The sequence below is a fragment of the Benincasa hispida genome, chromosome 10 (assembly GCF_027475165.1).
Source record: "Benincasa hispida cultivar pf3 chromosome 10, pf3_genome.v1.1, whole genome shotgun sequence".
Lineage (NCBI taxonomy): Eukaryota > Viridiplantae > Streptophyta > Magnoliopsida > Cucurbitales > Cucurbitaceae > Benincasa > Benincasa hispida.
Window position 1 is genome coordinate 3,166,073 of NC_143487.1, and position 72,089 is coordinate 3,238,161.

General features: G+C 32.1%; 3 protein-coding genes, 1 long non-coding RNA gene and 1 other non-coding gene across 7 annotated transcripts; 4 read left to right on the top strand and 1 right to left on the bottom strand.

Moving 5' to 3' along the window:
• Positions 1-6,015: 6,015 nt before the first annotated feature.
• TRNAQ-CUG (transfer RNA glutamine (anticodon CUG)) lies at positions 6,016-6,087 on the bottom strand. Its single transcript has one exon. It is a non-coding gene; the product is annotated as a tRNA-Gln (tRNA).
• A 5,556-nt stretch (positions 6,088-11,643) lies between these two features.
• LOC120087562 (trichohyalin-like protein) lies at positions 11,644-16,817 on the top strand. 3 transcript variants are annotated; one of them, XM_039044366.2, is made up of 4 exons: positions 11,644-11,919; positions 12,040-12,425; positions 12,535-12,648; positions 15,275-16,817. In XM_039044366.2, exons 2-4 carry the CDS (start codon positions 12,153-12,155, stop codon positions 16,574-16,576), a joined length of 1,689 nt encoding a protein of 562 aa, XP_038900294.1. In that variant the 5' UTR covers positions 11,644-11,919; positions 12,040-12,152; the 3' UTR covers positions 16,577-16,817. The 3 variants fall into 3 exon arrangements, with proteins under 3 accessions (XP_038900294.1, XP_038900293.1, XP_038900292.1); XM_039044365.2 differs by having other exon boundaries at positions 11,650-11,919; positions 12,045-12,425; XM_039044364.2 differs by having other exon boundaries at positions 11,887-12,425.
• A 2,174-nt stretch (positions 16,818-18,991) lies between these two features.
• Positions 18,992-20,806, top strand: LOC120088551 (NAC domain-containing protein 40-like). Its single transcript, XM_039045940.2, has 4 exons — positions 18,992-19,520; positions 19,613-19,866; positions 19,946-20,218; positions 20,360-20,806. The coding sequence occupies exons 1-4, from the start codon at positions 19,331-19,333 to the stop codon at positions 20,669-20,671; spliced, it is 1,029 nt and encodes a 342-aa protein (XP_038901868.1). The 5' UTR covers positions 18,992-19,330; the 3' UTR covers positions 20,672-20,806.
• A 1,771-nt stretch (positions 20,807-22,577) lies between these two features.
• Positions 22,578-31,321, top strand: LOC120089290 (peptidyl-prolyl cis-trans isomerase G). The gene is made up of 3 exons (XM_039046714.2): positions 22,578-22,878; positions 23,110-23,289; positions 30,909-31,321. Exons 2-3 carry the CDS (start codon positions 23,131-23,133, stop codon positions 31,074-31,076), a joined length of 327 nt encoding a protein of 108 aa, XP_038902642.1. The 5' UTR covers positions 22,578-22,878; positions 23,110-23,130; the 3' UTR covers positions 31,077-31,321.
• A 40,129-nt stretch (positions 31,322-71,450) lies between these two features.
• LOC150033045 (uncharacterized) lies at positions 71,451-72,028 on the top strand. The gene is made up of 2 exons (XR_016524030.1): positions 71,451-71,590; positions 71,670-72,028. It is a non-coding gene; the product is annotated as an uncharacterized LOC150033045 (long non-coding RNA).
• The last annotated feature ends 61 nt before the right edge of the window (positions 72,029-72,089 follow it).

Below are 72,089 nucleotides of genomic sequence, written 5' to 3' on the forward strand. Positions count from 1 at the left end.
TTATCTTTTAGTTCTAGGTTCGAATTTTTGGAATTTGAGAGTTTTTAGTTGAGAGGCTATATTTAAATTATTCGAAGTACATGGATATGGTCAGAGTATTCTTAATAAAGATATATTTTCTTTATGAAAGAAAAAAAAAGAGAAGTTTTTAGGATGCAACAAGTATTGGTATTTTGGAAATACTTATAAAATACTTATTTATTATTGTTATTTTTTTTTTATGAGGTTCAAGATTCAATAGTTTTGAAACCTTTTACTATAAAGGTGTAAATATTTCTATATATAAAAATTTTCGTGCTTTTTTCTCTACTTAAAAATTCACCTAATTTATTATATTTGGCATGTAATATTCAAACTCCATTACAATAACATAAATCATAATATATTCGAGCAATTTGACATTCATATATATATATATATATAGCTTGCGTTGAACCACAACTCCTCACTCTGTCACTTCCAAATAAAGCAAAGCAAATTGACAACATTTAATAATGACAGTGATATTATTAAAATATCATACAAAACTATAATAATTTAGAAATTAGAGAAAGAAAAAAAAATTGGAATCAGTTTTAAATTATGGGAATTACAAAATGCATGATTAGTTAACCCTTTTTAAAGTACTTATTTATTTCACCTGTGAATTTTTAAAAGTATCTAATATATCAAATTTTCAAAGTAAAAAGTATCTAATAAATATTTAAAAAATTCAAAAACCAATTGCTCCATGGTCCTGGTTGGTATCCATTTCATTTTTTGTTTTTGATTTCGAAAATTAAAAAGCTATTTTTTAAATTTTCAAAAGTTTGGCTTGATATTTTAAATCATTGGTAAAAAGTAGATAACAAATGAATAAATTTAGAGATATAAGTAGTGTTTATAAGCTTAAATTTCAAAAACAAAAAACTTAAAATCAAATGATTATCAAACAGAGTCTAAACTTTTAAAATCTTTGAATTGTTTAAAATTTAATAGTTCAATTGAAAATTTAAGTATTTGAATATAAAATCACTATAAATCTTTCAAGACTCAAATTTGTAATTTAAGATGTTTTTATTTTCCTTGTATATACAGAGGATGCGTTTTTTCAAAAAGATTTAATCAGAAGCTAGAAAAAGAAATAATAAAAAATATAAATGTATGTACTTTGTTATGAATGAAGCCATAGAAATTTGAATCTAAAATAAATAATTTCAAATGAGATTATATAATGCAATACATCCAATGACTATGGAATAGGAACCATTCAAATATGTATACGATAAGGATGAGGAAAGAGGCGTCCATTTTCCTCTTCCCCTATTTTCATTCATTGGACTTAGAAGAATTTTATTGAATTTTCTGTTTTTCTGTGTTCATATTAATAATTTTGTTTATAAATTGTGTCATTAAATATGAATATTGGAAGTCGGTGCCTATTAACATCAATACTTACAAGTGGGCTTCGGCCCACGTACCTTTATTAATCAGCGTTCTATAGTAAACCATAGGCCGTAATTTAATTAGAATCACTAATATTTTATTCCAAACAAATATCATTATCAGTCAAAAATTTATAGGATTAAAAATCTAGAGTTTCAATATTGAATTAGGTGGTAAAGCGATTTTATAAAAGATATCTCAAAAAATCATTTTACATTTTGGCCATTCACTATTTTGGCACATTGTTTATCGATATTTTACTCTACTTTCATCTTGTTCGACTCATGTTAGATGTAATTTCATCTTTAAAATGTTAATATAATCTTAACAGTATGGATTAAAATAAATATTTTTAAAAATCAAGAACTAAAACAAATATTTTTTAAAATTTAAGGACTAAAGCATGATAGGATTTAAATTAAATTTGTATTTATGAAGTACGAGTGTCTTTCTCCGTGGGACCGTCACAAATTGAAGGAATAGTCATTGTTTTTCAATGTTTGTTCATAGTATGTGACTATGTGATAAGATTGGAATCATTATTTGATTTTAACTCCGAAAAATATTATGATATTATTGAATAATGGATATGGCTAAACAACGTGGCTAAGTCTAATCAAAGATTTTTAAAAAAAAAATATCAAACATGCATCCAAGTAATCATTTTTTTATAGTACACAATGGGCAAGAATGAAGAATCGAATTGTCGATATTAGATAAAATATCAATTTTATCAATTGAGATATGTCTAAATTGGTATATCAAAGTAATCAATAGACAAACATCGTTACATTTTCTATTTTATTTTAATGGAACAAATTTTTAAGTCAAAAGGTAAAATTGAAATTTTCAAAATTAAGTACAACATAATTGAAACTTGTCCGAAAGATTAAAAAGCTTTTAATCCTCAAACTTTCATATAGTAATGATCTAATATTTGAACTTTAGATGGTAATGATTTAATTCTTATACTCTCAATTTAATTTTAGTATTTAGTAATGTAGTTCGTACATTTTCAAATTTGTAATAATTTAATCCTCGTTGTAAGAAAAAAACAATTTAACCTCGTAAGAAAAAGCTTATTGATCTTGCTATGCAAGAAAACTCATTGAATCTTAACACAAATTTTCACGATAAGAATTAAAGTCTTGTTTGAAAATAAAAAATTACTTCTAAAATATTATTCTTGTTTTGTTATCTATTTTTTAGGTGTCTTCAAAACCAACGCCAAAATTTGGAAATAACTTATTTTTATATATATAATTTGATTAATAATTTAAATGGTCGGTTAAGAAAAATAAAAACCATGATAAAAAAAGTGGTAAGAAAAAAAAAATCAAATGATTACCAAATGAAAAAAAAAATTATTAAAAATTTTAAAGTATAAAAACTACATTCTTCTTAGGGCTAACAAGAGAAATAGAAAATTCTAAGGTTTCATTTGGAAAATTGACAAAAAGGTTTCAAAATTATAAAAGTAACAAAACGAATTTATATAGTAGAAAATACTAATTAGTAAATGACAAAACCACCATAAAACAACAAAATTAAGTATAAACGATAATGTAAAGATATAGTTCTTAAAAAAAAACTCAAATATCACAGATACACTCTACCTAAACATTCTAGAACCACAAATACACAATATCTAAACATTTCAGAAGCAAGCAAAAATTAAAAATCATTAAATATGGTCCTTAACGCTTCCAGGTGCCTATAGAATGTGTGTATGCGAGGGAAGATCACAACTAGGTGGTGGGGGTTATTAGAAACTTATGGATGTCTACAACGACGAACTTCCTCCGAGATGAAAAAGAGCAAAGTTGATTGTACCAGTAAAGTTGTTATTGGCAAGTGAGTATTTGAAAGAATTGCAACTTCAGGATGATGTGACTATTAGAAATATGATTGCGTTTGACATCAAACCAGTTGTAGGGAGTTTCATCGTCTTCATTCCATGTGACCACTTTGATTATAAGATCTTACAAGTCAACTTTAAACACTATCAATCTCAGAACGTCATTGTTGAAAACGATGTTCAAAGTAGAAACAAAAGCATGAAACATGTGTGCGAGCAAAAAAAGTTAGCGACCTGGCGAGGGTGGTTGTCAAAAGCTAGCCAAGACGATGGAATTCAAGGAAGGGTTGCTGAACCAACAATTGTATTGAGAAAGAGAAAAGGAGATTTTTGGGGCCGCTAAGTGAAGAAGATGAAGAAAATGAGATTTAGAGTTTCTTTTCGTTATCTACTACTGCTACTATTAATAATAATAAACTGAACGAAAAAAATATATTTATATATACATGCACATGTTTCAAACATTTAAAGTATAATCCCCACATATATATATTTATTTTTAAGCACAACAAATCATTTTACATGTTTTTACATGAAAATTTGAAAACATTGAAAATATGGGGAAAAAAATATCAAATTAATTTGATAACAATATGTATAAAATAATGAAAAGAATATTTAGATATAATTGAATTTGAAACAAACATCTAAACAAATCGAAAACTAGTTAGATAAAATCAAATTCGATAATAAAAGATAAATTTAAATATAAATTAGAGAGAAAAATCAAGAAGTTTTTGTTTATTGTGATGGATTCGATAAGTAAATAGATACAATCTAATTTGATAATAAATTATAAATTCGAATATAATTCAATGAAGAAAAATCAAGAAGATAACTTGCTTATTTACAATTACACTGTATTCAAAATTTCATTTTCATTTTAACTTCAATATTTACACTGTATTTATAACTTCATCAACCATAAAACATAGGAAGAAGTCAAACTCGTTGTAAAGACATAACAAAATGGGCAAGATTACAAAAGTGAATACTTATTTGTTTATCAAAAAGACAAATTAATTGTATAATAACATAATAAGATGATTACGAATAAAAGATGATTAAAAAATGCAAAAATGATAACATTTAAATGAAATATACAGTTTGTTATATGATAATATGTATAAAATATTGAGTAAAATCTTAATTAGGATAAAAAAATTTAATATGAATTTAAAATAATAAAACAATATAAAATCTATAGATATATTATAAATTAAAATCAAAATTGTGATAAACAAATTAAAGATTTGACTAATTCTGAATATTTTTCGAGAAGTGGTTAAATCAAATCAAAACATAGATGAAACCGCTAATTCAAATTTTAAAATGGGAAAAGAATTCGGTACCTTTATCTCTGGAATCCATTAGGTTGAAGTCTGATAACCAACGATTCCATTTACATTGTATTTATTAAAAATTGATACACAATCTCGTAATAGACGATTCCATTTATACTGTATTTCTATTGAGAATTTACACAGTACTCGAAAAAACTGTTAGTCGTCCATACCAGGAATTAGAAAAATATACATCATGTGCACGGCACGTTTTTGTCAAAAATCTTATTATTTTTATTTTTTTTTAAATAAAAATAAGAAGACACTCCTGATTTTTCTATGTCCTCCAATTTCCTTCTTATTACCAAAAAAGAGAGTCTAATAATCACAAATCGTAGTTTAGCGAATTGTTATCCGAAGACGATCGCCCTGGCTTTTGCTTCTGTAGCCCGTTGCTCTATTGGGCTAGCCCAAATCAAATGTTTGGGCCTGGACAGAGGTAGCCCATATGAAAGATTTGAGCAGATCCCCCTATGCTAACTCTCTTTACCGATGTTCTTCAGAAAAATAAAACAAAAATAAACAAAAATCTCTTTAGCAATTTCATTAAAATTTAACTGCAAAGGAAAACATATGAACATACTTCATCCTTAATCACAATTAACGAAAATCAAATCAACCATATTCTTTTTCTTTCTGTGCAAAACATGAGTGAGTATGAATGAATTCCAGGAACAACGTGATCAAATATATATTTAAATTGCAATCCGAAACATTTCACAATGTGTCACGTGTTATTTTTGTTTGATGAAAAAATAAGAAAAACAAACCAACTACAAATTTGTACCACATGACACAATTATATGAAACTACTCAAAATAGGAGTAGAAAATAGAGAAGACCACTACTCCTTCCAAGCCTGAGTTTCAAATGATTGCGCTAACACATTACTATTCTAAACCTGACCTCGATGAATAAATAAGTCTGAGAAATATCCAGACTAATATTATTCAGTTAGTTGACCACTTTCAAGTAGTCAGATTTGTTGAGAATTCCACATTGAAAAAACGAAGGGGACTCACACTCTTTATAAGATAGATGAGTTACTACTCTCATTGTCAATTGGTTTTGAGATGGAATCCCATACTCTCTAACATGGTATCATAGACCATAAAGCTCAAACGAGTAATGTCGGTCCAATAAAAAGAAATGGTAAGAATTGTGAAAATTGTGTCCATCCAATACAATAATTTTGATGTTTTATCATGTAATTTGCTATATGGTATGGTTATTTGAGAAAGAAAAATGACGTGTCTTTCTTCTTTTTCCTTTTTAATGGATGAAAAATGGCATCTTATCATTAAGGAAAAAATAACATGTCACATTTCCCATTCAGATACGTCTCTTCGTTTCCTTTTGATAATTTTTTGGAAAAAGAGAGGGAAAAAAAGGTCCCACCGAGATTTGAACTCGGGTTACTGGATTCAGAGTCCAATGTCCTAACCACTAGACCATGGGACCATTTGTGAACATCTTTATCCACCATACAAAATTATTATATATGACATTTTTTTTGATACTTTTAGAGATTTGTTTTTTTTTTAAATAGAAAAATATATGGGGTAAACAAGTGCCACTAACCTAATATTTATTGCTAAAAGATAGTTTTCTTTTAATAATAGTTGAACTGGGTTATGTATTTGAAGGGATAAATTTAATATTAGTAAATCTAACGTCATCTTAACCTCTTAAACTTATGCTGTATTCATTATCCAATCAATTGAGAAAAAAGTTGGATGTGTGCAGGGTTATCTCTTATGTAAGATTGAAAATTAAATAATATAACACATGATAATAGAAATGACAAGAAAGATGTCTGATTCTGCAAAATTTTGATTTTTGAAAGGTCATTTTCAAAATGACAACATTAAATTTGAATTAAAGATAAACAATAATTATTAAAGGGGAAAGAAAGAAAGAAAGAAATGCAATCTTTTAGAACTTAAAAACAGTGGCTTGGATGTTTGTTTGGTGAGGTAGGATTATGTGGCACATGGGTTGTTCAATAGCCTAACTTTTTGGGTAAATAGGGTCAAAGGGAGGAGGAAGAGATAGCTTTAAAAAGTGTATGGTACCTATACTAATATTATTGAGTCTAACATGGTAAAATTTAAAAGGAAAAAAAAAAAAGAAAAAAAAAAAACATAAAATTTTTATTGTATCTAAAAGTCACCAACAAGTTCCTTTTGTACCTTTTTACCCCTTATTTTGTCTTTGCTTACTACCTTCCTTAGAATATCTGTCTATCAAATTTTCTTTCATTGTTATGTACTTTGTAACTCAAAATCTTGGGGCCATAACTTTAGTATGGAACAAAAGATAAAGAAAAATCTTAACTCAAAAGATGAAAAATGCATTATAGGGAATCTCTTTCTTCTGGAAAATCTTTTCTTATCATATCCCATGCTTTCTTTTGTTATTCAAGCTTTTTTTTTTTTTGCTTTTTGGATTCAGAATGAGTCTTAAGGAATAACTTTTTGTTTTTCAAAATGAAAAAGTTTTTTTAAAAAAGATATTTCTAATTTTTTTTTATCCCATTTTCATTTGTGAATTTCAATATTTTTTAATTTTATTTTAAGCTTCACATACAACCTTTTTTTTTTTCTTCAGTAAATTAAATACATTTTTGGTCCCAACTCTATTCTCACCAATCATAATCTTTGAGGACCCAATTCCTCAAAAGAGGAAACAAACCTCTCTAATTTCTCAATTTTTTATAAAAAAAATGATGATTAAAAATATTATTAGGATCCAATATTCCAATTCTGCCCCTACTTAGTATATTCAATACAAGTCATTTTGAAGTGAATATCCACAATAATCCATTTACATTTAAAGGACCAAAAGCTGTTTCTTGTCCATCTCCATTAAGTCTTGACTCTTGACTGTGGAATTGTTGTCCAAGTAACTATGAATAAAGATACTATTTTAAATAAAAATTTAAAAACTACTTTTTTTTTATTTTTTTATTTATTTAATTTATGGAATTTAATTGCATATGTCATATATATGGATGAGTTGTTCTTAGTTAATAGAAGGGAGACTGAATTAACCCACAATGGATTAGAAGCAATGCATCTTTAGCTAAATGATGTGCTGATCAAGTGAAATGGCCTTTCTAACTTTGATTCATTACACTCAAAGGTATCATTTGACTAAGTAATTTACGTTGGCCCATTCATTTGATTAATCAACAAGTAAACTTTTGGAGGCATTTGGTTGGATAAATTGAAAAGTCCGAATTGTAGTTTTGTTTATAGAATTAATTATAAGCTTAGATTAGTATTGCCACATTAATCACTCAATAGTTGAGTTGGATTTAGATTGACATTCTCTCTACCATGTATATACTATAATTATACGTCTTGTTTGTTTCCTCTGACTTAATATGATATCAAAATTATGTTTTTGACTCAACTGTATTGATACAATATAAACTTTTAGTGCAGAGTAAAGAAGCTGTCTTTGGAAATATTGAAGATTTATGATTGAGTTGTACCGAATTATTTTGTATTAGATATGTGTTTCCTGGTCATATATACATGAGTATAAACAATTCTAACTAATTAACACATGCACTCTAATAGATTGGGAATGCGAACAAGGACTCATATGATAGCTGGATTAGAGAGAATATCTGTATTAAATATGAGATCTTTTTGGCTAAACGACCAAGAAGAAGAAGCACAAGACTTAGCTCAAAATGGACAATACGATATGGTGCAAAAATTATTTATAAAGTATGTGACTTCAACATTAATCATAACCCGTAATTGAATAACACTTAATTGTTGTACCGAACATATAGGTGGAAGTCGTGGTTGGAAAGGAAAAGATATATTTGTCTTTTTGTTGTGAACATTTTACACAGACACAATAATGGCGGGCGTGTATGAAAACTAATGAAAATGAAGAAATGATTTGACATTAGGAAAGATTATCGAAGGAAGAAGAAGATCAGGTTTAGGGGGAAAGAAAAAAGATGTTGGAAGTTTCAGATCCATCCATGGAAGTTGTGACAGAATCTCAGTGGAAGCTCTCAACTTCATCAGGTTTCTATGTGTTTGTAGTGTAGTGATTTATGTTTTTGATTAATAATTATGTGAATCATATTGGAAACAGCAAACACATGTGAACATGAATATCCTTTGTGAATATGGGGTAAAATTATGAAGACAAATTAATAATAACAAGGGGGGGTTGAGAATAAAAAAGGGTTTCTGTAGGGACGATGAGGAAAAACAGTGTGTGGGAATTAACATGATGTGCTGTGAGGAAAGGAACAAAAGAGAGAAAGTGGGGAATATAGAGGGGGCCTATAAGTCTCTACTAAGTGTCCAATTGTCCAAGCAAGATTTGGGTGTTTTCTTATGGGGTTTTCTGTCTCAATCTTCCATCATATAACACCCATCATATTACCAACTATTTTTTGCCTGCTTCTCCCTATTTGGGTCCTACCCACTTACCTCTTCAACTCTACCACACATTCACTCATTTCATTCTCAATTGCTTATGAGAAAAGTCTCTGTGTTATCTAATATGGTACCAAAGTTTATCCACCTCAAAAGAATACCATCTTGAAGATCCCACGTTCAAAAATATTAAAGGAAGAGACCTTGTATTCTTAATAAGAATTGCTTTTGAGAAGGAATACCCCGTATCATCTATTATTCATATTACACCAATTTAACTTAAACATTACGACATTCATGGACTTAAAACTAAGAAAGTTTTATATACTAAAACATACATTTATATCTTACACTACGAAAATTACGAAAAGGCTATTTGGTAAAACATTGATTTTTTAGTTATACATTCTTTTACCACTATTGATGGTGAAATTATGCATGCAAGCAATCTTTTCTAAATTGTCGATTTATTTTGTAATTAATCTAATCGGCTACCACATCACATCATCTCATCTCATCCAAATTCTAAAAGATTGAAAAATGTCACACCTACTATAATAAATTGGACCCATGAAATTAAGGACTTAAAATAAAATTATTCAAAATTACCGACCTTATTAGAAAATTTTAGATGGATATATCAAGATACAAAATCAGTGAATAATTTTAATTTATTTGATATCAACCCAATAAACAACTTTCTACTCTTGATAATGGAAGGTATGTTATGAATAATGATGACTATTCTTTGAAATTAATTTTTTTTTCATAGAAATAGTATGTTAATGCTTTTTTCTCCCATAATAATATGATAATAATCTTAATCCTGTGTGTTTAGATCTTGGATTATCTGGTAAAATAATGCATATTAGAAACAACATATAAAAAAATGAAATAAATTAATCACCACGAGTTTGTCTCATGGGCTGGATGATATCAATGATTGATGCAAATGCAACAGTATTATTATCTCATCATTCATTACCAACAGTGATATAGAATTGAGTTATTTAATAGTGATAGGGTTGTGGGACTGTTAATAAATAATTATTTCTTCATCTTTAAAAATTAGAGATATGAACCAATACATTTATAACCCACATGCAATGCAATTTTCTTTTCTTCTTATTTATATATCATATTTTGCACATCATAAACAAACTAACTGTGAGTCAGGCTGTATTTTGGATTGATTTGGAGAGAAATACAAATGATTATAAAAGAATTTTAACTTTTTTTTAGTAAAACATATTAGAATTAAATCCACTAAAATAAGTCACACTCTTCTTTTAAGGATCTTTTTATATATAAAAAATATTTAAAAATATTTACATTTTATAGTAAAAACATTCTAAAAGTACAAAACACTTTAAATTTTTTTGCTATAAAATGTAAATATTTTTAAAATTTTTCTATGTATAAGAATTTCCCCTTCTTTTTTCTTTCTTTTCTTTCCTTTTTATATCCTTTTTAAAATTTGTTATTTACTAACTTTTGGATTATCTTAAAAGCAAATGTAATTTTAATAATTTAATTTTTAATTTTTATCATTTAAAACTAAATTTTAGTTTATATATATATATAGATATATATAATCTTATCTAAATAATTATTTAATAATTATAATAATATTATGTCAATTTTAGTTAATATATCTAGATAATTTTGTATTTATTTATTAAATATTTGTAACCAACTTGTTCGAATATAAAATTGAAATTTTCGAAACACTAATATGCTTCATATTATAACTAATTTTACAAAAAACATAAATACTTGCAATTACTTTAAAAGCCACAGAAATCCCCGACGATGCCTTCTAGTTGACAATTTGGTGAATGTGTATGGATAGTTGGAAGTGTTCAAATGACTTAACAATTTAAACAACCGTACTATCCCAACCCAAAATATAAGGGTTGAGGGTCGTGGATTGGCTAAAACAAATTTGGGTTGATAAAAACCAACCCAACTCAACCCAAATTACATAAACATATATACATTTCTTTTATTTAAAATTTGATTGATATGATGTTTGTCATTGTTTAAAGTTGGTAATAGATATTATATAGAAAATTGGTATTTAACATCTAAAGTTTATGAGGTTTTAGTTATTAGTTGTGTGTTGTACATAAATTTACATATTTTCAATTAAGAAGAAAAAAAAATAGTTATAACCCGACAACTCAATCCGACTTTTAAGAGTTGGGTTGGATTGAGTTAGAGCCATTATTCATGTCTTTTGGATTGCCAACCCAATAGAGTTAAATTTTCAAATATTTTGAGTTGGTTAAAAAAATACTTTAAGCTAACTCATGTACACCCTATCAGTAGTTGAGGAAGGATATTTGTGCAAATATATGAAATTACAAGGGTTGTTTATGGGCAAAAAAAAGGATTTTTTTTTTAGTATATATTAAAAAGAGAACATTCCAGCCGAGCTCAACGAGGAGCAAGGAGACAATAATGTAAATACACAGAACCCAGTCAAGATTCTAAAATCGCTCCATTTACACATGCACGTCGCTGATTGATTGTTGGATGCTCACGTGTCTGCCACGTCATCTTTCATTTCCTCTTTCCCTCTTAAGATTTCCGAAACAAAGGTAGTGTTATTCCCATTCCCATTCAAACAAACAAACACAATTCTTTCTTTCTTTCTTTCTTTCTTTCTCTTTCTCACTTTCTTACTGGGTTTTGAGATCTCTTTGAGTCAAGTCGCAAGACTGACCCGCCCGACCCAAAAGTAGAATCTTCAAATAATTTCTATATTTTTTCTTCGCTGAATTCAAGGCTTACTGTTCGAGATTTGCCTTCTATAAAGCCAAAATTTATCTCACTCTCACATGAACTTCACCACAATTTCTACAATACCCACCACCGAGTAAGTAAACTCTTCACAAATTTCTTCAATCTCCCGGATTTTTTCCTTTTTCATTTTGTATTTTGAATGCCATTTTTGGAAGTTGGGTTTTTGAAGCATAAATAATGTCGTCGTGGGCAGAGCAGAAAACAGAGAAGAAGAGATGTAAGATTAGAAAACGAGTGTGTTTATCCTCGCCTTCTTCTTCCACTTTGGTTCGTAAGTACAGATTTAAGAAACCCCCCACGTGGAAAATGAGCACAAAATCTCACTCTTCCAAGTTATCCACTGGCGACCTCCCTAACCGGTCGCCGTCGTGCTCACTCGACGGCGGAGGAAAAGGGAAAGAAGGCTCTGTTTCAGTGTCAGCACGGAAATCGGCGGGGAATAATTCTCAGAAGTTGAAGAACAATTCAGATGTTGTTGAAGAGAAGAAAGAGTTAATGAAAACACGGGAAATGGTTTCGCAGATCTCGCATTCGTGTTTATCAGATCCGGATCGGAGTATGAAGAACACAAAAACAGAGGTGAGTTTAGTCAAAATGGGAATTGGGAATTGTGTTAAATTTTTGGGTTATTGAAATCTGAGAAAGTGGGATTTGAAATTTGATTGAATAATGGATAAATTATTTGTAGAAAGATGAGGTTGGGAGAGTACACAGAAGAAGAGGGTCGGCATCTTCTTTGAGGATTGGAATAGGAGAAATGGTGGGTGGTTCGAATTTTCATGGCAATGACTGTTTAATGGAGGTACGATTCATCTATTATTATTGCTTCCTTTCCACGAAATCATAATTCTTCGTTTCTTCCTCTTCTTCTTTTGATTTTAATTTTAATTTTAGCTCCACTGTTTTCAATCCCATCAACCCATCCCTTGCTTTCGTTGCTGTCATTTTCCACCTGTACTTCTGCGGCAACCTTTTTTCTCCTTTCCTTTTCATGATTCCCTTCTCTTTCTTCTTTGTTTTTTTTTTTTTTTTTTTTTTAAAATTTAATTTGAATCTTTTAAATTTTTAGTTTAAGAAAGAATCCAAATTATTAATGGTTTATTTCGTTATTCTCATTGGTAAAATAAGAATTTCTTTTCGGTGTAATTATTTGCTTGTTGTTTAGCACATAGCTAAGCAATAAAGAGAGTCTATCAACAACTGACTTCGACAGATAGTCTATTGATGACGGATCATGATAGATATATATAATTGACACTTATAAATGTTTATCACCGTATCGATAGATAATAACATTTTTATTATAAATTTATAAGTAAGTTAGCTCATTTTGTTTAACTCAGATTTTAATAGAAAAACAAACTCATAATTATCAAGGTAATCGATGTGATTTGATTAAAGACGACTTAAGAAAAAAATATTTTTATTTAAACATTTTTTATGAAATTTGACTAAAATACATTTGAAAAAATTATTTTAAATGGTTATTAAACGCTCCAACTCTTCCAAAATAACTTATTTTTTAAATTAAATATTAAAAAAATTATTTCAAATACACCCTAACTCATAAACTAATTTATTTATTTCAAATTAAAAAAAAAACCAATTCACATTATATATATAGGGACCACTTTGAAAGTTCAAAGCTAAAATCTCAGTGTAATAAATACTGTGACTCGTAGGGGTCCACTAACCCGACAACCCAAACAAATCGGCTAAAAAAAATTTAGTTATTAGTCATGTATTGTATATAAATTTACATATTTTTAATTAAAAAGAAAATTAAGGATTGGGTTGGATTGGAGACTTCATTTGGATTGTAACCCAACCAACCCAAATTTTTGAGTGGTTCCTAAAAATACTCTCAACCTAATTCAATCCAACACATGTACAGTCCTAGTGACTAGAGGAGCCACCGATATGATGACCATAAAAGCGGTCGCAGACTCGCTGTATTCAAACTCTATTATTTGTATATGAAAATATATAGTGGTCCATCTATTCATAGTCTTGTTTCTTAGGTTTCGTTTGACAATCATTTTGTTGTTGATTTTTGTTTTTGAAAATTAAATCTATGGACACTACTTCCACCTTTAAATTTCTTTATTTGTTATTTACTTTTCACCAATAGTTTGAAAAACCAAGCCAAATTTTGAGAACTAAAAAAAAACTAGTTTTCAAAAAGTTGTTTTTATTTTTGAAATTTAACTAAGAATTTAACCATTGTACCTAAAAAGATACGAATCATTGCAATAAATATGGACGAAATAGGCTTGATTTTAAAAAACAAAAATAAAAAAAATAAAATAGTTACCAAACGGGACATTAATTAATTGATTTTTTGTTTTTATTTTTTTAAAATTAAGTCTATAAATACTTATTTCATCTTTAAAAAATTTACATTATTATCTACTTTCTATTAATATTCTCGAAAACTAAGATTTTTTTTTAAAAAAAAAAATTAAAAAGTAGTTTGTAAAAACTCATTTGTTGTTTTTAGATTATGGTTAAAAGTTAAGTCTTTTACTTAACAAATATGAAAATCGTTATAAAAAATTGAAGGAAAATGGACTTCATTTTAAAAAATCAAATAGTTGCTAAAGGGGCTTAAACTTCTCAAAATTTTGTTTTTTTCTTTGTTTTTTCTTTGTTTTTTTTTTTATGGATGGCCTATATGGATCCAATTTTTTTAATTATTTTTTTGGATCTTTTGCTTATGATCATATGAGGATAAAATTATCAAAATAATCGTTCATTTCAAGGATGTGTTTGGTCTAAATAGTTGAGAAGTAGGAATTGTAAATTCTAATCCTTGTTTGACTTAAAAAATTTATAGGTCCTACTACTAAAACACATCAATTTTATATCTTACCAAAACAATTTACAACTTCCTATACTTTATAATTTTTTGGAGCTTACTATCCATTTCTTGTCCCAAATATTCATACAGTTTAGGTTTTCTCACTCCTTGCTCTCTCTATCTTTGTTTAGGGTTTAGATTCTCTTACTCCCCACTCTCATTTTTCTCGCTCCTTAAGGTTTTCTCATTCCTCACTTCCTATTTTTTCTCGTTACGCATTTTTCATTTTTTGCACTATTAAGTCCAAAGATAGGATTGAAAGCAAGGATGTACAATAGTGAGAACAAGGAAAGAGAGTCAATAGTGAATACTGAAAGTTAGGATATCTAGTAATGCGAGCAAGAGTTAAGAGTCGAGAGCCTTATACACATGCCGTTTGTATAATTTCCCCTCATGATAACACAATCAAAAGGTAAAAGAAAAAAAAGAAAAACTTTATGCGGAACAAAATCTATTTTGAGTTTAAATTTTGGGTCAGTGCAATTATCTCAATTTTTAAGATTTTTATTTTTTGTAAACAGGAATTGAATCAATGAATATCCTAAAATTTATTATGAATGAAATGCAGATAGAAAATGGTAATGTGGGAAAGACGACACGTCGTAAGACAAAATCGACGATAAAAACACGTTTGAAGGAAGTAAGCAATTGCCTAACGACATCAAAGGAGCTTCTAAGAGTTCTACACCATGTTTTAGGTCACGAAGAACATCCCCCATCCTCAACTTCATCTCTAATTACAGCTCTGAAATCAGAGCTGGATCGAGCCAAGACCCGAGTCGACCATTTAATCAAGGACCAAACCTTTCATGGCGATGAAATTGAAGTCCTAAGAAAGCGATTTGCAGAAGAAAAAGCGGCATGGAAATACAGAGAGAGAGCTAGATTTGGTAGCGCCATTAGTTCAATGGCAGAGGAAGTGGAGGTTGAGAAGAAACTTAGAAGACAAGCAGAGAGACTAAACAAAACCATTGCAAAAGAACTTGCCGAAGCTAAAGTTTCAGTTTCAAAAGCAATGAAAGAAGTTGAAAGGGAAAAGAGAGCGAAGGAGATTTTGGAGCAGATTTGTGAGGAATTAGCGAAAGGGATTGGAGAAGACAGAGCAGAATTCGAGGAACTGAAGAAGGAATCAGCGAAAGTTAGAGAAGAAGTGGAGAAAGAGAGGGAAATGCTTCATTTAGCGGATGTTTTAAGAGAGGAAAGAGTTCAGATGAAGCTATCGGAGGCGAAATATCAGTTTGAGGAGAAAAACGCCGCCGTGGAACGGCTGAAACACCAACTACAAGCCTATTTGGTAACCCAATTTGGAAATGAAGAGCAAAACGGCGGCGAGAATCAAGAGTATTCTTGCAATGAATTTGAGAAAATCAAGGAGTTGGAGGCTTATTTGAAGAAAATAAATTTTGGGTCATGTCAAGATTCTGAAAAATTGGTAAGGAAAGAAGAAGAAAATGAAGATTGTTCAGATGAGGAGGAGGAAAGTGATTTGCATTCAATTGAGCTCAATATGGATAACAACAACAAGAGTTACAGATGGAGTTTCGTTCATGGCGAAAAAGCGGATAATAATCAAATTCAAAGCAACAATGGAAGAAAATCGATTTCGGAGAAAATCCAATGGGGAAGCATTTGTTTGAATACGACCAACAATACCCACCAAGGAAATTCAAACACATTTGATTGGGATACATTTTCAGAGCTTTTTACACAGAAACAATTGGAGGATCTTCAGGAACTGGAGGCCGATGATGATCATCAAATCAAATCCGTCAAGTGCCTTAGAGATATTCTGTTTCCAGAATTAGATCAAAATCATAATGGGATTGCCAAAATGGATGATGAAGCTTCTTCAATGGTGAGGAAAGGATGATGACGATGAATATGCAAAAATAGATATAAAAACTATTCTCTTTATTTGTTTTTCCATTGGGGACTACTTTGCTTAAGAATATTTTCTTCTTTTTATATATTATTCAATGCTTCCAAGGGGCTAATTTTATTGGCTTAAAAGGAAGAAAGATAGGGAAATGTAAATAGAGTTGTATACAGCCACATCAGACGTCCATCATGTCCTTATATATTCTATATTATATACCCTTTTACATCTTTCATTGCTCGTTTCCTTTTATTACTTTTCTCTTATTTTCATGGGAGAGTTATAAATATAGACAATTAGATTCAAAATATTAGTAGATAATATAAAAAAAAATATAAATATAACTAAATTTAAATAGTCTATCAACGATACATATCTATCGCGGATAGATTTATCTATATTTACAATTTTTTTAAAATGATGTTATACATTTCACTTTTTTTTTCTTTTACTTTTAAGAATTCTAGAGATTGATTTGTTTGTTTTTTTTTTTACTCTTTTTGAAAGAAGTGATTGATTTGTTTGTTTTTTTTTACTCTTTTTGAAAGAAGTGATTGATTTGTTGATTTCTTTTCAATTGAGTACTTCTCATTTTCATATATTCTTATTTCTTATGCTACTATTTCCTTTCATTGCATACTACTGGTTACCATACATTTTCACCCTCTCATTTACCAAAATTTCAATTTAAAGTATAGCCATTTGATTTTGGATGACCAAGTTCTCGTATTACACGTCTAAAAAAATAATTATAGCCATTTGATTTTTTGTTAGGTAGGTTCGAAATTTAGGTGAAAAAATAATAAAGAAATTGAGAGGGAACAAGTAATGATGTTCAAAAAAATTGATGACTCGAAAAATCGATTAATCCAATCCAACTCGCACGATTTTGGGTTGGGTTTGGTTCAAATACATAAAAACTTTATGGGTTGAGTTGGTTTATGGGTTCACAAAAAATAACCCGAGCCAACCCGAACTAATCCAAACTTATTATTAATATTAAAAAGTATGTTTTTTCTTGTTACTTATAATACAATTATATATACATATATTTATTTTAATTTTACTTAATTTTATGATTTTTTAAATTATTTATTATCCACCAATTAGATTAATTTCATAGTATAATTAAAATTGATTTACAAATCTTACTTCAAAATGTGAAATTAATTAAAAAAAATATTTTACATTACCTTCTTTTTTTAAAAAAAAAGTTAAATAATGACTCCCGAATCAACCTAATCCAAATATTTCATGATTTGGTTGGATTAAATTCATTATTTAATAAGAGTTTTTTGGATTGAAGAAATTTATAACTCTAAAAATTGAATTGAGTCTAAATGTTTCAACATAATCCAATAATCCAATCAACCATGAGCATCCATAGGAGCAAACATAAATTTTTCAAAGATAAAAAACTAAAACACTAATATATATAATAAAATATTGGCTTAAATAAATTGAAATATTGCTAAGACTTTTTCAAAAGGTGGAGCCTACACTAAACAAATCATCCACCATATAATTCATAATAATTAAACTAAGTACTTCATAATTGTATGTAACTCTAGTTCAAAAGAACCCTTACCATTAGAAAACAATAGTGTTTCTAAATAAAACCATGAGTTTGATTTAATATCTTGTTGGTTTCTTGGCATTCGAATGTGGTAAGAGTTAGACACATTATCGTAAAGTTATGTAAAAAATACTGTTATATAAAATATACCATTTTCTAGTGTTTTTTAGTATAACAAGTGGCGATAGGGAGATTTAAGGGTTTGCTTAGAAGAGAATTTATATATAATATACTATTATATTTAAGGGTTTGCTTGGAAGAGAATTTATATTATGTTTTATGTTTTTAGACTCACTAGCTTCAGCAAATATGTGTTTGGCAAATAACTCGAATTCTGTCTTTGAAAACTGTTTTCGAACTCTGAAATCTAAACAATGCAAATTTTGAAACCAATATTTGTATGTTTTCATCGTATCCAAATTTTAAAATGTAGAATTATATTAAATAAAGATAAAAACATTTCGATCTTTCGTTATAAACTCAATTCAATTTTTAGAAATATAATATATATTATATAATATCAAAAAATAATAATTATATCATTTTTTAACATAAATCATATTATAAACAAACTAATAATAATATATTATCAACTAAATATCAATGAATTGATATTCAAAAACATTTTAACCAAGGTTGAATATGCTATTAAGTGTATATTTAAAAATATGAAATACGACCTAGTTTGTGCTTACATTGAATTCCTTATTTTCAAAACTTTCAATTTTTTTCAATTTAAAGAAAAAATATTGACTAGATTCTCAAATATATATTTTTTTAATGAGTCTCAACCGAAAGTGTATAACTTTGATTAAGATTTTGTAAAGAGAAGCAGATCGTCACTTTTTGAACTTACAAGTTTCCCATGGCTCGTTGGCTCCAGCGGGCAGAGAAGCTGTGGGCACGTGATAGTCGAAGGAGCATGCGCAGGGGAAAGTGTAGAACGTGAAGCTTAGGCTCACTCGAATCCGAATACTGAACCAACCCTTCAGCAGAAATGAAGAAAAGCATAACACCAAACACAAGACGGCTTAGCCAAGGTCGACGGCGGAGTCGAGAAGTTTTCTTTTACTCATTCCAAATCCTTAAAGAAACGAATTCCAATTACATTTTTCTCACTCTTCTCTTCCCATTTTAACCAACGCCAACAAACAAACGAGAAACCCCAAAAAATGGGAGGAGTTTCAAGAGAAGCAGAGATGTCAATGGCAGCTCTGTCTATGTTCCCCGGCTTCAGGTTTTCCCCCAAAGACGAAGAACTGATTCTGTTTTACCTCAAGAAGAAGCTCGAAGGCTCCGACGATAGCGTCGATGTCATTTCCGAGATCGAGATTTGTAAATTCGAGCCATGGGACTTGCCTGGTTAACTCCTTTTTCTCCTTCCTTCATTCCCATTTAAAATAATAATTGATTTTTCATCTGGTAATTTGTAGAAATTGGGTTTTGAAAAACAGGGAAGTCGAGAATTCCTTCAGAGAATGAGTGGTTTTTCTTCTCACCCAGAGGGAGAAAATACCCAAACGGAACACAGAACAAGAGAGCGACGGAATTGGGGTACTGGAAGGCCACCGGAAAAGAGCGGAATGTGAAATCAGGGTCTGAGATTATTGGTACAAAGAGGACTCTGGTTTTCCATTTAGGACGTGCTCCAACAGGGGAGAGAACAGAGTGGATTATGCACGAATATTGCTTGAATGATAAATCCCAGGTCAAATTCAACATTTCCGCTTCTGGGTTTTCTATATTATTGTAAATAATTGCAATGGAATTGTTCTATATCACTGCAGGATTCTAATTCCATGGTGGTTTGCCGTCTCCGGAAGAACAATGATTTTCGCCGGAACAATACCGACAAGGCGGCTTCTAGTAAAGTACAGGGATCCGGCGAGGAAGGAGACGGCGGAGTTGGAGAGAAGGTTGGGGGTGAAAGCGACAGATTTTCGAAGAACTGCAGTAGTAGTTTCGATTCTCATTCGCTGGAGCAAATTGATTCTGCCATTGAATCCAATCACAAACAACCGTCCGATCCGACGCTTCATGAACCTCTCAGTCGGGAAAAGGTCAGCTTCGTCATTTTCAAGTCTCTCAATTTCAGATTCACATCACATACATCACAAGTTGTTGAAATTTACCAGCGTCTAATCCATTTGACACTTTTATTTCCTAATATAACTAATGGTAATGGACCTAAATATGTGAAGGGTAATGGTGGAGACGAAGAGTTGTATGCGGATCTATTGAAAGACGACATAGTTACACTGGATGATAGCTTGGTATGTACAACACATAATCCAACCTCTCTAATCATGAACTTCTCAGAATCAGAGAAATATGACCACTTGCCTGCACAAACTGCCTTACCAGAGGTGAAGGCGTTGCCGTGTCAGGGCAGTGCCACTAGGAGAATCAAATTAAAGAAGCAGGAGCCTAACGACAAACAAATGAACGTCACAATTCTAACCTTTCTATTTCTCATCATATTTGTGGCTTGTTTTCGTGTAGTTTGGTGGTAGAGTAGCATGTTTGTGCCATTCATTGTCACGAATAATTATCATTACATATACATATACATTTATTCCCTCTTCTTTGTATAATTGAATTGTTACCACTTCCTAATTATGTGAAATTATATGTTTTGGCCTTGCTCATCTTTTCGGTTTTCAACAAATCAAATGTGGAGTCCAGAATTTAACTTCCAACTACAACATCCTGAAGTAGATGTTACAATAATCATTTTATGTTTTGCATATTATGTATTTTTTCAACGACTTACGTTGAGATTTTGGTTATGATTATTGACTTACCTGTTAGGGTTAGTCTTCGATGATATAATGAGGTTCCAAAATATAGATTTGTCTTTTAAATTTTCTTTCTTAAAAAAAAAAAAAAAATTCATGTCTCAGATATTTTATATGGCTATTTAGTCTCTAAACATATTTAAAATGATCACTATACTAATCTTGATTATTGTATTATTTGACTATTCAATATTTTTCTTAACTAACTTATGTAACTCTAGTTTTGCTACATCAACTTGTCAAATACATACCCTTGTGAATGTCATAATATTTATAGAGTGAAAAACAATATTGTTATAAGTAATTATGGACCAAGAAAAATATCGAGATAGGATGAGTTCAAATTTAAATGAGACAATGGTTAGGCCCAATTTCCCACCTCGAACTCTAACTCAATGGTCTATGCTATCATATGCTTACTTGTAGTGGCGGATCCAAATTTTTTGTTAAATGTGATTAGTGGGGTTTGAACCTAGGTCTCAAGGGAGGTAGAACGCAGATTTATCATTGGACTATCTAATAATTTTGATATATATATACATGTAAAGAGCATAAAGTCGAAGGGGTCTCGAGATCCCTAAATCCATACTAATTCCGTCGCTACTTATTTGGAGTTGCTCTTACATTATGATTAAATCGATTGTGTCTTCTTGATCCAATTCAAAAAAGGATTGAAAACGCTTATAAATGCATCATTACGGAAGTTCATTTTCTTTCTAAAAGTTTGCTACCTTGTGCTCCCTTGACTGACTTAAGTCATCACACATTAGCAAATTCTCTCTTCTACAAGTTACCTCTTGAACTACAAATTTATTTGTTTGATGGAAAGTAACATGAGCAATTTTAAAATATTTAATTATGAGTGTTCAAAAAATCTGATGACCCGAAAAAATTGATCACCCCAACCTAACCCGTGTGGTTTGGGTTGAGTTATCAACTCATTTGGGTTGAATTGAGTTCAAATAAATGAAAATTTGATGGGTTGGATTGATTCATGGGTTCACCTAATATAATCCAAACCGATCCAAACCAACTCGAATTTATTATTAACTTTAAAATATATTTTTTTATTACATATAACACAATTATTTATAAATATATTGATTTTAATTTTATTTAATTCTAATATTTCTTTAATAATTTATTATTCAACAACTCTTAAAAATAGTGCTTTGCACTTTAGAAAGAAAATTTTCACTATATAAATTGAAATTGAGCTGTTAATCTTAATTCAATATATGAAAATAATATAACAAAATTTTAAACAAATGACCTGATTAACCCGAACCAACTCAACCCAAATATTTCATGACTAGGTTGAGTTCATTTTTTAATAAGAATTATTTGAGTGTAAGAAATTTACAACTGAACAAGGTTGGATCTAAAAAGTCTTTCAATCCAATCCAACCAAAGTCATGAACACCTCTATATTTAATAACTTTCGCAAATATTGCTAAGTTTGAACTAAAATGTTGGACATTACTATTGTGAAAGTTATTGTAAATTGTAATTCTCAAAAATACAAATAATAATAATAAAAAAATTGTAATTAGTTGCTGCCTTGTGGAAGGCAGTCGTGGCGCGCGTGTTAAAACGTGCAGCTGAAGCGCGTCTGAATTTCAAAGCAGTATCTTGTAGTTTGTCGGCGACCTTCTTCCCAATGTGCAAGTTCTGAAATCGCAAAATAAGCCGTTTACCATATTCCAAAGCTCTGCCTCAGCCGATTTAGAGTTGAATTGAAACTGCTCGTAACTATCTTCCGCTTCCTTGATTATCAAGCAATCCACACTGTTCACTACAGGTGCTGAAGCGCTTTCTGATTCACTATCTTACGCCAAGTTTAGTTTCAAGAAGCTACCACGAATTCTCCCTCAATTTTGATCATGAACTTAGGGTTTTCTCAATTCTCATAGCTGTCCATAGTAAGTTCTTCTTTTCTTCATTTTCGATCCTCCTTCTGATTTCTTGACTTCGATTTATGCCAATTCGATCGATCATTTTTTGAACCTGACTCGAGGTCAAATCGTTACGGTCGGAGTTTCTCTGTGGTTTCTGATTTTCCAACTTGTTTCATGTATATACAAGGTCTTTTATGCCTTTGTTGAACTCAATGCGGCTGTGATATTTATTTATTTTATCTTAATCATGTACAGGTATAGTGACAGTCTCTTGGAATGATGTCCAGATCCATGTTACTTGTCTTTTTGTTTGTTATTCTCATTATCACTTCGCAGTTCGAGTGGAGGCAACAACTAGTACCTGAGGTTGACAACACGCTAAACTCCCAGAAGCAGCAGCAGATATCAACGAGGGAAGAAGCAGTTAAGGAGAAGGTAATAAGTCTTCTACAATTACACTATCAGCCGTATCCTTTTCTTTTAAATGGATTTGTACTTGTGCTTGTAATTTATAAGGGTCTGTCTAAATTGAAATAGTGTCGAATATCCGTATGTCATTTGTGAAATCTGAATGACTAGTTCACAGGCGCATAGGGATGTGGAGTGTGGATTAGTAGCTGTGCCTGTATCATGCTACATTCAGGGTGTAGGATACATACTAATTATGTAATCAAGTGATTTCTTTTCCCTATGTATAGTTACAGATGGCATGTAAAACCGTGTGTCTGGTCCATAGAGGTGCTAGGTAGAGCTGTAGAAGAGGAATGAATTATCAATAAATTTAACTCAACAATTTGAGGAGTTCTAGGAGAGGATAGCGAGCCAACAATGCATGATTCTGATAGGCCCCTAGTAACAAAAGTGTATGAAAGAAGAAAGAAAACCATAGAAAAGTTAGAGAATGAGATAGGAAAATGAGATAGGTGAATGAGGCAGAGAAGTGGGCCCTAGGAATATTGTTAGTTATGTGAGGAAAGGAAGAAAAATAGGGGGGGGGGGTCCACAACTGAGGGTATTTGTAAGGCCATTGAGGCCATGAGAAGGTAGCGAAGATTTTGGTGTAACAATCTCATTATGGGATTTAGAGGAGGGAAGGGGAGCTCTCGAATTCTCCCCCTTTGTTAATAAAATAAGGAAAAAGCTTCCAAGCTTATCAATTGGTATCAGAGCAGTTACCTGGATATGGTGGGAAAAATGGAAGCTCGAATGGTAGCTATGGAGGAAAAACAGATGGAGATCGAGGAAAAGATAAACCTACAATTGAAGGAGGTGAAGGAATGGATGGGGAGTATGTCCGCTTAGATGGCCCTGGTCCTATCAAGGTTGGACGTGATGAATAGTTCAGAGAAGCAACCTCCATCGTCCGAGAGGACCACATTGGAGAAAGGGAAGCAGACAACAGAAGGATCATCATCTCGAGCAGGGAATTAAGAAGGGATCCACGCACCTGGAAACAAGGAGATACCATTGTTTGATATGCGGTTGAGGAAGTTAGAAGTGTTGATTTTCAAGGGAGAGGATGATGAGAACCCCGACGGTTGGTTGCACAGAGAGGAGCGGTATTTTGTGGTGAATTGACTATCGGAGAAGGACAAATTGGATACTGTTGTACTGTGCTTGGAGGGGGAGGCGTTGGACTGGTATCAATGGGAGGATGACTGGTTGCCGGTAGGAAGTTGATCGCAGTTTAGAGAGTTGTTCTTGACAAGGTTTCGACCGGCATGTGAAGCAGATCGGTATGCAAGGGTGATGCGGCTGCAGCAGGAGACGACCGTGAGAGAGTATCGGTGGAAGTTTGAACGGTATTCCGCTGGGTTGAACGAGTTGGGTGACAAGGCCTTGGAGAGTAAGTTTGTATGTGGGCTTAAGGAAGAAATCCAAAGTGAGATGAGGAAATTAAAGCCCGAAGGCCTGAAGGCCAAGATGCAGATGGCCCAACTAATCGAAGAGGACCAATTACTCCAACGACGATTGGGCAAGTGAGTCGGGTCGGATAGTAACAATAACCCGAATACGAAAGCCGGGTCAAGTGCAAGCGGGGCGAGCAATCCGAGTAGTCGAATGATCACGATCAACCCGAACTGAGGAAGCTCAACGGGTTCGTTGACGACGATCATTTCCCAGGGGGGAAACGGGAGCAAAAGGAAACGCCTGCGCACGTTTCGGAGGCTGTCGGACGTAGAAAGGAAGGAGAAGAGAGACAAGGGGCTATGTTTTAGATGTGATGAGAAATTCAGCTTCGGCCATCGCTGCAAGAAAAGAGAGCTGCAATTTATGTTTGTACAAGAAGGGGAAGATCTAGCCGAGGAAGGAGAAGAACCCGACATAGTAGAATACAAACCGGAAGAGACATTGCGGGACGACATGAAGGAGATTGCGAACTTGTCGTTGAACTCGTTGGCAGGATTAAGTTCACTTAAAACAATTAAAGTGCGGGGAGTTATCGGAGACCGAGAGGTAGTTGTACATATCGATGGGGGGCGACTCTCAACTTTATTACTTCCGAGTTGGTCACTGAGTTACAGCTGCCGATAGCACCTTTGGAAGAGTACGATGTAGTACTGGGCTTGGGAGGTTCGGTCCAAGCTGCTGGAGTGTGTAAAGGTGTGTTCATAACTATCTCTGATTTATCTATAATACAAGATATTCTTCCCTTACCGTTGGGCAGCACGAATGTCATTTTGGGGGTGGTGTGGCTGGAAACGTTGGGGGCAGATCACATTTGGTTATAGATTATCAACAATGGAGTTCATGATTGGGGAGTGGACAGCTCAGCTACAAGGAGACCGGGGGTTGGTTAAATCGTAGATATCTCTGAAATCCATGGCAAAGGCAGTGAAAGGAGGGGGCCAAGGCGTTTTGATCGAATTGAATGCATTAGACTTGAATCGGGACAACACCATAGAAGAAGAAGACAAGACTGTTGGAGAACAATCTGATATACCTCATGAGATTCAGCAGTTGCTTCGAAAGTTTGAGGAGGTATTTCAAATACCGACAGAGCTGCCCCCAACTCGAAGCCATGACCATACCATTGAATTACTACCCGGAGCTGGGCTGATCAATGTGAGGCCATACGGTTACCCGCAATTCCAAAAAGATGAGATCGAAAAGATGGTCAAGGAAATGCTGATGGCAGGGATAATCCAGCCTAGTCAAAGTGCATTCTCCAGCCCGGTTTTGTTAGTCAAGAAGAAGGATGGAAGTTGGCGCTTCTGTGTAGATTACCGAGCCTTGAACAATGCCACGATTCCAGATAAGTACCTTATCCCTATAGTTGATGAATTGTTAGATGAATTGTATGGTGCTACAATTTTTTCAAAAATTGAGTTGAAATCAGGATACCATCAGATTCGGGTACACCCAAGCGATGTCCATAAAACAACATTTAGAATGCACGAAGGTCATTACGAGTTTCTAGTGATGCCCTTTGGTTTGAGGAATGCTCCATCCACTTTCCAGGCAATCATGAATGATATCCTCAAGCCATATCTTCGTCACTTTGCGTTGGTATTCTTTGACGACATCTTGGTGTATAGCAAGACATTAGAAGAAGATATAGGCCACTTATCGACTATCCTGGAGGAGGTGATCGAAAATCAGTTGGTAGCAAACTTGAAGAAGTGCCAATTCGGAGCCATGAGCATCGAGTATTTGGGACACATCATCTCGGCACAAGGAGTCTCAGCCGATCCAACCAAATTAGAGGCAATGAATACTTGGCCTACCCCACGGAATGTGAAGGAATTACGAGGCTTTCTTGGTCTCACGGGCTATTACCGGAAGTTCGTGGCTAACTACGGTGCTATTGCCTTGCCACTAACTCAGTTGCTAAAGAAGGGGAACTATAGTTGGAATGAGGAGGCATAAGAGGCTTTTCAACATCTCAAGTCAGCTATGATGTCTGTGCCGGTGTTGGGACTACCTAACTTCAATGAACCTTTCGTTGTGGAGACGGATGCTTCAGGAGTGGGAGTGGGGGCTGTCCTGATGCAAAACAAACGACCATTGGCGTATTTAAGCCAAGCACTACCTCCTACCCATCGCTTCAAGGCAGTGTATGAACGAGAGTTGATGGCCATGGTATTTGCAATACAGAATTGGAGGCCCTATCTATTAGGAAGACACTTTATAGTTTGCACGGATCAAAAGAGTCTCAAGTTTTTATTAGAGCAAAGAGTGATAGCAGGAGAATACCAACGATGGATCGCCAAACTCATAGGATACGATTTTAACCTAATACAAGCGTGGAACAGAGAATTCAGCTCCCCCGATTGCCTGCCTCATGTGAACTTGGTTTGCTCAGTGTAGTAAAGGGACTAAATACTGCTGTCTTTATTGAACAAGTATGCAATGATGAGGAATTGAATGGAATCCGGCAGGCTTTGTTGAATGACCAACCGGCACCAGTAGGGTATAGTCTATGAGGGGAGCTTTTATACTACAAAGGACGGATTGTATTGCCAGCTACTTCACCTACCATCCCCCTTTTACTACAAGAGTTCCATAGTAGCCCTATAGGTGGTCATCAAGGGAGTTTGAAAACATATCAAAGGCTGTCCAAAGAAGTATATTGGAAGGGTATGAAGTAGAAGTACAAAAATTCGTGGCCGAGTGTGGAGTATGTCAACAGGCCAAGTACTTAACATTATCTCCCGCTGGCCTCTTACAAGCTTTATCGATCCCGGATCGAGTATGGGTGGATATCTCTATGGATTTCATTGAAGGACTCCTTAAATTCGAAGGGTTTGACACTATCATGGTAGTTGTAGATCGTTTATCCAAGTATGCTTATTTCATCACCCTTAAACACCTATGTTAGGAATGCAGTTATGTCGAAGTACAGCTTACCATCCACAGACGGATGGACAAACAGAGGTAGTAAATAGAGGAATTGAGACCTACTTGAGGTGCTTCACCATGAGCAACCCCAAACAGTGGGCTAAATGGGTACCTTGGGCTGAATTTTGCTACAATACATCCTTCCACACAGCCACCCAAGTTACCCCCTTTGAGGTACTATATGGTTGCTCTCCCCCATCGGCGCTTGGATGCACCCACAGCACTAGTCTAGTCAATGAGGTAGACATTCAGTTGCGAGACAGAGATATCATGTTGGCAAAACTCAAGGAGTCATTGAACAAGGCCCAACAACGAATGATAAAATCAGCTAATACTAAGAGACGAGATGTGGAGTTTAGTATTGATGGTTGGGTATATCTTAAACTTAAGCCTTATAGACAGCCTCCTTGTCCAATCACAAGCATCCTAAGCTGGCACCAAGGTTCGTATGACCATTCCAGGTGACTGACTACATAGGAAAGGCGGCATATCGCATCGCCTTGCCACCCGAGACAGGTATCCACCCTGTCTTCCATGTATCGGTTCTGTGCAAGGCCACTGGTTGTAACCTACCGAGGGTACCGATCCCTCCTACAATGGCTGATGACTTGTCCTTCACAACGCAACCAGCTGAGCTGCTCGGTATACGCACATCACCTACCGAGGACCAGCAGTTAGAGGTATTCATCCGTTGGGGGAATGGGGACATGGCCGATGCAACATGGGAGCTTCCAAGCATCATCAAGGAACAATTCCTTGATTTTTACCTTGAGGACAAGGTGGCTCTTTTGGGGTGGGTAATGATAGGCCCCTAGTAACAAAAGTGTATGAAAGAAGAAAGAAAACCATAAAAAAGGTAGAGAATGAGGTAGAGAAGTGGGCCCTAGGAATATTGTTAGTTATGTGAGGAAAGGAAGAAAAATTGGGGGGGGGGGGGGGGGGGGGGGGTCCACAAGTGAGGGTAATTTGTAAGGCCATTGAGCCTTGAGAAGATAGAGAAGATTTTGGTGTAACAATCTCATTATGGGATTTAGAGGAGGGAAGGGGAGCTCTCGAATTCTCCCCCTTTGTTAATAAAATAAGGAAAAAGCTTCCAAGCTTATCAGATTCATGCTCGCATTAAGAGTTTCATTTTACTCCCTACTTGTAACGAAATGTTTTTTTTTTCCTGGTTTAAATGTAAAAAGAAAAAAACTATCCAAGTGCAGCGATATTTACTTTTCAGGATGTGACAATAAGTAAAATGCATCTGTTTCCTTTATGTGTGATGTACTAGAAATAAAATAGTAATCTAGCCGATACTCTTGGTAAGGTTTGATCAATAAACATTTTAGTTAGTTTACACATTGGCAATAAGTAATAATCAACCCTATACTCTTGGTAAGGTTTGATCAATAAACATTTTATTTTGTCTACACATTGGCAATAAGTAATAATCAACCCCTTGCTGTGGAGATAACATTGGTTTGAAGCAGCAATTGTAACCATTTCCAAATAAGCGCCTGATTTTTCTGTGGAAGTGTCTAAAAGATATGGAGAATTCACTACCTATTAGAATATTATCAACCTTTGTTTTTAATTGTCATATTTTGAATATTGGCAAGCCACTCTTTGAGCTCATGTTTGAAGACAATGTTTTTCTTACTATTGGTAATATCTCATGTCATTCATTCAACTACTTTTTGTTTCAGATGTTACCTTAATTTTATAACATTGAAAGCTTGCTTAGTCGTAGGTTAGATTGCAGTTCCTGGTTACGAAAGGATTTTTCCGCACAGTTGCTTGAAAAGTATCCAAATTCTATCAGATTGACCTGAATTAAGACAATTTAAGCTTTCCTAGGTTAGGATTATATTATGTTTTCTGCCTAAGGTTAGACTTGAAGTAAACATATTATGTTATTTTCTACCTGAGGTTAGACTTGAGGTAAAAATATTTATGAGCATATTGTCAAATGAAAGCTTAAATGATATCTACCCCTGAAAAACGAGTTAAAATTGCACTGAATTCTGAAGCCAGTTAAATCATAGAGGCATTAATTTTTAACCAGGTAGAGAATCATTATCATCTTCTTTACTCCGAGGGGTGCTGTTTGTGAGCCAATTTTTTTCTCTCTGCCTTCCAATTAGTGACAAGTTTCTTTTCGGGTCTCTTGTGTGATCCAAAAAGTGTGTTTATCTGAATCCATAGTCGTGGCCCTTAAAATTGTATGAATGTTAAAATTCCCTGTTTTTGAATGTTTAAGTTTAAGACTTCCCCTTTGACAATGCCTTTAAAGAAATTGACGGAACCATGAAATGTGTGTATTATACAATTTTATTTTCAACCTATATATCAGGTAGTAGTTTTTTCCATGAAGTATTTTTTCAGCTTTGCTTTAAATTATACATTTCTGTTTCATGGAGTTATTAAAGGGGTGATTTTGATATTATCGAAAGGTTGGAAGGAATATTTGAAACTTCAAAAGCTTGGGAGCAGCATTTGAAACTAGTTATAGTTTAGAGAGTGACAAAGTAATCTGGCCTTGAGTAAATGATAAGCATCTTTTCAGCCGGCAGGCGTTTGGATAATTAAACCCTTTCTGTTTAAGGTTGGACTTAAGTAAGTACACCATAGAAGTTAGGTTCAGCTCGATGACTTCTCCATGCAATGTTAGATAGAACAACGAGGTGCCTTTTTGGGTAAGAAACAGAACAATATAACTATAGAAAGAATAAGGACGAGCTGCATTGGTATCTGCCCCTGGAAAGACCGGTTAAAAGGCACAAAATTTAAAAACCAGTTAAATCTAAACTTGAGAGGCACAAAATTTTTCAACCAGATAAAAGAGAATCATAAATGACTACTTTTATCTGCTTCTGGATTGCACCTGGCTTTGATTTCGGATTCTGGATAAGTGATTTTGGTTACTGACAGAATGATTAGTTACAGGAACTCGAAAGCCTGTCAGTTGATATGACAAAACTTACGAAGTAATAAAATTTTGAAATATCGTACCAATCCCAAATTGTATTGCTTGAGAATTACCTACGCGCCTCCATTTTAGATGGAGGGTACAACATGACATCTTGAAGGATCATGGGGGGTGCTTGAAAATCCTGCCCTTTAGTTCTCTTTTTTGTTTGAGCTGTATTTTATACATTGTGGTATTCTACTATGTTTTCTTTTCTAGTAGAGTCATTTTACACGTATTACATTGAACTGGTGTGTAGATATTGTTGTCACAAGAAAGGAATATTCAGAGGCTCAATGAAGTTGTGCGAAGCCTCCGAGAACAGTTGCAGCAGTGCAGAGGCAGGAACATTACAAATGGGACAGCCCTGCTGAGTGGACAAGGACATATTCTCGAGCTCGAACGACTTCATGTATTAGAGGACTGATGGAAGGACGCCATGGCTAACAACCAATAGCTAGCTCGTCTGTCACACTGGTTTTGGTATGTCCTTTTCATGTGTAGATATATCATTTATGTTCATAATTGTTTGGAATGTTATTATTGGCCGTGGATAAGAATTATTCCACCAAGCATGAAATTTAATTATCCTACTAAGGTAGGTTTTCCTGTTCCTGGAAGATGAGAGGTATTTACTAATCAAATTCAATCTCAATCATGATTTATCATTAATTTCTCCAAATAATTATCGGCACTAAGTCTTGTTAAAAAACCAATCTTGTTTCTTAAAGCTTCAATTTTGTCCTTATATATCAGGTTTTCTAATCTAGTTTTTATTGTCATTAAATGTTAAAAACTAAGCGACAAAATAAATGATGTAATGTTAGAATATTAAAATTAGTGTTAATAGACTTACGTAATATCTTGTTAATTAGTGAATTAGTGGAATTTTGATGAAGGAAAAAGTCATCTAAGAGTTTCTAATCCCTCCAAATTTCTATAAATTGGTTGAATATGAATTTTATATTCGAGGACACCTTTTTTCCCTTCTAAATTTCTGTCCATTCACTGAGAATTATACATTTTAAGGAAATTGATATTTTTAGCGAGAGTAGCATATGCAAAATATGCATTATTTTGAATTTATCATGCATCTTCCCAGATTCCTGTGCTAATGGGACACAGGTGGATTACCATGTTTCTTCCTCAAATTTTTTTTTTTTTTTTTTTTTTTTTTTTTGAAAAGTATTGTAATTAAAGTATGAAGTGGGAGATCAAATCTCATATCAGAGGTTAATAGAATGAACATTATGCCATTTGAACTATACTCTTGTTGGCACCTCAAATTTATTTATGGTGTCCTTTAAAAGTGGTACTTTAATAGTAATTTATTATGAAATTTTAGTCTAATCCCCAACCAATATTTCATTAATGTCTTAAGATTTATAAAATTTTCATATATAGATTTCGGTTACATTTTTGGATGTTTATAATCTTTTGATCCATCAATCAATTTAGTGCGTGTATATATATATATATATATATTACATAATAGATTTTCATTTTCTTTGATCTCCTCTCTTATCAATCATTAATTTTCCTAAAATAATTTAGGTTCCGTTTGGTAACTATTTTGTTTTTTTATTTTTATTTTAGAAAATTAAGCTTATGAACATTATATTCACATCCAAATTTCTTTATTTGTTATTTACTTTTCATCAATAATTTAAAAAACCAAGTCAAATTTTAAGAATTAAAAAAAGTAGCTTTCAAGATGTTTTTATTTTTGGAATTTGATTGAGAATTCAACAATTGTACTTTAGAAAGATGCACATCATTGTAAGAAATGTGAATGAAATAGGTTTAATTTTAAAAAACGAAAACAAAAAATCAAATGGTTATCAAACGAGACCTTAATGTTTATTTTGTTTTCCATTTCTTTTGGTATACTTACTAAAATTAAGGAATAAGATTATCTTTATTTTATGTTTGTCGTATCTCCTCTTTTCCAACCTTATATATATAGTTCCTCAAGTTTGTGATTTCTTCATCTTCTTCATTTCGATTTCTTCATTCCAATGTCTTCATTATTGTTGAATATGTTGGTGATATATTTAAAAATGTCGAATATACCGACAATATATTAAAAAAATGTAAATATACATCACATACATTGTTTGATATATATATAAAACAACATATTCGATATATATTTCAATTTTCTAGAAATAGACTAACGTATACTTGATAAGTAGATGAGCAAGATAATTTATTTAATATATCATTTCATATACCAAACAATTCATGCAATGCATTCCTATATTTTTCAACATATATGTAAACACAAAAAATAAATCATATGTACAATTTTATATTTGCATTCTCTAATTACCTGTATATTTGACATATATTTTTTGGTGCATTCAATGTATATACCTTGTTTTCTCCTTTAAAATTTCTTATTGATTCTTGCTTTCATTACGAGGAATCGATTTTTGAATGTTTGGAAAAACTTTTCTTGTGTATGTTTGGAAAAGAAACTCGTTTTGGAAAGTTCATAACCAAGCGTGATATGAGAAAATTTCCCTTATACGTGTCTTTTGGTATTATTATTATATATATATTTTTGAAAAACATTGAACAATAAGAGGCCTAAACGAGTAAATTGGACAAGACTTTAGAATTTAGGGTAAAATAATAACCCATTAGGCTATTTTTGTTATATATATATAAAAAAAACATTCCTATTTCTTTTTCTTTTTCTTTTTTCTTTTATTTTTTATTTTTAAAAAAGAAATAGGAATGTTGAATAATTATATAATTTGCTTATTTATTTAGACTATTTTGGAAGAAAATGATTATTTTTAAATTTAGAAAAAATGAACTAACTTATTTTTAAATATAGTAAAATGTTACTATATATCATTATTCACATCTATAGATTACCTTTTTATATATTATTTATTATTATTTTTTTAAAAAAATTCATATCGATGAAACAATATCAATATTTTAAATGTATTGATTAATCATAAATAAAATGAAGAAAATTAACAAAAGTAAATATATTGATAATAAGACAATAGTTTCATTTTTGTAAAATATAGCAGAATAAGGAAACTATATAAAAAAAAATTTAAAAATTACCTAACAAATTCATAGTATCCTGATCCTGGTGACAATTTTGTTCCCTCTCAATGCTCCCAAGGGTTAGGAAAAATTGACTCTAAAGATAGATTAAATCAATAATCCGTGAATGCTTTAATCACAAAACTCAATAAACACTTCAATGTGCGAATAATTGTAATTGTATATAAAAAAAGATTGAGATTTGAGAGAATAATTCTCTTTATTTTTATAGTCTATTTGTGGTAACTTAAATAGTTATATTTATTTTAGTAGTATGAAGTTGTGTATTTTGAGAAAAGACGTATCCTTCTATTAAAGTTGTGTCACACATAAATAATCCACCATCTTATATAGATTCGTGCTATTCTAATATTTTAAAATTAATTTTATGAATATTTGTTATAATTTAAACTTTTAATTTTGATTTAGAATTGATGCGTAAAAAATTATTTTCAAAATTATTTCATATTTACCCTTAGATTCCATTAAAAAATAGAAAATATTATTATGTACTGGAAAAAAAAATAAAACTAAACTATATTGTTGGAATTGGGGCCGAACCGATGGACCAGAGCCATTTTGTTAACTTTTATCATATCGATTTTGTTACTAAAAGCGCGCACATTCTTGAAAAACAAAAACTGATTTTTAAAAACGATTTTTTTCGTTTTCAGTATTCCTTAAAATTTTAAAAACGTTTTTAAAATAATAATAATAATAAAAAAAACTGAATTGTGAATCATACTCATTTTTAAAAATTAAAAACTAAAAACCAAAAATAAAAAAATAATTGAATATCAAACGATTTCTAAAACTTGTTTGATAATCATTTGGTTTTAAAAATTATGCTTATAAACATTATTTCAACTATAAGAAGTTTATTTGTTTTGTTATTCACTTTCTACCCTAGGAAAAATTTTGAAAATTATCAAAAAAAAAATGAAAAAAGAAAATTTTAAAAAAATAAAGATTCGAATTCATATTAAGAAGTGAAAACCATGGTAAGGAAAATAGGGAGGGAAACAAGCAAAAATAAAAAATAAAAGTAAAAAAAAAAAGGTAGAAAACAAAAATAAAAACGAAAAACAGAAAAACAAAATCGTTTTCGGACAAGATCTTAAGTAGTTTTTATCTTTTATTTTTCCATTGATTATTCTCTACTTTTAAATAAAGATCAGAAAAACGAGCATGAAATCAACCAATTAGGAAATAACACCATTATTGGAAATTTGATTTTCGTCTTCCAATTTTAGGGTCTAAATTAAAAGGCATACCCATATGTTGGTTCGTACTTCGGAGACTTATAAATTAAATCCCTTCAACTATGTTTCCGTTAAAATGCTGCAATTTCTTGTTGAGACATTCATTTCAATATGCAATTTTGTCAACGTAAAATTATGGTACCCTTCTATTTTTACTGGTCTTGTGTTTTTTCCTTCTAGTTCTAGGGTATATTCATGGCTTTTTTCTATTATTATATTTGATCTTTTAACTGTTTAAATTTGTTAGTTTTATCTTTTTATGTCTTATTATTCTTTATAACAAATAATGTATACTTTCACTAAATGTTACGAGAAAACTAATATGTGAATGGAAGTGGGTATTTTTTTTGGGTGCCAATTGTTTAATTAGTAGAACATTTTTCTTAATGGGTCCAAAAGTCATTTGTATTGAGTGGAAAAGAGTGAATCACAAGACTACCACAAGCTAGTATAGATATTAGTGACAAGAGTTAAAGCAAAAGGGACATAAGTAAATAGTAAGAGAGATGCACACATAGAGTTGTTAACCTAGTTCGGTGAAATCACACTTACGTTTGGGAGGCTTTCCGCTTGAGTGAAAAGAGATCCACGAGGTTTTTCAATATACCCTTCAACTAAGATTATATAGAGTCAGTTTACTCATTTTTGAATACTAGTGAGCAAGTTGAGCTCCCCCCTAACACCGATATTACTACGATGATTCTACAGATTTAGGCTCCTTCTAAATCTAATGCCACATCAATGATTTCACCCCCTTTTCATCTACTGGTTGAAGAAATGCTCAATCGGCACTCTCTCACAGAACTATATCGAGCCTACTTGGACAACCCAAGCTTCAAAGAATAGGTATGTTTTTTTTCTTTTTCTTTTTTTAAAGAACAACAACAACCCAAATGCAAGAACCTTATGCTGGATTAGTGTCAATTAGTGCACCTCTTATAAGAAAAATGAATTATTGTCAATTAGTGCACCTCTTATAAAAAAAAAATGACTTACCCTAAAAATCACGCAGAAGGTACAAATAAAAGCAAAAGGCAAGAGAACCATTAATGACAACAACACAAATAAGGAAAAGATCACCCCAACAAACTTGCCACCAATAAGGAAAGAATCTTCACAACAAGTAAGCAACATAATATCCAACATAAGAAAAGAAAATATTATTCGCCAACCAATAATGTAATAAGCTCCTTCTTTGGCATAAAATTTTCTTTTATTGGCAAACCAACCAGACAAACTAGGAGAAAGAAACAAAACACACCATTTCATATTAATCAAATTAAATTTCGAGATATAACCAAAGCAACAACCAAACTGAAAAAGATCAATAATAAGAACAACCCAAAACAAAAAAGAAGACCACCATAACAAAAAAAAAAAAAAAAAAAAAACCAAAACGAAAGCAACCTCACATTTTCCTTTTTGCTAAGAAGAAAATCAACCAGACGGCGGGGGCTGACAAGATGAGGTATCATCAAACCATGGAAACACCACACTTAGGAGATGGACTAACACATCAATTTAAGCATAATGGCCAGTCAGATCACGAATAACAACACTCAAGGTATGACACTCAGAGACCAAAATGTGAAAGATGCGAATCCTAAGCTTAGAAGGAATCAATAAACCACCTTCTGGAACCTGAAAAATCCTCAAGGAGAGGAATGTTAGAACTTTTGAGAGGATGGATGTTATGCACAATGTCAAGGACGTGAGAACCCCAAAAAATCTTGTAACTGAGAACTTAGGAGTAGGGCTAGAAACATCATTCAGACCAAGGATGGTAGGGCATTGAGATAGCAAAATATCAAAAATTAAGTGCAGGAAATAGATAGGTAGCTTGATCACAAAAGAGTTAATATGTCGAAGAAGTTGATTAAACACAAACACCCCAAATCAAACGTAGACAACTTTCCAATCTGATACAAATGACTGGCCAGAGAAGGAGAAAGACTGGATCCATGAGTCGAAGGACACTAGTTAGCAATCCCAATTCGAAACAAAATAGCATACTTCACATTGAGGGTGGAGGCAAACAATTGACCAGAAGAAGGCCACTCAGATCGACTACCACCTGTAAGCTTAACAACAAGATTCTCAATGGAGGGATGAGGCTTAACAAGAGAAGGGGGAGCAACACGCCCTAAATAAGCATTAATGACAGTAGGAGAAATGGTGAAACAAGTGCCTCTGATATTGACCTTCTGATAATAAAGAGAGTTGGGATCATTGAACTTGGAAGGGAGATTGACGATGAACTCCCTCAACAACTGAGGATAAAAGGGACCGAGGTCTACAATAGTTTTGAGAAGCTCAGCACATTGAAGGAGGTCCATAATTTCCAAACAGGACTTAGTCTGGTCAGACAAGACCTTCTCATTAGCAATATACCTCTACACCACATACTTCCATCTCAGAACATTTTCTTCGCTATGAAAGGATATTCGACCAGATTCTGGACACAGTCTTCTTAGAAATGGAGAGCTCCTTGCCTTGGATCCTTTCTTTTTCTAGAATATGACATAAAAAAGTGGTGTCGTATCAATAGGTACAAAAGGGACATTAGGTGGAATTTTACGATGACCAAATCTTGTGCGAGGCTTGTCTCTGACAACAACAATATCATCTTCACTGCTAGAAATAGAAATTTGCAAGAAGGATCAGAATCAAAGTTTGGGTGTTTCTCCTTAGAGGTAGTTCTTTTTGAGTGGGTATGGGTAGTAGGGCCACAATTAACAAGGACATCCATAGAGGCCATCTTCTTCAGCTTGCCCAACTGGGCAAGAGGAACATTATTACCAGTGGAAACTGACTTAGAGGAACTCGAGCCAGAGACAGATTGCTTGCCATTAGTATCAGTTAAAGGGATTAAAATTCCCTGCAGCAGAAGAGATTGTGTCCCAATTTTAATTTTACAGAACAATAATTAAAGGATGGAAACATAGGATAAACAAAACTAATTAAATATACTTTCTACTGTACAAGAAGAAGAAGAAGGGTTAGGATATCACATGCCTGTTGAAGATCTATTCTTCATGTTCCTCTCCATAATGCACTGTATTCTCCCGATCTCATGAACTCGGTGTCCACAAACACAGGAATGGACACTACCAATGGATCTTCCTCGTTATTCTCAAGGACGAGAATCGTGCAGAGTTATGGGCTTGCACTCAACTTTGGTAAGGGAGGAGAAGAGAGCTTGAGAGATCTTTCTGAGAAAACCATTTTCTGCAGAGTCCTATTTTTCACATAGAGAACGAGAAGAAAAGAGGAGATCAATAGAGTACATTTTACATCCCCCCTCTCTGTTTTTTTTTTCTTTTAGTTTATTGGGAGTTTGAGAAAATCATGGGTGAGGGAGTTACAACTCCCTCCTCTTTAATTTCATTAAATTCAAATTAAAAAAATTTGAATTTTAATAATAAGATATATATATATTAACTTACTTAATATATACAGATATTAAACTATATGTTATATCACATATAATATAACCTATGGTTTTTATATAAATTACATTCATATAATTTAATATTTGAATCACATTCAGATAACAACCCCTCTTATCAAACTATATAAATTTAGTATGAATCATATTCATATTAAGTTTAATATATAGTTTCTATATGAATCATATTCACATAATTAATATTTGAATCATGTTCAAATATTTATTTATCTCATAAATTTAATATGAATCATATTCACATTAAATTTTAACATATAGTTTTTGTATGAATCATATTCATATAATTAATATTTGAATCATATTCAAACATGTTCTCTCATAAAACTATATAAATTTTATATGAATCATTCACACTAAATTTAACATATAGTTTTTATATGAATCATATTCATATAATTAATAATTGAACCATATTCAAATATTTATTTCTCTCATAAAAAATTTATCAACATACATTATATATATAATGTATCAATATACATTATTTAACTGTATCTTATATAATTAATTTTCTTTAATTAGTTTGAACAATTCAAATCACACCAAAACTAATTTTATTCCCATCAGTCTTCATTGAGCTAACGAGGGGACCTTATGGATCTATAGATTGAAGCTCCAATGATACGAGATTAATTGATTAAACTATTTTAATCAAACTAATCAACATTCATTAACTACCGGTCACTCCACTAAAGACCGACAATCGAACTCTTCGCACTATAGATATATTGATGTGTCCATTGGATATAACCAATCAACAATGCGTTGACCCTTCACAAATTGCTCGTAAGTACAGTTGGGTCAAATTATCATTTTACCCCTATAGTTACATCTAACTATTTAAGTACCATTGATCACTTTAATGAACAATTAGTCATGTCCAACTATGGCCGAACCCCTAATTGTTCAAGCCCTGGAATCAGCCCCTAAGGGAGCAATTTATCTTTTTACCCTAACTATAGGGAAGAAGTGAATTCTTTCTTGTGTAGCTATGTTTCTAGTTTCTTAATCATACGAGTCCCCAAAATGATAGGCTTATTGAGTTGGCGAATCTGGCCAATCTCACCCATATAAATCAAAGAATCATCCTCATAGGTAGGAGTTCACAACTCACTCAGGATTAAGGTCAAGTTACCTATGGTCATCTTGGTGAAATGTAAGTCTCTTCTAACAACGACGTTATAAAGAGAAACTTAATATTTCGTGGTTCGATCTTCATACAAACTCTTTTGTATAAGATATCCCTGCTCACATATCTCCATGAATGATTAGGATCAAATCATTTGTAGTACATTACAACAATTGTAACAACTATAAAGCGGGTCGTATTAGTAGTGTTACCAGGATAAGGACTTATCTATATACTACAGATTATTTAGGTTATCACTTAAATATGATCCACTTGTATGTCTCCACATACATGTTTAAGTCACATAAGATAACCTTGGATCTCAGGTTAATGGATTATTGCACAAGTAATATAAAATTAATCAACCATTGCTTCAACTAACATAAAATTATGAAGCTTTAGGCATACACCCCAACATCAGTAGAAGGGGAGGAAGCCAGAGTCTGATCACTAGAGCAAGGAGCAGAAGCAACCAGAGAAGACTTCACAGGACATTGGTCGAAACGAACAATAGAATCCACCATGTTAAAGAGAGTGTTAGTAACATCAGGGGTAACATAAAAAGCCTTCTCAGCAGCAGACGAAAAGATCACAAGAGTAGAACCAAAAACAACATTATCATTAACATCAGGACCAACAACAGGATCAACATCAAGACCAGCATTAGTATTAACATTGACTAAAGCGACAACATTAACTTTATCAGGGCCACATCAGTATCAACAACAATGTTAGATGCATCGAGACCAGCAATAGAATCACCAACAGTCTCAGACCCGACGAGACACAAAATAGGAATAGATTTAATATCAGAAGAGAAAGTGATAGAGGGAACCGTTATACCTTCTTCAGCACCAAAAGTACTTACTAGATTCTAATCATCAACAAAACTCATGGGAGGCTTAGTCGCGTCATCATCAACATTCTTTACAGTAGAGCCATCCCAAGAACCATCGGCTGATTGGAATCACCAACATGAAAGGTGGATTGGACAACGAGCACATTTTTAACAATCTCCATCAATCTCTTGGATGGGATATCAGAGAGAGATGAGTCCAAGTGAGATCGCTTGGAGGAGGATTTTTCAACGAAAGCTTCAGGAATGTTTGCCCTAGCCAACGAGACATCCAAACTGACATACCATTTTCGATCAGTTTTTTGCTTTAGTTTGGCCGTTCATTTGTCGGAAGTATGAGTACCACTCCGAATGTTCACTATTAGGAATTGCAAAACTTGAGGAAGAAATATAGGAAGAAAGTTGAACTCAACGTGATCAGAGAAATAAACTAAAAACCAACACTACAACCGTTTGAGATTTGAACCGCTACTGGAAAGAAGAAGAAAAATTGAATTTAAAGAGTAAACTGCATTAATTGAAATATAGTAAGAATTAATTATGGGCTAATAAATTTGAATTGTGGCTCAAATCTCTCCACTTACAAAAATAGTAATTAATTGCTATAAATTAATTCAAAAAACCCTAGAGCTGTACCAAGGGATTCAAATTGAGAGGCATCCAATGTTTTGGTGAAGATGTCCGCATTCTGTTTATCAGAATTAACATGTTCAAGAGACATAACCTTAGACTCAACAAGTTCTTGTTGGGGTTGGTGCTCTGAATCTCGTAGGGTTTGCAGTTTGTAATTGTATTGCACAAACATGTTATTTATTTAATAAAATATGAGATGTCTTATTTGACATCTAGTAGCATTAAACCCATAAACCAATAAACTAACATCCAAGGTTATCATATGTAGCTTAAACATGTATGTAGAGACATACAAGTGGATCATGTTTAAGTGATAACCTAAATGGTCTATAGTAAATGGATAAGGTTAGATACCTTATCTTGTTGACACTACGAATACGACCCATTTTATAGATGTTACAATTGTTGTAAATTGCTACAAATAATCTGATCATAATCATTCATGTGGAGACATATGAGCAGGGGTATTCTATACAAAGGAGTTTGTATAAGACCGGACCACGAAATGACTAGTCTCATTATATAACGTTATTCATAATTGAGACTTACATTTTACCAGAATAACCATAGGTGACATGACCTGAATTATGAGTGAGTTTTAAACTCCTACCTATGAGGGCGGTCATTTGATTTGTATGGATGAGAGTGACCAGATCGCCGACTCGATAGGCCTACCATTTTGGGTTTCGTTTGATTGGGGAGCTGGGAACATAGCTACACAAGACGAAATTCACTCCTTCCCAAATGTCGGGCTAAGTAGATAAATTTCTCCCTTAAGTAGGGGTGGCCATTCAAACCAGAAAAACCTAACCGTTTCTAAAAACTGAATTGAAAACTCAGTGAAACTGAAAAATGCGGTTCGATCCGATTTGAAGAAATTTTGAAATCGAATTAATTCGGTTCGGTTTGGTTTCACTTTCAAAAATCGATTTTGAAATCGAACCAAACCGTTTTTAACTAATATATATTTATTTATTTATTTATATATTTAAAAAAAGAGTAAAATTGAATTTAAAATTGAATCGCTTTAATTTAAATAACAAAATCGAATTTAAAACCGAACCGTTTTTAATTAAAAAAGAATATAACATGGTTTTTAAAAAAAAAATACCAAAATCGAATTTGAAACCGAACCGAACCACATATACAATTCGATTCGAACCAATAAATCGATTCAGTTTAGTTTGACCACCAAACGGAACGGAACCGAATCGTTTCCACCCCTACCCTTAAGGGTTGATTTCGGGGCTTGAATAATGTGGCGCCACAGCCTCTTTTGACCCGAGAGGGGTTTGGTCATAGTTGAACTATGGCTTATTGATCATTAAAGGGATCGGTGGTACCTAAGGAGTTAGATATAATTAGAGGGGTAAAATGGTAATTTGGCCTAGATGTACTTACGAGTAATTGGTAGAGGGTCATCGCATTGTTGATTAGTTATATCCAATAGACACAGAAATATATCTGCAGTACGAAGAGTGTGGCTGCCGGTCTTTAGGGGAGTGTTCGACAGTTAATGGATGCTGAATAATTAATTAAACTGGAGTTTAATTAATTATTCATGCACCATTGGAGCTTTAAGCTAATGGTTCATGAGGCCCCCTTTGTTGCTCAACAGGGATTAAATAAGAATCAATTTTGGATTAATTTGAATTGTTCAAATTAATTGAGGGAATTAATTATATGTGATATAATTAATTTAATTTAATTTAATTATATATGATATAATTATTATAATGTATTTGATACATTATAATATAAAGTTTATTTGAGAGGAAATAAATTTTTGAATATGATTCAAATATTAATTATGTGAATTAGATTCATATAATTAAATTTAGAATAAATGAGATTTATATTAAGTACTGTACATTAATGAGAGAATGAAAACTATAGGTTATACTGTATTTGATACAACATTAAGCTATAGGTTATATGTTATATTTGATATAACATAAAGTATAATATATATTATATGATAAAGTGGTTATCATATAAATATATATTAAATGATTTCTTAAAATAATTTTTATTTTAATTAATTTATTTTTTGAAAAATAATTTTGGGAGGAGAGTCCCTCCCTCTTTTTCTCTCTACTACGTGCGTGTCTGTGGAGAATGTACAGAAGAGTGGTTACCTTCTTCTTCTCTCTTGAGTTTTATAGAGAAGAACACAAAAGCTCTTTGATCTCTGTAAAAACAATTCTCTCCTCTGCTTCCCTGTTAATTTTTCATCTTTATTAATTTCCCTCTTTCCCAAAATACCAAGAGCCCACACAACTCCGTGAATTCTCATCCCAAAGAATACAAGAGGTTTTGATTGGTGGTGGCCAATTAGGTTTTGAGTATGTTGTTGTTCATTGCAATTTTGGAGAAGAGGATACACGAAGAAGATCAGATCTTCAAAGGTTAGAGTTTCTAATCTCGTTTTCTCAATTTCTATTAGCATGCTATAATTATAAATTAAATGCATAATATTTTTGTTTGATTCTGTAAAATTCAATGTTATATGAAAATTGGGATTTGAGACCAAACCCCACTTCCGCACTGAACCGTCACCGATTCCTTCAATTGGGTGTAAGAGAGGGCTTTTGGCCCAAATTTTTCCAATTTTTCAGAATTAATTTTACGTATTCATAGTGGGTTTTAGCATTTTGTATGTTAATGAATATATAGACCAACTCACTACAATTTTGGATGTTTACGGGATTGGATCTAGTCTTTACAACCTTTATTTTTTACAATTTTGATTTGTAAGGGCCTGTGTTTTGGGCATAATTTATGTTATAGAGTCTGTATTTGTTGTTTGTTGGATCGTTCACAGCTATTTCGGTCGAATTCTAGGGAAGACGAGGCCAAATCGGAGGAGAATCGAAGGAGATCGCAACTGTATAGTGGCTTTTGTATAGTAGCATTGCAATGTTGTGCCCTAGAGTTGCAACATTGCGATTAGGAGAACAAAGTGTTCTATCTGTAGAGTTGCAATGCTAGGTCACAACGTTACAACGCTGCAAGACGGAAAGAACAAACCGGATCGTGTCGGTTGTAGCTCGACTGGTTCATGTCTGGTTCGGTTGGCTCGAGCAATTCTTGGTCGGTTCGAGTGTTGGGCGGTCCGATTCTTGCAGTTCAAGGCTCGATTCACTTGTTTTGAATTGGTTACCATTATTTATATAATAGATAGTTATTTTTTTATTAATTAAATTAATATAAGTGTTATATTAATTTAATTATTTGTTTAGAAGTCCAATCCCTATTCAATAATTATTTTCAAATTATGCATTTGATGTATGATTTATTTTTAATTTTATATATGTCATAATATATGCCATATAATAAAAATCCCATCATAGGTTATGCATTATTCATGCATCATTTATAATATAAATGTTATAATATATAGTTGCATGATTTACATTTTATAACATGCTCTTGCATCATATAATATAAGTGTTATAGTATATGTTTACATGCATTAATAACATAGCCATGCATTATTTATATTATAGGTATTATAATATATAGTTGAATGTATGTATGGATGGATGTTATTAATTATATCATTACTTTATTATATAAGTGTTATATATAGTCAGTAATGAAATGGAATTACATGAAGCATGACACTACTTTAGGTAATTTATAATTGTTATAACTTTACTAAGTGTATCAATCAATGCAATTGTATGATTTTAATTTATTTCATTTATTTTATAAAAGTTATAATTAAATGAAATTAGAAACTAAAATCAATAATTCAGAATTGCATGCAAACCTTAAGTTAAAATCATTTTCTAAAATAGTTTTAAAATATTATTCATATAGACCTAAGATCACATTTCTAATAAGATTAAAAATTAAATTTAATATTTTAATCAATTTAATATGATTAAATTGGTACTTAACTAAAACGTTAAATTTGTAGCAAATGTATCTATAAAGGACCTATTGTCTAAGGCTAGTTTTGTCTAGGCTAAGGTATTTAAGTTGACAGAAAAGTAACAATCCTATCTGGAAACTTACCTGAAAAGGTAAATTAGATAGATTTGCTACAAGCATACAATAGTTGAGTGAGGATTATTAAAATGTTTAATAAACATTAATCAAAGTTTTTTAATCATCCAAAGTAAGTGTTACTTTTGGAAAAATTAAACAATCACTTAGTTAAAATTAGTAGCAGGACTTTTCTAAGTTAAATAACCTTAGGTAAAACACTCAGTATGAGAAAAATGGGTTATATGATACTTCGTTTTACTTTTTCACGTTTCTCCCTAAAAGTTCACACCGTGAGATCTATACTCGGCCTCGAAGCACCTTTGCTTGTATCCCCTTACAAATGGTATTTATATATATCAATATCAAGATTAATGGAGATAATGTTTATAGTAAGTGGGAGAGAGACGTGTATCAACACATTCTACGGTCTTCTCATTAGTTTATAGTACAGTTCATATTTGACCTGGAGGCACCTTTGCTTGTGCCCCCCCCCCCCCCCCCCTTACAGATGATATTTACATGATTCTTTACCTCAAACTTCAGAATGGATAGGGTAACTTTAGTTTTTGCCCCAATCGATTTTTCTCTACGGTTGGTTCATTGGGGCGGAACTCTAGAATCTAAAATGAGGGATTACACTTACAAGAAAATGTTAAGTGAGTTTAACAATTTCTGGACCAAACAATGGTGAATGATAGTTACAGTAACAAGGAGTTGTTTTGTCTATAAGTTGAGATAGTCTCATTTTATTGAAGGGGCACTTTATCACTCTATGGTGGTTTTTGTCTTATCTCACTGAAATATAATTGCAAAAATAGATGTCACTGATGGTACATTAGATTATTTTTGCTAAATTTGATTTGTTTTGCAAATGGTTTAATGCATAGATTACTTATATAAAAATTTGTATGGTTTTAGCAAATTAAATCATGACTTATGCGACTTTGAATTTACTCGCTGCCGATAAACTTACTGGAGAAAACTATACGACATGGAAAAACATAATCAATACTAATCATCGATGACCTTCGTTTTGTCCTTATGGAGGATTTTCCTCCTATTCTTGCTCAAAATGCCACTCGAAACGTTCGAGAGGCATACGAACGCTGGATAAGGGCAAATGAAAAGGCGTGAGCGTACATCTTATCTAGCCTTTCTGAATTCTTGGCCAAGAAGCATGAGCCCATGATCATTGTCGGTGAGATCATAGAGTCTTTACGGGGGATGTTCAGACAACTGTTCGCACAACTCAGGCATGACACTCTAAAACACATGTTCAATGCCCATATGTAGAAGGGGGCATCTGTTAGAGAACTGGTCCACTTCAATGTGGCGGAGATGAATGGGTCTGTCATCGATGAAGTCAGTCAGGTTAACTTCATCTTGGAATCTTTACCTGAAAGTTTCCTACAGTTCCGAAACAATGCTGTTATGAATAGGATTGACTACAACCTGACCACCTTGCTCAATGAGCTTCAAACTTTTCAGTCCTTGATGAAAAGCAAGGAACAAAAGGGAGAGGCAAATATTGCCTCGTCCTCTAAGAAGTTCTATAGAGGATCGTCATTTGGAACTAGGTCTGTGCCTTCTTCTTCCGACACTAAAATGTAGAATAAGAAGAAACTAGGCGCGTTGGAACTAGGCACGTCATCTCAGCTGTGGCAATGGGAGGACTCCAGCTTACTTTGCAGAATAAATATTTTTTTTTTAGAAAATGTATTTTTTGTTCCTGAATTATAGAGGAATTTAATTTCTGCTTGTTTATTGGAACATGATTATACAACACATCAATCTCAATAGGAGAGAGAGATTGGTTAAGAATGGATATCTAAGCGTGTTAGAAGAAATTCTTTACCTATGTGTGAGTCATGCTTTAAAGGCAAATTGACTAAAAGATCTTTTACTGGAAAAGGTCATAGGGCCAAAGAACCCTTAGAGCTTGTACATTCAGACCTTTGTGGTCCGATGAATGTTAAGGCAAGATAATGGTTTGAATATTTCATCATTTTTATTCATGATTATTCAAGATATGAGTATTTTTATTTAATGCAACAGAAATCTGAAGCTCTTGAAAAGTTCAAAGAGTGTAAGGCTGAAGTTAAAAATGCATTAAATAAAACAATTAAAACATTTCTGTCTGATCGAGGTGAAGAGTTTTTGGATCTTATATTCCAGAACTATTTAATAGAACATGGAATTGTATCCCAACTCTCAACACCTAGTACACCTCAGCAGAATGGTGTATCAGGAAGGAGAAATTGAACCCTGTTAGACATGGTTCGGTCTATGATGAGTTATGCATCTTTACCGAACTCGTTTTGAGGTTATGCAGTATGGACTGCAACTTATATTTTGAACTATATTCCATTTAAAAATGTTACGAGAATACCTTTGAAATTATGGAATGGTCATAAAAGTAGTTTACGCCATTTCAGGATTTGAAGTTGCCCAGCACACGTGCTTGAGGCAAATCTTAAGAAACTGGAACCTCGTTCAAAATTGTGCCTATCTGTAGATTACCCTAAAAGAACGAGAGCTGGTTACTTCTACGATCTTAAAGAAAATAAAGTATTTGTATCGACAAACGCTACATTTCTAGAGGAGGACTGCATAAGGGAGCATAAGTCCCACAGTAAGATTGTGTTGAATGAACTTACCAAGGAAACTACTAAACCTTCAACAAAAGTTGTTGAAGAACCCAACACTTCAACAAAAGTTGTTGAAGTTGGTTCATCTAGTAGGTCATGTCCGCCTCGTGTTGAGGGAACCTCAACGTAGTGGGAGGGTTGCGAACTCGCATGTTCGTTACATGGGTTTAAAGAAACTCCTAGCTATGGTAGCTGACGAAGATGTTGAGGATTCATTGTCTTACAAAAAGACAATAAAGGATGTTGACAAAGATGAGTGGATCAAAGCTATGGATCTCGAAATGGAGTCTATGTATTTTAATTCTGTTTGAGATCTTGTAAATCAACCTGATAAGGTAAAACCTATATATTGCAATTGGATCTACAAGAGAAAATGGGGTGTTGATGGGAAGGTGCAAACCTTCAAGGCTAGACTTATAACAAAGGGTTATACCCAAGTTGAGTGTGTCGACTATGAAGAGACTTTCTCACCTGTTATCATGTTGAAGTCTATCCAGATCCTCTTGTACGTTGCCTCGTATTATGACTAGAAGATCTGGCAAATGGACGTCAAGACTGCCTTTCTGAATGGTAATCTTGAGGAGACTATTTATAGATTCATAACCCAAGGTCAAGAGCAAAAGATTTACAAGCTTAATCGATTCGTCTATAGATTGAAGCAAAATTATCAATCTTGGAATATAAGATTTGATATTGTGATCAAAATCCTATGACTTTGATCAAAATGTTGATGACCATTGTGTTTACAAGAGAATCATCAACAGTTTAGTAATTTTTCTAGTGCTATATGTAGACGATATCCTACTCATTGAGAATGATATAAGTCTATTGATTGAAATTAAGAATTGGATAGCGACCCAATTCTAAATGAAAGATTTGGGAGAGGCGCAGTTTGTTCTGGGAATTCATATCTTTAGAGATCCAAAGAACAAAATGCTAGCTTTGTCTCAGGCATCGTATATTGACAAAATGCTTTTCAAATTTTCGATGCAGAACTCCAAGAGAGGTTTTTTCCCTTTTAGGCATGGAGTTATATTTTCTAAGAAACAGTGTCCTATGACACCTCAAGAGATTGAGGAAATGGGACAGATCCCCTATGCATCAGTTGTCAACCTGATATATGTGATGTTATGTACTAGACCTGACATCTGCTATGCGGTGGGAAAGTTAGTAGTTATTAGTCTAATCTAGGATTTGATCACTAGATCACTATTAAGAACATCTTAAAGTATCTACGGAGAACGAGAGACTACATGCTCGTGTATGGTTCTAAGGATTTGATTCTTACAGGATACATAGACTTTGATTTCCAAATTGATAAGGATTAAAGAAAATCCATATCAGGATCAGTGATCACCCTTAACAGAGGAGCAGTAGTATGGAAGAGCACCAAGTAGGGGTGCATTGCTAACTCCACCATGGAGGTTGAGTATATAGCGGCTTATGAAGCTACTAAGGAAACTGTGTGGCTCAGGCAATTTTTGACTGGTCTGGAAGTGGTTCCCAACATGTCAAAACCCATCACCCTTATTGTGATAATAGTGGTGCTGTGGCTAATTCCTAAGAGCCTCGGAGTCACAAGTACGGGAAGCATATAGAGTGGAAGTATCATCTCATCAGAGAGATTGTGCATCAAGGGGACATGATCAACACGTAGATAGCTTTGGAGCACAATGTTGCTGATCCATTTACAAAGGCCCTCACGACTAAGGTGTTTGAGGGTCACCTGCAGAGCATGGGTCTATGGGATAGGCCACATTTAGTCTAGGGCAAGTAGGATATTTTGCATTGGGGGCATATTATGCCCTAGTTTATTACTTTGTGTACTTGTATATTAGTATGAATTTTGTACACCCCATTAGCTTTAGGACAAGAGGGAGATTGTTGGGGTTATTGCCCTCTGGTAGGGTTCTGTAGTTCGTAATTGTATCATACAAACATTTTATTTATTTAATAAAATATGAGATATTTTATTTGACATTTAGTAGCATTAAGCCTACAAACCAACAAACTAACATCAAAGGTTATCATATGTACCTTAAAAATGTATGTAAAGACATATAAGTGGATCATGTTTAAGTAATAATCTAAATGGTCTGTAGTAGATAGATAAGGCTGAATACTTTATCCTGTTGACACTACGAATACGACCTGTTTTGTAGATGTTACAATTGTTGTAAAGTGCTACAAATGATTTGATCTTGATCATTCATGTGGAGACATGTGGGCGGGAGTATTCTATACAAAGGATTTGTATGAGACCGAACCACGAAATGACTAGTCTCATTATATAACGTCGTTCATAATTAAGACTTATATTTGTCCAAGACGACCATAGGTGACATGACCTGAATCTTGAGTAAGTTGTGAAACTCCTGCTTATAAAAACAATCCTTTGATTTGTATGGGTGAGGGTGGCCAAATTGTCGACTCAATAAGCCTACCATTTTGGAGATTCATCTGATGAGGGAGTTAGAAACACAACTGCACAAGACGAAATTCACTCATTCCTCAACATCGGGGTAAGTAAATAAATTGCTCCTTAGGGCTAATTATAGGGCTTGAATAATGTGGTTACCTTCTTCTTCTCTCTTGAGTTTTACAGAGAAGAACATAATAGCTCTTTGATATCTGTAAGATCAATTCAGACGCAATCATCTTTTTCAAATTTCTGCTCTTGCATCTACATTTATACAAATTTTTACCACGTACATCTAAATGTTTATTGAAATTGTGATAAAAATGGTTAATTATTGTCTAATTAAGCAATCATTAAAGTTTCATTAACTAATAAAACAATTTCCATCAATCTCCATAATTTTTCTCGACATTTTCATTGATATTGATATTTCCATAAAATCGGGACCTCAATATTTCCATCAACATTGATAATTCAAACCTTTTTCCTAGCTACGATTTTTCTACTTTAGGTATCTTTTTTTCAACGTTTTTTCTTTTTTTCTTTTTTTAAACTAGAAGTAGTTTAGTATCACACCTCCATTTTTTTTTTAAAATTAAGGTATGTTATCTTTTTCAATTTTTTCAATTTTTTTCTTATTTTACGTGAATTGTGTTATTTTAACCCTTTATGTGAGATTGAAATTTAGATTAAATAGTCTTTTATTTTTTTTTTTAAAAATAAATAGTCCTTTTTTTAAAAAGGAAATTAAATATTAGTTATAAATATATTAGAATTAGGTTTTATTTCTAATAAGATTGATTAGCTTTTCTTTGGAAGTTTTTTTTTTATTATTATAAATACAAATATTATTAGTTTGTTTGTTCGCTTACTATCAAAGATTTAAACTATGAGATCAAATGTTCAATTCAGAAACTTAAAAGAAAAAAGTTTTAAAAAACTATTCAAAATTATTTTGAGTAATATATATATATACACACACGTATGTATATAAAGAAAAAATGGATGAAATATAAAATCTTATTTCAACTTATATATGTACATGTTTTTCAAAAAAAAAAAAAAAAAAATTATATATGTAGATTTTATTTTCAATAGTATGAAACACATGTAATGCACATAGTGCAAACTAGTATATTAAAAGGAAAGAAAAGTTTGTGATATAAAAACCTAATAAATTGGAATTAAGAACTCTTTGAATATGATAATCGTCTCTAATTCTCAATCACTAAAATCCCCCTAAATCAATATGATTTCAACTCTAAATATTGGGTTAGATACGAATTGCTTTAAATCAAAACTCTTGAGACAAAGAACATATTCTTTAGTCCAAGATTCGAACATCCCATAAGATAGGACAAGCAATCCCACTTAGAATGCTCTTGGTATGCAACTTAACACATAAATTGCTAAATTCAAGAAGTTCTCTTGACTAATTTTTAAAGAAGCACAAATGCCAAAGCTTAACTTTTGGTAAAGTTGATTAAAACAATCTAAAGACATGATCTTAATAGTTTCTTATTGAAACATCATAGTTGATAGTAGAAAAGATAAAATATCCTCTTAATATGCGATAAAAATGATAAAATTACATCAAAATTAAAGATGAATACAACCAAAAATATATTGGTGATACTTGTGATTAGGATTTATTTAAAGGGTGTTCCAATTTGCTAGTATGGAGTATGGACAACCATCACATAATTTATTTTTCTTACAAATACAATATTTCTGGTATCTGCACTTTGTCAGTCAAATTAGACACCCACTCACCTACCCATCATTTCATTCAACCTTTCCTTTCTTATTTCCTTAAAATTAGTGGGGGCCTTCACAATTAACCAACCTCCCTTTCATTTCTTATTTTTCATTCTCCTTTTTCTTTTTTTAATGCATTAAAATACTATCTACTTCATATGATTCACACCTGGTTGATCATGTATGTTATGTTAACAAAATATTTTTTTGATTCACCTAAAAACTCAAGTTAAATTTAATATTATATCATTTAAGTCTCGCTTCTCATTTGTGAGCTTGAAATATGTTGACACTCAATAAGTGAAAATCAACAAGAAAATAAATAAAATTGCACCACCTACTTTGATGTCATATTAAGTCATTGATTGACAAAAAAACTTAAGCTAATGGATGAAAGTAAATTTAATAATTTTAGATATCCAAATACCTATTATCAATTATATTGGTGATATTTAATAGATAAATAGATTAGAGTGGACGAACTAAATATAGTTATGATTTTATGAACAAAGTAGTAAAAAAAAGTGTAGTAAATAAATTTGAGGATGGACTACCTTTCTAGTCCTCAAGTTTTTAAAAATGGATTTAAAAGGTCTCTGAACTATTTTTTATTTTCACTTTATATAATTATATGAAATTTTGAATCACAAAATATGTTTAAAAATAATTTTAGATAGGAGAAGTAATCTTAAAAAATTAATTTCTAATTTAAAACAATAAAAAAATCAATGCACAGATTTTTTAAATCTATTTTTAAGAATTTAAGGATTAACAAAATATATTAAAAAAATTTAAAGATTAAATGAACCTATTTTAAAAGACTTGGGGTCTAAAAAGTAAAATTTAAAAATTTAAAAGATTAAAAACTCACATTTTTTAAAATTCGAGAATTAAAAAAGAATTTTTTTTTTTTTTTCCCCAAATTTTACGTACATTGCAAGTTGGCAGAAGCCGGTGGAAGAAAAAAAAGAGTAGATGGTTAGTAACCGAAAGAAATAGAACATGTCAGACAAGACGTCAAATCTTGTTTTTTGTTTTCTAATAAAAAAACAAAGAAAGACGTCAAATCCAAGTTTTTTGTTTTCTTATTAAGCTTAGGAAAAATAATTTAACTTTTTATTTAAACTTCAGAGATTTAAAAAAATTGTAAATTTTAGACTTTACTTCTTTTTTTGAAAAAATCAATAAATATCATCTACAATCATGAACATTTTGAGTTTTGTTCCCTTTTATTCTAGAAACCAATAGTTAATATGAAAATATGAAAAACAATCTAAAGAATGTGAAAAAAAAAACCTAAGTCGAGTGAAGAAGATTATCGAGAGCTATCGAAGTTATTGGAGCTGCGAAAGCTGAGAAAATTAAGGGAAAAATCGAAGCTAGTTTTGAATCTGGGTATTCTGAGGAAGCTATGAAGTTTGGAAGATTTCGAGCGGTAGAAAATAAATTAGAAGTTAAAATTTTGAGTTAAATTTTGAGGTTAGTAAGTTAAGAGGTTTCTCAATATTGTTTATGAAAAATGTTTGTGCTAATTTTGGTTGGAAGTTGACGAATTTATAGTAAAATCGAACCTACTTGAAAATTCAGTAAAAGCAGAGCAGTGGAGTTTTGGAGCTGATTCCGAGCTCTCCACAGGTTTTCAAAGCTTCAAACTCTCAAGTTAGCTAATTAAGATGTTGATTAAAAGATCTATGTAAGAAATTTGAAGTTATTTGGTTAGATCAAGTTGTATTTTTCAGTCATGTGGTGTCAGCAAAAAGTGTTAAGCATGAAGACAGATGAGCAATAGATGTTACACAAAAGGTGATGTTTACTGTCCTCACATCCCTTTTAGTTTGAAGAGGTAGAAATGTAAAAAAAACAAAAACAAACCTAATTTTAAAAAATTAAAATATTAAAACGATATCGGTAGAAAACTTAAGGGCTTGTTTAATAGGAAAGCTAGAAACATAAATTTTAAAACAATGAATTAATGAAACAGAGTTGTATTTTATTTTTTGAGATGTATTTGGTAATAGATCTAAAATTGAATTCTAATTTAAAAAATTGTTTAAAATGTGTTTGATATTTTATTTAGAAATCATAAAACTAATTGTAGTTACCTATTAAATATTAATTGATAATAATCTATTATTTTTATTTATATATTAACATGTTTTATATTAAAAAATTCTATAATAATTATTTTTATATTATATAATTTAATAATAAATTACATAACACATATTTTAAATTAAAAAAATGAATTTAGTTTATAACCTACGATATTGTGTTTCTAGATGCATGTTTATCTCTATTTAATACAATTATATATTTTAAAAGTTAAAATTCAAAATCATGATACAAGGAAAAAAATGTTATTTTCAGAATTTACACTATTTAAATCAAAGAATTCAAAAATAATTTCCAGAAACAGAATTTAAATTATCTTTCTAATACATATATGATGAATTCAATAGATCTAAAAACATAAAACATAAGATTATCAATTAAAGAAACCCTAATCAACTTCAAATTACAAATTATAAAATGTTTGCTTCTATTCTAATTATATAAAATATTATAGCTTCTCTTATTTATTTATTTATTATTATTATTTTTTTCATTTTAAAGCTTATCCGAGAAGAACTAAACTACACCGTCAAATTTGTATCTTTCTTTTATTGTGATATTACATTATTACTAATTTTCTCAAAATCAACCAAAAGAAAAAAAAAGAAAAAGAAAAAAGAAAAACAACCTAACATATTAGGAAATCTTTTTAATTTTATGCCTTGCATTTTTCTGAAGCGTTTTTTTTTTATGGTTTTATTTTTTTTAATTTTTATTATTAAAAAAAAAAAAAGAGACACTCCATGTTTAAACTTCTTCTAATTGATAGAGTACATTATGGAATACATTTAAATCCATATCTTTTGCGCATCTTTCTTTTAATTCTATCTACTTTGTTATCTGCAAACTAACGCCGTCTACTACTTTGTGATTATTATTTTTTCTAAAGGGAGATGTTTTATTGTTTAGTGATATGATAATCCTCCCCTCCAATTTAAATATATTAGAACTTGGTTGATTTACTTCATATTTTTCTAAGGCTGCAATTGGTAGTTTTGGAGTTGTCACAAATATTGTCTCAATATCTATCACATAAAATATTTATATTTATTTCTTGCAGTATATTTTCTTTCCTTATGTAGAAATATTCTGCAGATTTGTTTTTTGCCCGATATTTTTCTTGATCATGGCTTAGCTTCTTTTGTGGTCGAATTGTGCAACATCGTGTTTTTATCTTTACTCACTATATTCTATTGTGTGATATTGTTGATTGAAAGGTGCAAGACCTAGAAGATAGTCTGTGTCTTAGAGGGAGCCTAAGATATTGCCGTTGAGAAGAGATTCTCAATTTTAGGGAGAGTCTAAGTGTAATGACCAATCTTTCTAAGACTGATAGGGCTATTACTTCAGGTATGTATAAACTTGTACATACACCATTTACAATTAAAATAAGAAAGTTGGACTGTTTTATTTAATAAAGAATTCAAACAAAATTTCAACTCAAAATTCCATAACGTTTTGATTCAGGGTAATCCTAAAACATATATTTTAAAATAAGGAAAATTTAACTAAAAAAGAAAAATATCTAACACTTAAATTCTATCAAAATCAAGTTCATGAAAAGAAAACAAGAAAAAATGAAAGTGACACAAGAACTCATATGTGGAAGCGTTTGTCTAGTTCTATTCACTACAAGAAAAAGAGGCTCTCCTGATACCTAAAAAGGCCATCGGGAGAATAGTCGTCGGGAGATAGGGTCACTCCCAAAAAAGTAAGAGAAGCATTGGGAGTTAGAAATAACTCCTGACTAATCGTCGGAGATTGGGAGAACTCCCGACGATTGGCCACTGCCCGTCGGGAGTTAGGAGGAGAACTCCCGACGGGCTATTTTACTCGTCGGGAGTTCCTGGATCTCCTAACGAGCTATTTTACTCGTCGAGAGTTCCTGGATCTCCCGATGGCTATCGTGCGCCATCAGGAGATCCACTATTTAATCTTTCCCTTCAGCCCTAGCCGCCCCGTTGAACATCTTCTTCTTCACACATCCGCCTCACTAATCTTCTTCAAAATCCGCCGCACTCTTCCTCTTCTTCAAATCTTCTTCTTCACATTCGCCGCACTAAAAAAGCCCTCCCCTTCCACATAGAAAAAGCCTGCCGAACGCCTTCAGCCACCTCACGCCGAACACCTTCAACCACCTCACACCGATTGCCTTCAACCCTTCGCACCTCATGTCGAACACTTTCAGCCCTTCGCACATCACGTAACCGGCCGTTCAACTTGCCCCGTAGCCACCGGTAAGTACTTCGTCGTTTTGTTTATTGAATATATGTGCTTTGATTTTTTTTTTGTATAATCAAAATAAAAAATTAATTTGTTATTGTTATTGTTATTGAATGTACATATTAATTTATTATTATTATTATTATTATTGTTATTGAATATATTTATTAATTTTGTTATTGTTATTATTATTGAATATATTTATTAATTTTTTTTATTGTTATTGTTATTAAATATGCATATTAATTTTGTTATTGTTATTGTTATTGAATATACATATTATGATTGAAAAGTTTGTTTTGATTGTTTTGCGCCGGTGGTTGGAGGAAAAATAATTATGATGCATTCTTGAACTTTGAAAATGAGTTGTAAATGTTATGATGTGTTTTGATCACAACAAGTTTAGCTTAGAGTACAAGGGTCGTAAAGAATGTGAGTGTATATATCTTTCATGAGAACAAGGTCATGGACGGAATGTTTGGAGATTTGGAAAGTCTAAAGGGTAGGAATGATTAATGAATTTAGGGCATATGAAGTCTTTTATTGGAGATCACAATGTCATTATTTTGGTGGAAACGTGTGTTGAGGTGGTTGAATTAATACTTTGTTAATTTTGCCTAGAGTATAAGGTTTATTATTTGATTTGAATGTTGTGAGGTAGTTGACAAGTGGTATACCTATGACAAAATGGGTTATGTTTGATATAAATTATATTCCACGGATGTTGTGTATACACAAGTCAAATCACCTATTAGAGGTTATTTAGATTTATAAATTCTCCGAACAAACTTGGAATTGTTTATTCAATTAATCAAAATTCATGCTTAATTAACAAAGGCTTTGTACTTTGTCCTATAATACAGGTTATTATTTTGGATTACAAGTTAGTTAGAAAGATTTATTTTTAAAGACGAATAAAGAATGGATTAAACTAAGGAATAAGTTATAGAGAAGGAGTATCCCAATTTTTAAATATGGCGAAGTTTCATGTTAATGATTCCGGACGAATAAGATGTCCATGAAAGAATTGTATGAATTCAATTTGGAAAAAATTAGATATAGTGAAACGACATCTATTAACGTACGGAATATCTCCCTCATACTCTGAATGGGTATATCATAGAGAGCCAGTAAACCTATCTAAAAGTTTTAAAAGTCGTACAACTTATTCAATACAAAATGTTGAAGTAGATAGTATAGAGGGTAATGTTGTCGAAGAAAATGAGATTTTGAATCTTATAAACGATCTACAAGTTCCAATTAAAAATGAAGATGCAAATGAAGAAGGGATTGAGAATGAAATGTCCTCTAATGGTAAAGAAAGAGATACCACGAACTTATTCGAGGATTTAATGATCGAAACACGTAATGAACTATATCCTGGTTGTTCGCAATTTTCGTCCTTGAACTTTTTAGTAAAGTTGATGCATATCAAAGTTCTCAATGATTGGAATAACAAATCGTTTGACATGTTGCTGGAATTGTTAAAAGCAGCGTTTCCAGCTGGTACCGCTATACCTACTTCCTTTATTAAATGTTGAGCCTGCACACGTGAAATTCTTGAATGAAAAAGCCCAAATGATGAAGTTGGCCCTTTTTACTGATCCAAACCGTGATCAACCCAAGTTATGTTGCCCCAAATAATTTTGATAGGTAGAAAACTTGGTCCTGGTTGCTCCACGATCTTTTAGCTGATGTGCAACGTGTGGATTGATCCACTTTCTTCTGTTTGATGGAAGTGATGCCTTCTGCTATGATGGGAAATGAATTTTCAAACAAATAAATTTTCTTTCTCTCTCTCGTTCTCTTCTCTGTTTGCAGAAAACTCTTTTTAACTCTTTTCTTTCTAATTATTTTCGTGAGTTTGCTGTGAGAATGAAGAAGAAGAAGAACATGCAATCTTGTCAAGAGAAAGAAGAGAAGAAGATCTACACGATTATATAAGTGGTTCAACAATATAGTGCCTACATCCACGGGAAGGAGAAGAATTTTTATTTCAAGAGCGAAGTCACACTTTTTCTTTACAGATCTTGTAGCTTTCTTGTTAGCTTCTGTAAGATCGTACTACAAATTGTAAATGATGCATATTTATACATTTTAGCTGATACAAGTAGTTACATAACAAACTATAAAGAAAAATGTAAAAGTTGTTGAATATTCGTTTGTATGCTTGAGCTTATTTATACTTCAAATCTCCACCTTAAGCTCAATATGCAAGCTCTTCTCCTTCCAGATCAGACTTGTCTTTATCCTTTTTCAAGATACTGGAAGTCGATTTGACCAAGATAGTTGGAGAGCTTGAGCTTTGAAATTGGTTTGGTAAGCATATTAGCGGTATTCTCGCTGGTATGAACTTTTAGAACTTCGACTTCACCTTTTTCTATTTTGTCCCTTACAAAGTAATATTTAATATCTATGTGTTTGGTCCTTAAGTGGTATTGAAGGTTTTTGGAAAGATGAATGACACTTTGGTTATCACAGTAGATCTTAACTACTGTTTGATACTGAAGTCCTTCATCAACTCCATGTATTCTGCTTCATTAGTCGATAGAGATGTTATTGACTGAATATTTACTTTCCAACATAATAAATTTGAACCATATAAGAATAAATAACCTGTTAACGATCTCCTTTTGTCTTGGTCACCTACAAAATCTGAATCAACATATCCATATAACTATAATTCTGTTTCTTTTGTACTTTGATATGTTGATTTATATTGTTTAGACCATATTAAGTATCTTAATATCCATTTTGTTGCTTCCCAGTGCCTTTCTCCAGGGTTAGACATGTATCTACTAACAAGACTAGTATAATAGGATAATTCTGGTCTAGTAGATACATTAGACTACCTATTGTTTGATTGTAAGGAATTAATTATATTTGAGTCAAATGTTCTATGTCTGTTTCCTTGGGTGAATTTTCTAAAGAAAGTTTAAAATGACTAGCAATAGGTATAGTGACAGGTTTAACATTAGACATATTGAATCTTTTAATAACCTTTGCACAGTAGTTTAATTGACTAATGGTGAGGATAGAGGAAGCCTTGTCTCTACTTATTTCAATCCCAAGAATCTTTTTAGACTGACCCAAGTCCTTCATGTCAAATTTTTCTTTAAGAGATCTTTGACATGTTTTAAATCCTCCTTAGATTTCTCAGCTAGCAACATATCATCTACATAGAGTAATAGATAGACTTTGTCCATATAGGTTATTGAATTAACATAAGAACAAATGTCATAGGTATTTCTTTGAAACCCAATACTCTCTAGGTAATCATTAAATCTTCTATACCAGCATCTAGAGGATTGTTTAAGACCTACATAGATTTGTTTAGGAGACAGTAAAGGTTTTCTTTTCCTCTTTCTTCAAACCCTTTAGGTTGAACCATATAGATAACCTCTTCTAGATTTTCATGAAGGAAAGCTGTTTTAACATCTAGTTGATCTAATTCAAGGTTGTACTGAGCAACTTGAGATATTAGAAGTCTAATAAAGTTTTTCTTTACTACTAGTGAAAAAGTTTCAGAGTAGTCTATGCCTTCCCTTTGGGTAAACTCCTTAGCCTCTAACCTAGCCTTATACCTAGGTTTTTCTTCTTTAGTAGAACCATCCTTTAGTTTATATATCCACTTTGAAGCTATAGGCTTGCATCCTTCAGGAAGAGGGGCTAGGGTCCAAGTATTATTGACAGTGAGTGATTCCATTTCTTCACACATAGCTTCAATCTAGAACCTAGCATTAGGGCAGTTCACTGCCTCTTCAAAAGTAGCAGTTTCTTGGTAATTAGAAGCTATTGTGGCATTTAGAACTAGGTCATGTAGTTAGTTTTAGTATACCTAGCTGGAGAAACTATCACTCTTCTTTGTCTATCCCTAGCCAATGAGTACTGACTTAAATCAGGTTGAGTTTCAGTATTCTCAGTAGGCTCATTTGAGTTTTCCTCTTCTTCTTCAGTTTCATTAGGAGGGTTATGACTAGTGGATGAATCTTTAGGTGTCTCCACCTTAATCCTAGCAGTATTAAGTCTTTTATAAACTTCACATGTTGTCTTTTCCTTTTGCATAAACATCTCTTTTTCTCTAAAAGTGACATCTCTACTTACAACAAATCTTTTCTCAATAGGATTTCACATCTTAAAGCCTTTAACACCTTCTGAGACCCAACAAACATACATTTCACTGCCCTAGATTTTAGTTTCCTCTGGCTTTGGTGAATATAGCCAACACATCCAAATACCCTTAGATTTTCTAGGTTAGGAGGATGTTTTGTCCATTTTTCTTCAGGAGTTATTCGCAAACTTATTTGAGGATTTAATGATTGAAACACATAATGAACTATAACCTGGTTGTTCACAATTTTCGTCCTTGAACTTTTTAGTGAAGTTGATGCATATCAAAGTTCTCAATGACTGGAGTAACAAATCGTTTGATATATTGCTGGAATTGGTAAAAGCAGCGTTTCCAGCTGGCACCGCTATATTCTACTTCCTTTAATAAATGTTGGGCCTGCACACTTGAAATTCTTGAATGAAAAAGCCCAAATGATGAAGCTGACCTTTTTCTGATCCAAACCGTCATCAACCCAAGTTATTTTGCCCCAAATAATTTTGGTAGGTAGAAAACTTGGTCCTGGTTACTCCACGATCTTCCAGATGATATGCAACACATGGATTGATGCCCTTTCTTCTGCCTGATGGAAGTGATTTCTTCTGCTCTGATGGGAAATGAATTTTCAAACAAATTAATTTTCTCTCTCTCTCGTTCTCTCCTCTGTTTGCAGAAAATTCTTTCTAACTCTTTTCTTTCTGATTATTTTCGTGAGTTTACTGTGTAAATGAAGAAGAAGAAGAACATGCAATCTTGTAAAGAGAAATAAGAGAAGAAGATCTACACGATGATATATGTGGTTTGGCAATACAATGCCTACATTCACGAGAAGGAGAAGAATCTTTATTTCAAGAGCTAAGTCACACTTTTTCTTTATAGATCCTGTAGCTTTCTTGTAAGCTTCTGTAAGATTGTACTACAAATTGTAAATGATGCATATTTATACATTTTTAATTGATACAAGTAGTTACATAACAAACTATAAAGAAAAATGTAAAGGCTGTTGAATATTCGTTTGTATGCTTAAGCTTATTTATACTTCAATAAAGCTAAGCGAAAATTGCGTGATTTAGGCTTAGGTTATGAGTCTATTTATACGTGTAAATATGTTTGTGTATTGTATTGGAAAGAATTTGTAGAATTACAACAATGTCCCGTTTGTGGTGAGTCTCGGTACAAAGTCAATTATGGCAAGAGTAAAAAAAAATACCACATAAGGTATTGCGTCATTTTCCATTGATACCAAGATTAAAACGATTGTTTGCATCAAAATAAGGTGCTTCTAACATGAGATGACATAAAGATAAGCGAGTTGAAAGGGATGATGTATTGCAACATCTAATTGATGCAGAAGGGTGGAAACATTTTGATTGTGAATTTCCTCATTTCGTTTTAGATCCCCGAAATGTTCATTTGGGATTAATTTCAGATGGGTTCAATCCGGTTGGAAATATGAGTACTTCTTATAGTATCTGGCCTGTGGTGATAACTCCTTATAATTTTCCCCCTTGGAAATGCATGAAGGAAACAAACGTTTTCACGTCTTTGCTCATACCTAGTCCAAAATCTCCTGAAAAGGAAATTTATGTTTACTTGTAGCCGTTGTTCCTAGGTAACTCCCGACGCATGCAAACCAGCGTCAGGAGTTCCCCAATTAAAGCGGTGTCGGGAGTTCTCGGGGAACTCCCTACGCCTGTCGGGCGGCGTCGGGAGAGGACCAGACCCCTCCTTCTTTCCCACTTTCCCAAAAATTTTTATCTCTCCCTTTAAAAAAACCCTAACCTCGCCGCCGCCCATTTGTCTTCCTCTCCCTCTCAAAATTTCCCCTCTTTCTCCCATTTTCCTCATTTTTCTTCATCTTTCTTCCTCCCTCTCCCCATTTTATCATCATTTTACACTTTAACTCCCATTTTCTCCATTCTTCCCATCCAACTTGTCTTCCATTTTTTCAATCAAGTTTTTGTTCCATTTCTCCCTTTTCTTTCATCCTTTTACACTTTCCATTTTTCCCATAAACTTTTCTTCCATTTCACCCTTTTCTTCCATCAATTATTGCCACCACCGCCGCCGCCGTATATTAGGTCAACTGCCCGCCGCCGCCGTCGTCTCCTCGCCGATGATTTTCTCATTTTATTTTATCTTGTATATTTATTTAAATCATATATGAAATGCCCATTAAAATGTGTTAAATATTGTATTCGCTTTTGTTAATTTTCTGAAATTGTTGTACAAATCATGCTCATCAATATTATGCCCATTAAAATCTTATCTGAAATTTTTAACATTTCGAAGATGTTGAATAAATAAAAGGTCTATATTAATCTAAAAAAACATAAAATAAATCTTTAAACCTCCAATTTGGTACTTAACGCATTTAATATTTTAAAAAAGTTTAAAGAATCTACTAGACATAAAACTAAATTTTGTGTCTAATAGAAAATTGAACTTTAAATTTTGTGTCCAATAGGCTTGTAATTTTGGTTGTAAATATATGTCATTTAAAGCTTCAACACTTTCATATAAATTATATAAGCATCCCAACATACCTTGATGTTTCAAAAGCCAATCACAGTCCCTGAATCTCGCTCTCTCCCTGAGTCTCGCTCTCTCCCTGCCTCTCGCTCTCTCCTATACTATTCTTTAAAGTTTAGACATCTGTAAGAACAGTCTTGGATTGCAAAGATGCCATCAGTAGCTTCACACCCTGATTTGGTTGTAAATATGTGTCATTTAAAGCTTCAACACTTTCATACAAATTATATAAGCATCCCACCATGCCTTGATATTTCAAAAGCCCAATCACAGTCCCTGAATCTCGCTCTCTCCATGAATCTCGCTCTCTTTATGAATCTTGCTCTCTCCCTGAATCTCGCTTGCAAAGAGGCCCTCAGCAGCTTCACACCCTGATTGACATCCAAAGTAATGACTTTCTCCATCAAAGTAACAACTTCTTTGATATTAAACTTGTTCAGGAGAGTAATACTAGAAATGGTGGACATTGGTTTCACAGTCAAATCATCCATCATCATGTAAGTAACCACATCCTTCACAAACCCTCCTCCCACATTTCTTTTTGTCTATGTAGTTGCACTATTAGGTGGATTCAAAAATTCACAGACTTGGTTCATAACATACGAACAACTCAGACAAAGATATTTAGGATTACTAGAAACTTTATAGTCACATCTATAAGAGCAAATGTATAACTTCATTTGATCAGTTGAAGATTCAATGTTAGGCAAAAGCAAGGTAGAGCCAAACAGTGAAACTTTAGGCTTCAAAATGGTGTCTTTGTTCTGATTTAGTTGTAAATATGTGTCATTTAAAGCTTCAACACTCTCATACAAGTTAGATAAGCACCCCACCATGCCTTGATTTTTCAAAAGCCTAATCATAGTCCATGAATCTCGCTCCAGCAGCTTCACACCTTGATTGACATCGAAAGTAATGACTTTCTCTACCAAAGCACCAACTTCTCTAATATTAAACTTATTAAGGAGAGTAATACTACAAATGGTGGACATTGGTTTCACAGTCAAATCATCCATCACCATATAAGTAACCACATCCTTCACAAACTCTCCTCCCACATTTCTTTTTGCCTGTGTGGTTGCACTATTTTGTGAAAATATGTGAAACTTTAGGATTCAAAAGGGTGTCTTTGCTCTAATTTGGTTGTAAATATGTGTCATTTAAAGCTTCAACACTCTCATACAAATTAGATAAGCATCCTACCATGCCTTGATTTTTCAAAAGCCTAATCACAGTCCATGAATCTCGCTCTCTCCTTGCCTCTCGCTCTCTTCTTGCCTCTTGCTCTCTCCTATACTATTCTTTCAAGTTTAGACTTTCATCTGCCCCTTATTTCAGCCACATTCATTTTCTCTCTCTCTCATTGCCTCTTGCTCTGATTTGGTTGATAATGATGCCACATACCACACACATACAACTAAAATTAAAATTACATATTGTTTTATGAGATTTTTGTAAGAATGACCATGTTTTTCTTGCGAATGCAATTTGAGTAGCTTTTTAAATTTTTCTTGGCGTCACATATTGTTTTAATTTTTTTTCTCACTTATTTTTACTCTTATTCTCTCCATTTGGTTTATTTGATATCTAAAAAACTTTGTTTTTTGTCAAAGAAAGAAGAAACAACTTTGTCATTTATTGTCTTCGTTGTTGTGATTATAAGCAAAATATGGAGAAAGTAGTGTTGTTTTATTGGGATGATCCTCTCTATTTTCCTTTTAAATGTAAATTATTAATGCAAAGAGCAATAATTAGCTACAGTCTAAGTTACACCCAGTTTCATATATTCATTCCTCAAACCATTTTGGGGACAAATTTGAGTTTTATGTGTGTTGGTCATCATTGTTTACTCGTTTGGATGTTCATTACCACCCGTATTAGACTTTGAACATGAATTTGAATTGTTTATTGATATAACATTTCAATTTTTTTGTTTTATTGTAGAATGCTATTCGGAGATGAGCTAAGACAATTGTTGAAGATGCTGTATTGGAGAAGTGTTCTAGATGTTGTTTTCATTTTACTTCTTTTATGTATTTCTAATATGAATGTTTATCGACTTCGTTTGGATATTGTAATTTCTAGTATCGACTTCGTTTGGATATTGTAATTTTTTATTTGTTATAAAATGGACTTCATTTTCGTTTATGTGAATCTTTATTTGGTATAATATATTTCACAGGATTTCAGATCAAATTTTAAAAAATTACAAACGATATATTAAATTTTAATACTCCCCACGCATATAGGATCCCCCGACGCACTCTAAAACGGCATCGGGAGTTATGGTGGAACTCCGGACGCCTAAGTGGCATCGAGAGTTAGGGGGAACTCCTGATGCTTATGCAGCGTCGGGAATTATGGGAGAACTCCCGACGCTTATACGGCGTCGGGAGTTATGGGTGAACTCCCGACGCCGACGCTGCGTCGACAGTTAGGGGGGAACTACCGACGAATTGTAGCTCGTCGGGAGTTCTTGGAACTGCCGATGCCGTATACTAGGTGTCTGGAGTTCCAGAAACTCCCGACGCATTGTAGTGCATCAGGAGTCCCCCTAACTCCCGACGCCATTCAAAAGTTCGTCAGGAGATCCCCTCCCGATGGATTTCTCCTGACCAAACTCCCGACGACCGTTTATGCATCGGGAGAGCCTCTTCCGACAAATTTTCCATACTTTACCGACGAAATATGATGTCAGGAGAAGTCAGAATTCCTGTAGTGCGTCTCAATAGCGCTGCAACGCTACAAATTTTGACAAAAAAATAGGGTAAAGCTCTTTTGTTTTGTCGTCTTCATCCATTAACATCCATTCTTAATCTTTTAACCATTTCTAACTCTCAATCCTCTAAAGGTATATCATCTTTTGTTATTCTCTTCAATTTCCATTTCATTTTGCTTTAGCATTACTACAAATCATGAAATCTGTTGTTCATCATTCTTCTTGTTATTCGCAAACGAAGGCAATGAGGTTTACTTGTGGTACCACTTGTTAGAGTGCCACAAGTAAACCTCATTGCCTTCGTTTGTTGCTATAAACTAATTAGTTTATATCTTGACGTCTTCTCTTTGTTTGTTGTTATAGAGGACGTGGTTATCTAGTATCAGATGATATATACGTGGTGTGTACTTGGGTTTTAAGTATTAACTTCTATATATCTATTAGGATCAATTTGGAAAGAATAATATTCACATTGCATTTACATCTAAAATTGTTTACCTGCTAAAATATCCTTGGGTTTTGCGTAAAATTGTGACATTTGACACAGGAATGGATTATAGGACACAAAAACTATATTTGTGTGTGTTCATCTTTCTAGATCTTATGTGCATTTTCTTTATGCCACTCTGCTTGTTCTTTAAGTTTTAGGACTTTGTAGGTTGTGGTGCTTAAGTTTAGTAATTTTAAATTGTTTCAATCTATATGTTGTAGTTTTGGTATATTATTTCATTGATGTAGGTGCTCAAAGTGACGAGTTCAAGGTGAGCTACGTTATTCTTGTGGAGGCATGAGCATAGTGGGCGAGATTTGACTAGGATTACTTCATACGGGATTGATAGGTGTAATTTTTTTAATTTTTTGTAAAAGGCATGAGGTTGTTGATTGTACAATAGGAAATGTGTTCATATGAGGGTTGATAGTTGTTATACTTTTGAAATTGTTCATATGGGGTTAACTATAATGTTGGAATTACTCATATGGGGTTTTCCACATTCTTTTAACTTAGAAATACTTTATGAGGTTGTAATATTGGCAATGTTAAAGAAGTGAAGTTTTTATAAAGAGATACTGGTGAAAATTTAGTTGATATATGAGATTTAAATGCGTGTATTGTTCCTTTGGTTTTCATTAAAATTATGTATGATTGATTTTACTGCGTGTATTCTTATGTTCCTAAAATTTCGTGTATCAAAATGAAGTCGAAGAGTTATTAGTACATAAACCAAAGAGATACTGGTGAAAATTTAGTTGATATATGAGATTTCGTGTATTCTTATACACGCAAAATTTTTTCTTTAAAACATCCATCTATATTTTCATTAAAATTATGTATGATTGATTTTCACCAGTCTATATTAAATACGAAATTATTTGTATATACTTTGGTTTATGTACTAATAACTCTTCGACTTCATTTTCTTTTTTCTATATACATCCATCTACATACAGTCTATATTTAGTTTCCAAACATAAACCAAAGTAAACTCGAAATGAAAATATAGATGGATGTTTTAAAGAAAAAAGAAAATGAAGTCGAAGAGTTATTAGTACATAAACCAAAGTATATACAAATAATTTCGAGATCAGAAGTACAATCCCTATTCCATAAATTGTAAGGGAAAAAAAGTAGTTTTCAAATATAAGAAAATAAACCAAAATATTTACAAATATAGCAAAATGTCATTGGTCATCTGTGATAAACTACTATATGTCATGTAAACACAAATAGTAGTCTATCACGATCTATTACAGATAAATTATAATATTTTATTATTATTTATAAATATTTTCGATAGTCGACTAAAATATATTATTTAAAAAAATAGAAAATAAAAAAAAAATGGGGGGCGGTTAGTTAGATAATTGAGGGTGGCATAAATTTAGTGAGAGAGCGGAATTAATAAAAAGAGGGAGCATGAGCATGACTCTATACTGTTCAGTGTTCACTCATCTCTTCTTCTTAAATGTCACTCTTATTCCTCCTCTCTACCTCTATTCTTATTTCGTACTCAAATTAAATATTCTTTCTTCCTAACCTCAGGTAGATACAGACTTTATTATTTTATTTATTATTTTCCTTTTTTTTCTAATTTTTATTATTATTATTATTAGAACAATTTGCAAAACTCTTTATAGTAATTCTTTCCATTATAAAAATTTAGCACAAAAATAAATATTCAACCCTTCAACTTATACCATTGTTACCATTTCTATAATTATGTAAATTTGGGGATCGATTTTTACTATTGAAAGTCTAAGGTTATAGTTGCAACTTTCACTACTTTTGGGTGATTTTTATAATTTTTCACCTTCTTATTATTATTAATTCTCAAAGTATAACTTAATTGAAAGTTGTATCAATTTAAACCCTAAATTTTTGTAAGTATATCAATTTATATTCTTAATTAAGATTTCGTTTGAAAATTATTTATTGATAATCTTTAATTGCCCATTTTGTTAATCAACATTTAAAGAAATCTACATATATAAGTCTTGATTCATAGGTAGTTTTAAGATAATCTTAATAAATGGTCTAAATTGATTCACTTATGATATTTTAGTTGTTTAATTTATGCAATTATAAGCTGCATAGAATGTATTTTGAATGAAATCTAAAATAGGATGTGAATCAATTTTGAATTCTAGATGTATGATCAATTTGTTTAATTTAGTTTGAAATTTTATAGGTAAAATGTAAGTTAAAAAAGGGAAAAAAAAAAAAAAAGTTCTTCCCTCATTATAGGGAAGATGTGGCTTCTTAACCTAAAACTAAATTTTAACTAAAAAAAAAAAAGTAAATTCTTTTTAAACTCACTGATTTGAATGAAAATAAGCCTATAAAAAATGCCTATAAAATAAACAAACACCTGAGAATATATGTCTTTTTTTTCTTAATAGTTCTTCAAATAAGCTAAAAGGAAAAGTTAGAAGGTGAAAGATGGTAACATTTGTATAAGTTTAATTGGTAATGTTTATAGAAATTATCAAAATTTATGGTCTAATTTGTTAAAATGATTTGAAAATGAATATAGTTTAATTAACATGAAATATGTGAAAATGAGAATAATTCAATTAATATGGAATATATTTTAATAAATAAGAGATTTATGGTTGGAAAAGATAAAAAAAAATTATTACACGTACACCTGTTTGAAATTGGACCACATCTTCCATTTAATCAAGATGTCTTGATAAATTAAGCCAACCACACCTTTAAATCAGTGAAATTCGAGCTAGTTATTTGACTGGAATACATCAAAATTTGTGTATCCACGTCATTTTGCAATAAATATGGATATAAATCGAAAGTATTGATTAAATGCAACAAATAATTCGTTTATTTAAAAATAAAATGCAAGAAATAATTAGATATAGTATTATGTGAGGAGCGTAATTAATTTCTTGAGAGTGAAAAAGGTGAATAATTGCTCTTGCAACCACCTCAATACGCATAGCAATATAGCATATATATTTGGATACGGTTAATAAAAATGTATCCAATTATTCACAATATTCCCAGCTACCCTTAATAATTTAATCAACTTCTTTAAGGCCTTTTTTTTTTTTTTTAGTTGAGAATATGTGTCCTCTCATCTTTTTATTTTTTTATTATTTGAATATTTAAAATATTGATGCGATAGAAATATTAATAAAAATGTAAAAGTTAATTAATAATATTTTGGAAAATAATAAAAAGTTAAAAATGATTTAAATTTAATTAATAAATAAAAAATATTTTTTAATTAAAATATGTATTATTTATATTATATTCCTACGAGTGATTTTTGTTTTTTTTTCTTTTGTTGATTGTTTTATGTTTTAACTGTAAAAAATTATTTTAAATGACAAAACTGCAGAAATTTATAAATAATAGTAAAATATCGTAGTCTATCTGCAGTAGACCATGATGATAGAGATAGATGGAGGTCTATCACAATCTACTATAGATAGACAATGAAATTTTGGTATATTTATAAATATTTTGATTCGTTTTCCTATATCTAAAAATGGTCCTTTTAACTTAAATGTTGACTCACCACATAGGTCAAAATTAAATCCATAACAACAAAAAATTTGTAGAGTGCAATGAATATGAATTAATTAAGGAGCATAATAATAATAATAATTAATAGCATAGTTTTTTAGATGTGCCCCCATTTCACCCCACTCTATTGCCCGCCCAACCCTATCACACTATTACTTGCATTTGCTGCCCCCTCTATTCCCTTACCATATCTACCACGCTTAAACTAAAAATTTTAATAAATCAATACAATTTTAATTGGGAGTTGAATATGCCTTTAATCCTTTGTAAATTGTTTAGTAAATCAAATAACAATGAGATACAAATTAAAAAAAAAAATTAAAGATTTGTCAAAGAATCTTTTCTTTTATGTAAAGATATTAAATTGCAGTATAGAGAAAAGAATCTCACAACGTAAGATCAAGACGCATAGATAAATAATAATTGTACAGCAATTTGTAAGATAAAAAAACTAATAAGATAATTCAATAGAAAATGAACATGAGTCTTTTCAACATAGATAGCTTCATGAACGTGGAGATTACGTTAATGGTAAAGTTGATAGATAAGTGCAACAAGCCACGTTGTAGACCTTTAACCTAAGATAATTGTCTGACTAACGTGAAAAAATCTAGTCAAATTTTGTAATCTACTAAAAAGATGTTATAAGAGCAACCACCACATAATAGCACATTCCCAAATAGCCTTGTTAAAGGGGTCCAAAGAATTAAGTGTATGCCTTTGAAAGATGAAATAAAGTTGTATTTTAGGCAATTTATCTTAAATAAAGGCAACATTTGCAGCCAACAGGCCCTCAAAGGTACATACAATTCCATTTTTATTAATCAATATAACCAAACAGTACTCTTTTTTGGACAGCTTTTTCGTTTTCCCTTTCTGTGTCTTATTTGTGATCGGTGGTCACAAATTTGGACAATTTATTTTTCATATGGTTATAGTATTTTTAACATTATTTATTCTTATTAAAAAATTTTAGGCTCTTATCATGGTTCAAAAGGTTAAGATTAATTCTAAATATATATATATTAAGAATACATAACTTTAATTAATAAGTTAGAGATTTGAATCTTATCTCTCATAAGTTCTTGAACTAAAAAAAACATTATTTTGATTTAAATGTCATTTAAAAAGATTTAGTCTATGAAGTTTTAATTTTTTTTTAAAAAAAAAAATAGACCATAATGATTTAGTCTCTTGTATCAAACATAATGAAAATTGTAATTCATATGAAATGATTAATTTCACAACAACTAAATTTTGGTATCAATAAGAATGCAAATGGTATCGTACCAATGTTTTCAAGAGAGAATATTTAGTTCAAGAGCACACATTTCTTTATTTATTTATTTTAACTGCATGTATAAGTAACTTCAGCTGTTGATTTGTCAAATAAAAATAATAAAAAAAGGAAACAGATCTCTATTTGTGTCCTGTATGAATTGATGAACATAGGGATAATTACGAATGTTTTTTTTGGATACATCATCATTGACGTGAATTTGAAATAACAAAATAAAGAAACCCAAAGAAATAATTGAGATGAAACAATAAGATATAATGGTTTAATTAAGGGACATATTAGGACAGAACCTGGAGAGTTTTGTGGAGCAGAGTTAGAGATTACAGTCCAGGAATAGGGATATAGGGTATGATATATAAAAATATATATGTTGAAAATAGAATAAAGGCTAGGGGAGGGCTTTTTATCCATATATAATTGAACATCAACAACAATAATAATAACTGTAATAATGTGCATCTGCAGTGATCTCACATATAGCGTAAGTGATAAAAGTTTGAATGAATTGATTTCCAAGGGGCCCCCACTCTCTGATCATTATTTAGTTTTGTTAGGTTTGAATCATCATAATTCAGAAATCCTTCCTTTTTAATTCCCCTTTCCCTCTCCCTTCCGTTCTCCACTTTGTTCTTTTTTTCTTTCGTTACTTCAAAATCACATTGCGTAAGCCCTCTCTCAACTCATGCATTATTATTCTATACGTCAATTTCATTGTTAACTCTTTTCTCTCTTTCTTTTTCAGAAAATGAGCAAGAGATCCCGAAGTAGCGAGGCGGAGGTGGAGTTGAGAGTGAACTTGAACCAGTCACCAGCCACGTCATCTTCGTCTTCATCGGTCAGCACATTTGGAGGGTCGCAGATATCGGTGGGGAATTCGTGCTTGTCGTCATGGGAGAGAGAAGAAGATGTTGGATTGGAAGAGATAATAACAAGATCGATGATGCTCGTAGGATGTCCGGGGTGTTTCATGTACGTGATGTTGACAGACAAGAGCTCCCAATGCCCAAAATGCAAGAACAATGTGTTTCTTGATTTCTTCAAGCAACAACCAAATCATGCCTAGCTTAGCCCACTTATATCCAATTATTATTATTTTTGGTACTCTTTTTCCAATTCTCATCATATTTCTTAACTTAATCTAGGCTAAGCTAAGCTGCATCCT

Excerpts from the sequence above, each read along its gene's own strand:
- LOC120088551 (XM_039045940.2), top strand. The coding sequence starts at position 19,331 with ATGGGAGGAGTTTCAAGAGAAGCAGAGATGTCAATGGCAGCTCTGTCT. Across the intron at positions 19,521-19,612 it reads CGAGCCATGGGACTTGCCTG|GGAAGTCGAGAATTCCTTCA; the intron begins GTTAACTCCTTT and ends TTTGAAAAACAG. Across the intron at positions 19,867-19,945 it reads GCTTGAATGATAAATCCCAG|GATTCTAATTCCATGGTGGT; the intron begins GTCAAATTCAAC and ends ATATCACTGCAG.
- LOC120089290 (XM_039046714.2), top strand. The coding sequence starts at position 23,131 with ATGATGTCCAGATCCATGTTACTTGTCTTTTTGTTTGTTATTCTCATT. Across the intron at positions 23,290-30,908 it reads AAGAAGCAGTTAAGGAGAAG|ATATTGTTGTCACAAGAAAG; the intron begins GTAATAAGTCTT and ends ACTGGTGTGTAG.
- LOC120087562 (XM_039044364.2), top strand. The coding sequence starts at position 12,024 with ATGTCGTCGTGGGCAGAGCAGAAAACAGAGAAGAAGAGATGTAAGATT. Across the intron at positions 12,426-12,534 it reads TGAAGAACACAAAAACAGAG|AAAGATGAGGTTGGGAGAGT; the intron begins GTGAGTTTAGTC and ends AATTATTTGTAG. Across the intron at positions 12,649-15,274 it reads GCAATGACTGTTTAATGGAG|ATAGAAAATGGTAATGTGGG; the intron begins GTACGATTCATC and ends AATGAAATGCAG.